Raw genomic sequence first — 72,089 nt, 5'->3', positions numbered from 1 at the left:
TGGACTTTCTAGCTGCACTATAAAATACACAGGAAAGCTCTATATTTTTAGACCCGTTTTTTTTTTCCACCCAAATTTCGCCCGTAGTCGGAATCCGATTTTGTGTCCGGATTTTACACATTTTGACCTCAGATATAAGGCAGGCCGGTCTAAACTGCATACAGACAGATGAACTTTCGCAAAAAGTACGATAAGGTGGGCATTTTGGAATAAAGAGTGGTCTCGATACGAAAATGATGGGTCCGTTATGCAAAAAAGTAGCCTGGTCAGATCTGTTATTCATATTTTGTTGTTTCCTCAATCCGGGCAATAACACCGTGGTCCATCATCTCATAGATAACGATAAGCAAAAAATCATCACATTATCACCAACATCTGTAGACGCATTTCCATGCACTTAACGACCTGTTGTGTTAGAGCTCCCGAGTACATCAATACAAATTAGACAGGGAATAGAATGTTTTTTTAAGGTACAGGGCATTAATATGTGCAAGTTGTAGTCTGAGTTTCAAAAACGTTGGACTTGGTCTCGAGACATCTTATGTTATGAGGTGAGGGTAATAAAAAAAAGGGAAGTCTTACCATAAAAAAGAAATCAGTCATTTAAAAAAGCCAATTCGCAGACAAAGAGATGGGTTTTTAAACTGAATTATTTCAATTCAATATAGTCCATAAAGCGTAAATACAATATTGTACTGCTGTTGAAATGAGATCCGGGCAACGGTTGTGTGAGTCATCATAGACGTCTATAAAATTATTCCATCACACAAATTTACATCTATGTTATTACTCAGAGACGCGTAGTCAATCTATGACTATTGAGGTTTAATAAGATGAGTGCATCAGCTAAAGCACAGTGATGTTCTGCAAGATCATTCAGTAAAGATACAATGTTTCATTGGAAAGAAATTACTTGGGAATATTTCTTAATTACTGACATACTAATTAATACATTAATCAGCGAAAGTATCCCAATGTCCAACTAATTTTTTTATAAAAGTTAATTTGCCCTTAAAGTGTTGGAAATTTTCTATGAACGTCACATGAGTCTGAAATTATTTTGTTCGGTACAACAACAAAAAATCATAATTATTATCTCTTGTAACTCATTTGCTAGTAGTTATTTGTAAAATTTAAACGGATCCACGCAGAAATAAACCAAATCGTAAGAGAACCATGAAATTGTTTTCCTCTTTTTGGTCAAGGTTTACTTGTGACCTTTATTAGTAGACTGGTGAAGGACAACTCCATCAGTCAGATGTCCCCTTTGTTAGTAGATTGGAGAGGGACAACTCCATCAGTCAGATGTCCCCTTTAAGCTTCATGACAAATGATACGAATTTCATGAGATGACATTTTCAGGTGGATATTTTTTTGGAATTTAATAGAAGGGAATGACAAAGGATACGGGCTCACTTCACGAAGATGTTCTTGATTTGTCAGAGGAAGTGGAAAGGAAAAAAAAGCAAAACGAAATAAAATGAAAAGAATTTAGCACAAATGCATGTATGTATCAGGAGGGGGACGAAATGTAAGGGCCTTTCGTGGTTGATTCAATAGGTGATAATTATCGAAATATACATTCAAACAAATAAATCTGACGTTATTTTGTAGCGGGAAATTCAACCTTGTACACAAACAATAAATTATTGGAATGGATTTTCTGCCCACTTGGCTAATATTAGCCCAAAAATAGGTCACTGTGAGCTATTTTGCCAACATTGAAAACATGCAGAGGTTTCATTAACAGGCGTTTTAATCGAGAACTAGTTTATATATCGTGGCTTATAGCCAATATTAAAAGATATCATGGGGTTCAAAATTAAGCTTGCAAATTTCAAACCTTCATCAACAAAATAAAGAAAAATTTCATTGTTTCTGTTACAGCACTGGATCTCTGTTCCTCGAACAGGAAAAACAGGTTCACATTTTGTTGTAAAACTTGAGTTTATTGTGCATGAGGTTCAGATTATCTTATTAAAAAGTAACTAAGACAAATTTTGTATTTATTCTGCATTCTGTACACTGCAGATATAATAAAATACATTTAATACAAATATACATGTCAATACCGTCATCAGCATATTACTTTGTTTTGCGTGTACATATTAATTCATCTCCCAGTACATTCAATATCCCTGACTTACTACCTTTTATATTGATTGATTATCCATACAGAGATATAGTGAACCAAATGAATCTAAACGCGTGCGTACTTTTTGCAGGTGTAAAGCAATCAGTGTGTGGAGCAAAATAGAGGGCAGACCGACAGACAGACAAGCGTATGAACATAATTATATCCCAGAAAAGAATATGCAGATTGAAAGTGTATTAAGTGTACTGAAATTCATATATCAACAGGCTACCACATTCATTTCATAAAGAAATATACAGAATACATACAAAACTGAAACATCAAATATGGCATATAAATCCAGGTACCTTACAAAGGCCAAGGTCACATATTACCCTTCAAACAAAGTCATCTTGCCCTCTTCTGGGAATGCAAAGAAACTAAAAGATTAATAATTACCACAGAGCTAAATACATTTGAAACTTACTGGCATTAATATTGAAAGAGTGGTCAAATATATATATTTTTATTTTTTTTAAACGAAATTTCTGTTCTATCAGATTTTTCTACAGCGCAAATACATGACGTGGATATTACGATCACCAAGCAATTAAATAATTTGTAAAATATAAATATTTGCATTCTATCTTTTTGCTTATGTGAAACATCTCCACAATAAAATTTGCTACCTTGTAATGATCAGTATCATGAAAACAATAACACAAGTGGTAATTTAAGATCATACAATTCATCCCGAACAGCTTATAGCTGAATTATATTTTAAAAAATCCATAATGAGAAAAATGTGCACTGTACAAAAGAACCATTAACATGGACATAATAATAAATGCAATAAGTAAAACGCATAACCTTACTGAAATCCGATCACCAGTCACTTGTACTGGACTGACTTTATCACTAATATGCTGTTTGTGTGTGTGTGTGTGTGTGTGTGTGTGTGTGTGTGTGTGTGTGTGTGTGAGATTTGGATTTTAGACGTAGCTTTAACAATTTTTCAGTCATATCGCGACGATGTCTGCAGTGTTGCAGTTTGTAACGATGTCTAGCACTGGGGCGGGGGGATCATGCCGCAGACATGTAGCATGATGTCCCACCCAGTCACATTATCTTGGCACCAGGCCGACCAGTCCTAACACTAACTTCTTAATGCTGAGCGCCTATCGAGGCAGCAAAGTCTTTGGTATGACTCGGTCGGGGTTCGAACCCGCGACCTCCCACATCCGAGGCGGACGCTCTTACCACTAGTCCACCGGAGCGAACTATGTTGTTTATGCGAACAAGTTGTCAAGTGACCACTAGGAAAGTTACTTATCACTTGTCCTATGATTAGAACAAATTAGCATGAACAGTAATCTTGGTAGCTTCATTTCTCATACTGAACAAACCTTAAATAGTTAATCCTGGTTCAAGGTTTCCTAATTAAGTTAATTTGTGCCAAGGAAGAAACAAAATCCACAATATTTGCAACTGGTGATTTCATTTCATTATTATTTATGTTACAATATTGATTATATAAAATAATGAAAGATCTAATTCTGCCTATTAAAACATGAACATATACAATTGTAAAATATATTAACTTGCTACATTTATAGAAGTGTTGAATAAATCATCATTACCTAGTCCAAAATGTCCTTTATATTACGTTCCTCTTTCGGTTCACGTTGCACTCTTTGCTGTTCACAGTGGGGAAAGTAGTTATATTTTTTTTAAAGGAAAATGAAAGTACTAATTTAAAATAAATCCATCAGATATTTTCTAGCATAGCCCTGAATATTGATTTTAATCATTTTGCCTGGTGAATATTAAAAAGGATTTCACCTAAGAACGGTTACCTAGGTGACGGAATACAGCTTAGGCGATACATATCATTAGCGAAATTATCCAAACTATCCATTATTTCCAAACGCATAAAGAATTATACCATATCAGTATATCAATTTTCGGAGGAAATAAAGGAGCCATTGCGTCATAAATATGATAATTTCTTTCCAGTGTTTCATGCTAAGTGAGGATGCAGCTTAGCTTAGTGTCTGACTATGCAAGGATCCATGCCCGGGCCGACAGCTGCTGTGTATCCTAGCCATAGGCACTTTGATCACCGTTTCCTAGCCTTGATATAGCCAATAATGTATTCAAAGTTCATGCATAATGCATTGTGCACTTGCAGCGTTTGGAATAATTTAGTTATACAGTAGTCAAGAGTCAAGCCTTTAATCTATGAATATTCATACAAATAAAAGCTTATATCAAAGCGGAGATACCCCCCTCACCCCCCACCCCACCCCACCCCCCGCAGATCAGCGATGTAGAATAGGGATGATCCGCTCTCAAAGCACGTCGTAAGAGGTCACTAATGGCGGCATAAGCCGGGCTGGCACAGTGGTTGGATTGCGGGATTTGGTATGGTTTCGACTCCTACTACTATTCATAACCCTTGAACTAATATCAAGGAAATACTGTTTACTTTCATGTGGCGAGCTATGACTGTGCGTGATTAAAAGTTTGCTTCCATGGTTATACAAAATTATTATGCCGGAACTGACGTACATGACTATAATTTCTGACTCTCCGTTCCTGATCATGGTGTACTGCTTGGATTGAGCATGGTTTCTAAACAGGGAATTATTTAGAGGTATACGGCTTTGCAGACTGCACCTTTTAGGTTACAGTATTCATCAATAATACATACATTGACGAGTTAGCCCCCACCCCACCCCACCCCCGTGGATTTTGCCACCTATTAAACAATTCCAAACATGCCCCGTTCGAATATTTCGATGCATATTGACAATGCATGTTGCAATTTTTATTATTGAACCCCACGTTGCAAGACAATTGATAAAAATTTCTTCTGGTTTTTCCAAATTCTACGCTTTTTATTTTACATATAATAAATACATATTATCTCTTTAGATGAAAATGTAAAAGTCTGCTATTTGAAATTTTTGAAAATGTAATATAAATTTATGCTGGTTTTTTCAATTCGGTCAACTCCGATTTCAAGTTATAATATATCTACTATTTTGATAGCATTAAAATAGTCTTACACGTGCGTTTGTCTGTTACTTTGTGACCTACAGGGAGACGGGTGAAAGACCAGCCATTACCTCACACTATTAAGCTTAGAATTTTTATATTTACGTCATTGTTCAAATCCTCTGAAAACACAATGTTTTAGCAATTAAAAGTCAACACTTTCATTGTTAGACGGTCCCGTTAGCTATTTATTCCGAACTAGTCGGCTTATAATGAAGAAAAGATGTTAAATCATATTTTTTGCAGCAAGGTGTGTTCATCGGAAAAGACGACAATTATAAAATATACGCATGGGCACTTTTCCAATTCTTTTAAAAACTGCACCATCATCTGTGTACTTTCAATGCTGGAAAGTTGCCAGCGCCGTCTGTAAAGTCTTACTTTTTCTCTCAGTACGAAATTATCATAGGAATTTGTACTTGGAAATCATTGACATCACAAATATTTCAAGACAATATATTTTACTTGTTCTAGATCAGGCAGCACGCATTTACGGCAAAGGTACATAAATAAAATGAAGAAAAAAAAACTGGTTTATATTAAAGTAGACGCGTGCTTGAAACTAAAATAAAACATTAACCATTGCTCAGGAGTAGTACTTAAACCCTGACAGTATACTCCTGACTGAATATTATACTCCGGACTGAATAATATACTCCTGACTGAATATTATACTCCTGACTGAGCATTATACACCTGACAGAATATAATACTCCTGACTAAATAGCATACTGCTGGCTGAATACTATACTCCTGACTGAATACTATATTCCTGACTGAATACTATACTCCTGACTGAATATTATACTCCTGGCTGAATACTATACTCCTGACGGAATACTATACTCCTGACTGAGTACTATACTCCTGATTGAATACTATACTCCTGACTGAATATTATACTCCTGACTGAAAATTATACTTTTAACTGAATATTAAACATCTAACTGAATATTATACTCCTGACTGAATACTATATTCCTGACTGAATACTATACTCCTGACTGAATATTATACTCCTGGCTGAATACTATACTCCTGACGGAATACTATACTCCTGACTGAGTACTATACTCCTGATTGAATACTATACTCCTGACTGAATATTATACTCCTGACTGAAAATTATACTTTTAACTGAATATTAAACATCTAACTGAATATTATACTCCTGACTGAATACTATATTCCTGACTGAATACTATACTCCTGACTGAATATTATACTCCTGGCTGAATACTATACTCCTGACGGAATACTATACTCCTGACTGAGTACTATACTCCTGACTGAATACTATACTCCTGACTGAATATTATACTCCTGACTGAAAATTATACTTCTAACTGAATATTAAACATCTAACTGAATATTATACTCCTGATTGAATACTATATTAATGACTGAATACTATACTCCTGACTGAATATTATACTCCTGGCTGAATACTATACTCCTGACGGAATACTATACTCCTGATTGAGTACTATACTCCTGATTGAATATTATACTCCTGGCTGAATACTATACTCCTGACTGAATACTATAATCCTGACTGAATACTATACTCCTGACTGAATACTTCACTCATGACTGAATACTATACTCCTCACTGAATATTATAATCCTGACTAAATACTATACTCCTGACTGAATATTATACTTCTGACTGAATACTATATTCCTGATTGAATATTATAATCCTGACTAAATACTATACCCCAGACTGAATAGTTTACTCCTGATTGAATATTATACTCCTGACTGAATATTATAATCTTGACGGAATACTATACTTCTGACTGAATAAAATACTCCTGGCTGAATACTATACTCCTGGCTGAATATTATACTCCTTACTGAATATTATACTCCTGGTTGAATATTATACTCCTGACTGAATACTATACTCCTGGCTGAATACTATACTCCTGACTGAATATTAAACTCCTGACTGAATACTATACTCCTGGATGAATATAATACTCCTGACTGAATACTATACTCCTAACTGAATATTGTACTCCTGACTAAATATTATACTCCTGGTTGAATATTACAATCCTGACTCAGTATTACATTCCCCACTGAATATTACACTCATGGCTGAATATTACACTGCTGACTGAATATTACACTCCTGACTGAATATTACAATCCTGACTCAGTATTGCATTCCTGACTGCGTATTATACTCCTGGCTGAATATTACACTCCTGTCTGAATGCTACGATACTGACCGAATATTACACTCCTATCTGAATATTACTTCTGGCTGAATATTACAATCCTGACTCAGTATTACATTCCTGACTGAGTAGTCCTCTCATGGCTGAATATTACACCCCTGATTGAATATTATACTCCTGACTGAATAATATACTCCTGGCTGAATATTATACTCCTGACTGAATACTATACTCCTCACTGAATATTATACTCCTGACTGAATATTGTACTCCTAACTGAATATTATACTCCTGACTGAATATTATACTCCTGGTTGAATATTACAATCCTGACTCAGTATTACATTCCCCACTGAATATTACACTCATGGCTGAATATTACAATCCTGACTGAATATTACACTCCTGACTGAATATTACAATCCTGACTCAGTATTGCATTCCTGACTGCGTATTACACTCATGGCAGAATATTACACTCATGGCTGAATATTACACTCCTGGCTGAATATTACACTCCTGTCTGAATATTACTCCTGGCCGAATATTACAATCCTGACTCAGTATTACATTCCTGACTGAATAGTCCACTCATGGCTGAATATTACACTCCTGGCTGAATATTACACTCCTGACTGAATATTGCAAACCTGACTGAATATTACACTCATGGCTGAATATTACACTCCTGACTGAAAATTACACTCATGGCTGAATATTACAATCCTGACTCAATATTACAGTCCTGACTCAATACTACACTCCTGAATGAATATTACGCTCCTGGCTCAATTCTACACGCATGACTGAATATTACACTCCTGGCTGAATATGAAATATTCGTAATACTTGAACTATGTATCGTCAGTAAACTTTGGAATGACATAATGAATATATTAAACTGTTATTTGGAATGACATAATGAATATATTAAACTGTTATTTGGAATGACATAATGAATATATTAAACTGTTACGTGTGTCTGTTGTGGATCAGTAAGCCCCATCTTGTACGAATGGTGCGTAATAAGACAGGGAAACAACTAATGTTTAAGTTGGAACAACTTGCACTGTTTCTTTTAAAGAGATGAGAATGAAAACAAATATGAAAAATGTATCACCAATAATTTCATACACTACTTACGTATGCATATTACAAATATTATAATTCAATTTATTTTACAGTCATTTATTTGCCAATTGATATTTTGCCATCCATAGATATAAATGGTGACGAAATGTACATTTTTCATAGTATGAATCACTAATAAATTGAACTCAACATTTATTTCCTCCTTAGGAAATAACTTTTGTATTGCATATGTCATATACACTACAACATGCCACTGTCAATAAAGACCTTTAGGATTTGTGTCTGAAATAATCAACAACAAAACATATTACCTTAAAATGTATTGTAACCAGACAAATATGAAATATCATCTTAACGGAGCACTTTTGCTCTCTTCGATAATCAAGATTTTAAAATGACAAATTAAATTTTCAAATTACAGTCATTTAATACCTACACGAGGCAAATCCGGAAACAATCATATCCCCACCTCCACCCCCAAAGAGTCAAAAGATCTCTAAGATACAAATATGGCGTCATGCAATATATAGGTGGCGCTCTACAGTTTCGTATTTTGCATAGATTAGGATTTTAAAGAAAAAGAATTTCCCCGGCTTTCCTCACTGGTTGTACTGGCTATTTAAAAAAGACCTTGTATTTCTTAGGTATAATGCAAAGAACCTTTAATTCCCTTTATTTGGGTGTATGATTGATGGGTGTACTATGGGTTATAGAGTATACAGCTTGGCCTTACTTCAGATGTGCACCTTTCAAAAAAGTGCTAGCTCTTCACTTCCTAAACTTAGAGGTAAATTGTATAAAAAAGAGCCGATAACTTTTTTTACATTTTATATATATGGTAATTCATTCATTGCACTTTCAGAAGCTGGTATTGTCTAGTCTGGCAAAATTCATTTTCCCTATTTTAATAGCTGCTATGTATAGTGTACTTTAGACTAATTCAGGCTGATTTTTTAACACAAGGGAGCAGTCATTTTAGTTAGCAGTGTGCTTAAATCATGTAAAATTTCCAGAAGTACAATGTCCAAAAGAAATATCATGCACATTACATTAATGTAGCATAGAGGTATGCCAACATTCTCTCCACTGTGCATGTTTTAAATGCGAACTGCTTCATCTTACATAAGTCACTCTCTCAAAAGTACATATTATCTGGTGAGCGTCCCCATATTCGGAGGTTCAGAGGTAAAGCAGTGCATGTGAACGTGCACATTGAGGAAGAGATGACTTTCATTCAAAATCTTGATATTTAGAGCAGATCAAGATCAAACAACATTACAGGTAGTGTGGTTTCTATGTTTGTATTGAACTCCTTTTATCTGTCCATTGTTTGTATGCAGAAGGTTGATTTTATAAGCATGACGAGCTCACATTAACCTAGGCTCCCCGATAGTAGTTGCACAGCTAATGTGTTGGCAAACTGCGTGTGTCAAATAGCTCCTTCGTGACATTTTATGAGGAAACCCAATAACTTGTACTCTGGACTACGTATAAAATATACTTGAACAATATAGCAATAATGCAATGTAAGATTAAAGAATATCAGATCCAGTTAAAAGTGGGCCGAGAAACATATTCGAAATCTATTGAAACTGTTGCACAGGAGAGTATGTTTGTTCCCCAGGAAAGCAATGGAGAGGAGGGAAGGAAAAATCCTATTATGGAGAAATTAGATGCACTTGCGGAAGTTATCGATGAAAATTACAATACAGGAATATTTAGATGGTAAATTGGGGAAATCGTCACATAGAAAGTACTAGAGTCGACGTTGGAGAAAGGACAGCGTGTTCTTACAGAAGAGTGAAAAAGAGAGCCAGAGCATACGAGTCGGGAAATTAATCAACTGAAAAGAGAAGTGTTCCCCTTGCATGCATATAATGACCAACAGCAATATGATGTTGAAAAAAATAAATGCTACACGAAACAACGAGAAGTATAAAGAGTACATTAGGCACTCAGATACAAACACCAAAGCACTCAGATACAAACACCTTAGCACTCAGATACAAACACCAGAGCAGTCAGAAACAAACACAGCGCTTTGAAAAAAATATTTAGGCGATATTGAACAATGCAAACCAATATAAAGGAATTGACGATACAAATAAGAAAAAAAAAGAGTTATTCAATCCGTTGTGAAAGTAACCACTTGGCAAAGATACAGGCTGCAGACGAGGATGTCGCTAAGTAATATCTCCATTGCTCATCGATTGAGAAGATTTTCAGAAGAATCAAGCATTCACATCGTTAGCAGGTTTTCATCAAGAATTAATAAACTTGAAGTTCTCAGAAAATGTAAGAGCTTCAAATATAACACTACAGTTAATTAAAACAAAATATTTGGCCAAGTCGTCTTTGAATGTCCTTGATGTTGTTGTTATTGTTGTTTTGGATTATTTTTTTAACAAAAATAAACACAAAAAAGCAAACAAAAAAACGGAACACAATATGGTAACAAAGACATTGATCTTCTATTGCATTTGTTAAGAATGGGGGAGGGTGACTTTTTACAAAGCCAGACAACGAGATTACTTGCTTGTCAAAAATATCTGGAACAAATTTTGAAAGAATTTTGTTAGAATATTGCGATATGAAAGCAATATATATTACAGTATCTTGTTGATAGTCACTTTTATGCTGTTGGATAAACATAAATTGATACCTAAGGTCAGTAATCAAATTAGCTCATAAATGTGCCACGAAAGTTTCTGACGTCAATATCCTTTCCTGGTCTCCTGACATTGATGTTTCATGCTTATTAAAGCGCATTCTTTTTCTGTACAGTTCTAAAAAAAATGTAAACAAAATAAACGTGTATATAAAATACGTCTGAGTATTCAGGATAGCTGTTTTACTGTAATCTGCAAATCGATTTAGATCTATTGACAGACTACAAATGGAGCACCTTGAAAGTGTGGTTGCAAGAAGCTGACAGTACAAATGCCAACTTGCCTACGAAATTTTATTGACATGGTATAAGGTAGATAACTCATTTAGTACTGTGCTGACTTCATGGAGTTGTCAAGTATATAAAATTATAACGCCGAGTCGAATTAACGGAATTTATTGTTTACTACGCAAAAGTACTCTTCAATTCGGAACATATTATTTTTCTTGCTTGAGACGTGAACAATGGCTGCATATAGTTAATAAAGGAAATGATCTTTTTATATTTAAGTCAAGTACTGTTCAGTGTTAAATTACTTATAGTGGGAAAGTTAAATGATGCTTCGCGAATTATATGTTTTTATGTTATGTGATTGCATTTTTTAATATCTAGTTCCTTTCAGTGTACTGCAAACCATATTTCGATATAATATATGTATAGTATGTATGCTATATCATTGATATACCACGAGATGTGTACATTTTTTATTAAAGGGAAACAAGGCTTTATGACTTTTCTTTTAATGAAAAATTTATACAAGTGGTATATCATTGATACAGCGTACATACTGTACATGTATTTTATTTATATCACATACAAATACCTATATTTGACCTTTGAACGGAGATTAAGATTGACTACAGGCATTATGTATTGACCGAGTGAATGAACTACTCACAAAAATTCAGTGTGACATCTACACATTGTTGGTCTGTGCCTTTTGTTGCTATTTCCAGTCACCTTTGCATAAGTTGACTGTTTTCTTTTTTTGAGTTTTTAATTTTATTCACATTGATTAAATCAATATGAGACAAGCTTATGATTTAAACATGAAAGATGATTTTAGTGAAGAAAGTAGAGCACTACAAACACATAATTAGCTACGCCATTCAGATGAACGCTCTGCCATTCACGTATCGGCGCATGGAACTTAGTGTGGAATAGAAACTAACCGACATAACAAGGTAAGGAAAGGTAATCAAAATATTATAACATATTTAACGTTGATATAAAACATTATTCTGCTTCATAAAAGTCTCTCTCTCTCTCTCTCTCTCTCTCTCTCTCTCTCTCTCTCCGCCATTTGACCCTGACGTGAACATTGGCCTATTCCATGTGTCTGACCAAATTGGCTCTAATTAAAATTGTATTCATACCCTAAACAGAGCATATCCCATACGTTTCAGTCAGCAATTTTATTGCGCGCCGAATCTATACCTCAGTCGTAAAGTTCACGTGTCACTCTGACAACGTTAGAATGTACTGTGAAATTATCTGCAACATTTTGCACGATTGCACCTTCATGGTTCCAAAACAACGTAAGCAGTAGTGGATTTAAAGGGGTTTCGCAGCCAAAACCTTAGTTTGTATTAGGACGACAGCATGATTACCCCCCTCCCAGACCCCCATGTTAGTCTACACAAAATATGAAAACACCCGTCGTTTTTCAACATGTCACATGTCTGACTGCTATCAATGTGCTATTAATAACTGCGATCTACACCAAAAAAATTGATAATTGTCTATTTCACAACACACGCTCTATGGATGGTGTCTTTTAAGTTTAGATCATTTGAGAGCGTCTGATTTCACAATGGAGGTTGTGTAGATATTTTTGCACAGCCAATTGTAGAGATATTTTTTACATTTTCAGCTTTTGCTATTATATATTATCTTGACAGAACAAGTACAGATTGATCTTACCAGCAATAAGAGAGCCAGGTTCTAGCAGCTTGATAAAATTTCCATGTGAGACTATTGATTTATCGACTTAACACTCTTTCAGTTCGTCATCAGATGTGATCTTTGTGTACTTATTCTGAGATAATGGGTTGTAAAGATTATCGACGGCATCAGAAAGTTAGTATGTAACCCAGGTTAGCTTACTAAAATAATCTGAATGTTCTATGCGAACCAGAGTCAATTAAATATTATTCATGTTTTTGTAATACGTGCAGTACTTTTTATCGTCAAGCATAATCATCGTATGCTTACCTCAGAAAATAATTATTTTCTTCTTTAAGGTAGTATCCTCCACTTTATATCATAATCTTCTGTATCTTCCATTATTTGTTCATATATTTCACACAAAATTTTGCTATCCTTATTTTTACACAAATCTTATCAACATGCAATTTTGATCTTACAAGGTTAGATATGTCGATCGTCAAAACATTTTCTTTATTTAGCGCTAGTAGTGTATTTATCAAATATTTTTCAACTTTAAATCGCCGTTCCTCGCAGTCACTTACAGGACAGTATTTGTTAATTATATCAAAGTCTCTGATTGCGTGTCTCAGTTGAGGGCCTCTCATTTTTTTAAAACTCTGGTAAAGTTGTAATTGTTATCAGTTAAACCGGGGGAACGTAAAGTTAATTGTTTCATTCGTGAATTATATTTATCGTTCTTGCCTCCTCAGCACTCTCTGGGTCTAGCTGATCAACATTAGCTATTTCGATCTTCTTTTTAGGGTTTAGTATAGAATTATGAAACTCTTTTGTGACTCTGATCGATGGAGGATCAACAGATATTATATATTAAAATTACATTAAATCACAGCGTGCTAGCACGCCAGACCTATACTAGGTCATCGATTGTATCTATCTGAAACACTAAAAGACCTGAGTACGTACCTGTAGCTCCTAAAATATAAATCAGGAAATACTAGTACTTGTTGACAATTGGTGCAGTATTAAGTCTAAGATGCTGAGAGCAGTATCAATATCAACATTCGATGCCTGCCGTATACAACATAGTCCATGTTTTATCATCATTCGATCCTTCTAATCTCCAGTTACAAATTCTTCCAAAATTAAAATTAATGTATGTCGTAGTTGAAATTTCCATAATGCTATGGCTTCTGGACACTGTATTTTGATCCAAAAGTCACTTGTTTCTCCGTTTGAGATCCACTCTGACTCGTAATATAGAGGGCTGTTAGACGCAAACACATAACTTGGATTATTCTCCAAATAAAATCTTGACACTGTTGCAAAATAAACCATAACGATGATTAACAGAATGAGCGAGATATGGAATATGATCAAAGCTATGAAACAGGTAGTACATACGTAGGAGTTATTTTTCTGGCAACCATATCGGTCACACCTGTAACTGTACCTCCGGATTTTTTAAAGGTAATTGGCATCTGCAGAAGTAACTGTACTCGCTGATACTGCACTTATCTCAGCGTCCATGTACAGTTTATTTGTGAGATGAAATGGGGTGACTGGATTATAAGTTGTTGTCATTTTATTTGAGCCCATCATTAGCATACCTGTCATCGCATCACCGGGTTTTGCTGCCCGTTATGTAATAGTCCCTGCTTCATACCGTCGACGTAACTTTGGTTTATTAAATCTGATGTTGCTGATGGAATTTCCGTAGCTGTTATCTTATTCGATCCCATGTCCAGATTTCCCACCATAGTATCACCGGATTTATTAAATTTAATTTGTTTAATCTGCGCCAGCCATAGTGGTTGTAGTTTTATCTTCTGTTGAGCTGTCAATTAACGTATCAAATTTTGTGAAATAGCTCATTCTTATTCTTACTGCGAGGTAAAACATAACTTTGACCGCCTGATAAAATTTAACAGTGACTGCCTGATAAAATTTTGTGAATACCTAGTATAGAATGAGCATAATTAACTTTGACACGGAGCGATTAATCAAACATCAACATAACCACGACCTACCAGATTGTAATTATCTGATAGTAGGACGAACTGGATCAGGCAAAACTAACCTTTTGATGAATCTGTTACTTAACGACCTCTTCAACTACGATCGAGTTTATATCTACACGATCAATACAAAGCAGGATAAATACGAACTTCTTAGGGGCTTCAACGAAAAACTGAAAAATGACCTACGTGTTGGCAATTATATATTTATCATAAAATAACCTAAAGATTTAATTCCAGTTGCCGAGCTAGATTCTGCCGAGCATACAATAATTGTCTTCAATAACATTCCTCTTAGCAACTCCGCGATGGATAGGATAAAATCTTATTTTTCATTGTCACGAAACAGAAAATGTAATGCATTCTATTTGGCACAGGAATTGTATAACCTGGATCGATTTATCAGGCGAAATACAGGATGTTTTAAACTATTTACTGGACTCGACAATATTGACATACAAAACATCGCCCGAGAAGAGTACGAGGATCTACTAAAAGATAAATTCGCTGAGTCTTATCATAACGTTACTGATAATGGTAGACACAACTTTTTCTTGTTTGATAAGCTAGCACGAGATCGAAATGTTATGTTCAGATGTGATATAGACAAGTGTTTGGACAGTGAAAATCAATCTAAAGGTAAACATCTGAAATTTAGTTTAACAGTCAAATTCTAAAATTAGTCTAACAAAAAAAAAACGATAAATGGATGCGAAACGAATAGAGGTTCTAAAGAAAATTGTTGCAACCAGAGTTGCATTTAAAAAGAAGATTCAGCAGGAACGTCGAGGTCTGCAGCAAAATTAAGAAAAAAACAGCTAGACTTTTTAACCAGTGACCGAGGCTGTATTTGGCAAACAGCCAGATGTGTATGTGGTATCACCAGAAAGTCTTAAAAAGTTTTCAGAGAAAGGACTGCTTGGTCTTGATGAGGAAAGACAGACGAACGTTTTTGAAAAAATAAAAGACCCTAATGCGCTACTAGAAGTCGTAAAAAATGTAATTAATTTCAGAAAAAATACAACGTCAAGAAGTATTATCAGGGAAACATTAGCTGTTACTGACATCCTGATTTCAAGGATGTCAGAGGAGGATCTAATTCAGTTTTATAGAAAAACTACAAGAGAAGAAACATCAACAGAAGATTACAAAAGTTTTTTGAGAGATTATGTTCCTAGAGAACAACATAACGATTGGCCAACAGATAAATACAATAATTTTATTGAAACTGTGAAACAAATGAAAATGAAGGATTACAAGCTGAAACAAATATCGAAAAAGTAGGAACCAACGAAGAATTTTTAAATTTGTATAATAAAATGCGTGCTAGCTTTATTGCTGGTGTCGAGTTTGGTGCTGCTGACAAACACAGAACTAGAAAATTTACATACAAATGCACATTTTATCAGCTATTTAAGGACACTGATAAAAGAGGTGATAAACGTCGTCCAGAGGAAAGATTGGGATTATCAGGTGATGGTCTGAAGATCTTTAACTCCCATGCTAAAATAGTTGACCGGTTGATGCTATTAATCTCATCAAAAGAATCCGGAAATAAAAAATAGAGAAATTGACAATGAAATGTTGAAAATTTTAAATAATCTCAGATTAAACGGCTATTTAATATCTGATTAATATTATATTTTACATAGTGATTTGATTCGCTAACCGCAAAGTACAAACTGCTAGGAGTTCAGTTTTATCTATCAGATAACATAAAAATGTTATCAGCAAAGTTCCTGCTTGATTCGTCACAGACCACGGCGGACAGTGCAAACTTCTATGTTATTTATAATCCACCGAAAGAACTGCCCTCAAGGACGCAATTGTCTCCAAATCCATACGCAATAGGACTAGTAACAGCTGCTGACTGACACTCAATAGTAATTGTGAAAGCTAATGCAAATGATGATTTTACTTTCGGAGTAAAAACAGGAGATGTTATCGATTGGAGCTCAGTTAAAATAACACAAGGCGACTACAACGTTATAGATCACAACCAAGCAATAAAATATCTTCTGACCGATGGCAGCAGCGGAATTTTATCAGATAATTTTGAGCTCATTCCAAACTATAACGCATTACAGTCATAAACAACACTTAAAAATAACTTATTCATCCATCTCAATAGCCAAGACACAATTGGATTAAATAAACAACAGAATGGAACTGGAACAGTATCATATGATACTGAATCAGTCTTCACTGTCACATATGTAAATACGATTTAGTAAACTTCTCTATTGCAATTGGATCGTATTCTGCACGCGGTAGCCAAGGACAAACTCTTTATAGTTTTAGTCCAGAATCGCTCATGCAAGTCAATCCAAGACAGATATTATGCTGTCCTGGCAGTGTCGAAAATCAAATATCGTCTAGCACGATGATGCTGACTGATAAATTAGATCGACAGCTTGATATCAACAGCGAAATTATAACATATTATCTGTACTTGAGGTCGGTCAGCAAGCTCACCACAACTAGTTAACAAATCACATTGAGTTAGCTCACCACAATTAGTTAACTAATCACAGCGAGTTAGCTCACCACAATTAGTTAACTAATCATAGTGAGTTAGCTCACCATAATTAGTTAACAAATCACAGTGAGCTAGCTCACCACAGTTAATTAATCACAATGAGCTAGCTCACCAAAGTTAATTATATCAGACTGTTTTGTATAACAAAATGAAACAACGAAACATTTATCACAGAAATATCGTAGGGGGTTTCTTTCGAAATGTAATCTCTAAAATAATGGATCTGCCAAAAATGAACGCATATTGCGTTACCGCATCAGAAGTTTTTGACATAAAATTCTCTTATTCAGCAGGTGCAGCTGTTGGACAGAAGATTGTTGATAACATTAAGGGCGGACCACCGAGCCCACCTGTCGCAAGCGATAGGGATATAAGACAAGCAATTTCTGAAATATTACCAACATCAGGAACGAATGCGGCGTCGAAATTATTTTTAACAAATTAGTAACTAAAATTCGATATTGTAGCTTTTAGTGGGTTGCTTTGCAACCTCAAACCGTAGAGCTATTCACGATTTTATCTAACAATTACTAATTAAACATTTCTAACAAAAATTACCTTGACCTGACCTAGGAAACAACTACAGATATATCAGCAACAGAAGCTGTGGTTTAAAGATACAGGGCTCGATGAGTTTATTCCACTTTGCGTTGAAGTTGATGATGCGGTGGATCTAGTTTTAGCAAGAAATTGTTTGGTTGGTATCGCCCCACAAATATGAATAGCCGCACCAGCTCCAGCTGCCAATGATGCCGCTGTAAGGGATACACTTAGACAAGTTTGTAATGCTCTTAATATTGCTGCACCAGGTTCTGTCGCAGATGCTACTGCAATATTAGCAGATGGTAGTCGAATAATACCAATATGGAGCGTTAAAAACTTCTTATTTACAAATAGCTCAAATCAAATAACTATGATGCTTCCTCTTAGCACAATATTTGGATTTTGCAGAGACTATAATAACGTATTTCGTGGTATCAAGCATACACTTATACTTAATCGAGCTTAACACAATGATTGTCTGATATGAGTTGGTGCCGCTGGTGATCCAAATTACCGGTTTGTAATTTCACGACTAGCACTATGGAAGCCACTAGCCGTTCCATCTATCGATAAAACAATCGAACTTGAGACGATATTGACAATGTTTAACAAGATATTGTATTTGATGCAAAATAAAATTCATCAGACAGCAGGACTGAATTCTACTGACAGCACATGGAGCATAACGACAGCACCGAGCGAACAGTTACCAAGGCATGTTTTTATTGTGTTTCAACGACAGAATAGACGTGGAGATCAGCTTCAAAACAATTCAGTCCTTTTATAGTCCATATGTCAGACGAATAATTAAATAGTAATTTTGCAGCTGACGCAAATAGAAATGCATCTCGTGTGTATATGTACAACATGGAAGTTACGCAAAAGTATGAGGATGCTGACATTTGACGTCAAATTTCAATCGAAGGACACATTATCCGATATTTCACTTTGACGTTAGTAAACATAGCGAACGAGCTATCGGGTCAACGTCAGTTATAAAAGTTATATGGACACTTGGACAGATTTCAATTGCGTATTATGCGTACGCACTAATTGTGTCTGATAGAGTCTTAACGATAGATTCTACAAAAGGAAGTATGACTGTCCAGGTATTTCATACGATCGGTACAATTTTATGAAGCAAAATGAAATATATTATATATGAAAGGAACCTATCGCCGGGACAAGTAAAAAATCCTAACACAAGCTATTGTTAAACGACAGTCTGTTTCGCTGAAAATATATTTCGGAACCACGAGTGCTGACGTTCTGCCAGCAAAACTTATGTTAACACAGAGGCAACTCAATAAAATGCATCTGCGCAAGCCATTTATCTTAAATTTATCAGAAGTGGAAGTTACTTCAATGTCTCGAAGCAAAGAAATAAGCGGAGGTTTTCTGTGACCTGCACTGGTAATTATTGCTAAATCTGTGCTACCCAAATTAGTGCCAGCTCTAGGAAGGTTAGGGATTGCTGCTGCTTCGGGGGTCATATCCGGCGCAGCAAAGAATAATGTTTCCGGTGACGGTATCAAACAGTACTCTAGTGATTTTGTCTAACGATTATAAATTTAAAAAAATGCCAGGCAAACGTAAAACAACAGCGAAACATTAAACAACTAAAACAAAAAAGAACCTCAAAGACACACCGGAAAACGGTCCAATATGGATTCATAGGCCCATTGCTTGATGAAATAGCTGGAAGTCTACTTCCCAATCTGCTGAGGATAGGGCGTTAGATGACTAATGCTACACGGTACCAGGAGGTAGATCGCTATGCAATCCATCCACTAAAAGACTTCTAGATCATAGATAAACTGAAAGATGTCATCGGATTTCAAGGAGTATTTTCTAATGATGAGTTATCACTTCTACCTGGAGAGCGAAGCTTTCTACCGACAAATCAAATTTGTGTAATAAATATTCAAAATTTCACAGATGGATCTAGCACGCATAGGGTAAAACTTTATAAAAACAACTATTTTGATTCGTTTGGTCTGCCTAACTTACTGCCAGTGTTGTAATCAACAAGCTGTAATCCGATCAGGCTTAGATATTCATAAGTTAATTGGAAAATTACCAAAACTTAGCCATGGATGGACCGTGCCATTTCACAAGTACACTGGACCTTGGAATCCGCTCGATAAGGAACTTGATAAAAATAATATTGCAATCCCGGGTTAAGGGCCGTCCAATCAGATGGATGAAATTGGAATGCGTCATGACATATGTTACCGTGACAACGAAAATGATAAATCTAGTTGCGACTGTATTATACTTGATGAGCTAAGTGATATGAAACCAAAAGGCGGTCTTTTTCGCAGGCTGTGAGAGCGAATTGACCGTAAGCTAGTCCAAGGTATCATTGGAGCAAAATATAAACTTGGACTTGGTACGGCGCATGCACCTCAGTTCCGACATTTAAATGTATCAAATGACAGTGGACCGCAAAGCTGTTTCACACTGGAGACGCTTGCATCGCAAATTATGTTGATGACATATGGGCAATAGATCTATCTATGTCAAATATTGCTACGTACAATGACAACAAGATGTACCCGATGAATATAGTTGATACTTTTAGTAAATACACGTTTAGTGTACCTGCTGCAGATAAAACAGGAAACCCCATAACTAATGCTATGGGAAATATTATAATCAACACAGAAAGAGAACCAAATAAGATATGGACTGATCACGGAGTGAAGTTTTTTAAATAAGCAATTCGAGCAGTTTCTAAAACAAAATAACATTATCAAATACATCACCGGAAATGAAGGTAAAAGTGTCATCCTCAACAGATTTAATCGTACGCTAAAATAAAAGATCTACAAACAATTCACAGCCAAAACACAAAGGTCTGTTAATGATCTGCCGAAGAGTTTGTCAAATTATAATAACACTGAACACAAAACACTTGGAATGTCGCCAAACGAAGCTATTAATAATCCAATACTGGTGAATGAGAATATATGCCGAGGACACAAATTTATCGTCAGTGATCGTGTTAGAATTTATTTAGTGAAGAAAACATTCGATAAAGGATTCGATCCAAATCGGTACGAGGAAGTATTCGTTGTGGATACAATTTTATCAACAATACATGTGATGTATTAGCTAATAAATTCATAAGGAGAAGAAATTATTGGAATTATCTACGAGCAAGAGTTACAGCGGACAAATCAGGATATATTATTTATCGAGCCTGTAATAGCAAGAAAACGTAAGAGAAGTTTGGTTAAATGGAGAGGTTACGGAGACAGTTTTAACAGCTAGATACCAACTAGTGAAATCAAAACTATTTGATTATCATTAGCGATTCAATCCAGTCACTATACATATTATCGTATTTCAAAAGGACAGACTTACATTTCACTGGCCTTCACAATGATAACAAATAGCGTCTTCACGTTGTTGTTAGTGCATACTATCCCATCAGGTTAAAAATTCTTGACAAACAGAAGATAAAATTTTATTTTTGGACGACCATAACTTCTAACTGTTCACGATTCATAAATGGCTTTAATATCTCCAAAAAAATCTGATGTTCAGAGACAGAAAAAATTAAACTTTTAAATCTTTTTAGCAAGGTGATATTTTACATTATACCGCAATTTTGCTGCGATATAAAGTTGTTCGTCTTGAGGTACTATACCTGGTTCGTCAGCAAATAGATCCTCAAAGACAGGAAATAGATTCGTTTCTAGAGCAAATTTAGAGCGCAAGCACGCCGAGTGTAAAAGACTTCTTATTCTTTGAATCTTGATGTGATTTTTTTGTTTGCATTTTGCAACATCAAAATTGATGTTATAGTAAAGATCTGACAATCTTTTTGCGAACAACAAATTTGTTTGGGACATCTCTTATACGTAAGACTTTTATCTAATTTATTGTAATAAAATATCAGACGAAATAAGAAGCAATGTCAGAGCTAAAATCATAAATATTAACTTGTTAGTTGATGCTGTTAAGCTGTATATAAATAATGAAAAAGCAGGACAAACGTAATTTTATCGTTAAATACTATCCTTTTTCAGAGTTTAGCGTGTTGCTGACAGATTCTGAGGCCGAGAAACTTGAGAAATACCAAAACCTACTTTTCGATGTGATAAATACACCGTCATCAAATGGGCTCACTGTTGTCTGACAAGGAAAGATCATAGAAATATTTTGAAAATTGTCAGTAATAATAACACTTACCTGATAAACTTGCATCCCAGTTGTAATGTCATCACAAATAAATAAAGTCCTTGATAAAGTTCTCGGTGTATTTAGCATCATTCTCCGATTTCAATGTTAACCTATAACCAGCTACAGTTCTAATCCCAAACGAAGACTTTTTTTATTTTATAGATTAATCACCACTCCAAGCATATTTCCTGCATAACAGTTGTACTTGCGGTGAATGTGGAATATCTTCTACTCACTAACCGTCGGTATAAGTCCACTAGGAATAATTTCGCTCATATTATATAATAGCAAATTATATAATAGCAATTTAGTTTCTTTAATTGACATTTTCGTATCGTACTATCAGATAAATATAACGCAGTAGATATATGATACTGAAACTTGCCGATATCGCAAAAATCTTGTTCTCGACAAAAATATATCAATCCAAAAAACAATGCAACCGCATTTCCCTGTTTCTATAACAGCTGGAGATTTGATAATATATTTTCGCTAGTAAATTTCTCTGCCAAAAACTTATATCATCTGCTTCGACCAAATTAAATCCGAGCTTACCAAGCACAAGGGTCTAAAGATTATTGTACAGTTCTATGTATATTTTTCTAAACTAAACATATCTCAGGGATCCCAACAGAAAGCTGAGGATATGCTTGTCAATCAGATGCCTACGTCAGGGCAGCTTGTTGATCAGCAACGCGAGGAATTTTCCGGTCCTTATAGTACATGTAGATCTCGTATAATTCTAGCAAGGACAGATTTAATATCGCTGTCAGATGAAATATTTTCAGGAAATATGGAAAAATACATGAGTACACTGCATCTGGTTCGGGCTGGAATTTCATAAAATAACAGAAATACTGTTTCACACTATGAAATATAAGCCATTGCGAGGTAGCTCCTATGTCTAGCTCCTAACTAAAATTAAAAACTCGAAATGTTGTGTAACTATCCAGAACAGTGACAAATTATGTGTTCAGTGAGCCATACTATCGGCGTTATTTCCAGCATTAGATCGTCCTTATCGAGTATCAAATTATACTGGTCATATTAACAATCTAAACTCTAGTGGGATTGATTTTCTTTTTCTGAAAATCAATTTCCAAAATTTGAGAAACAACAAAAACTCCTGTTGTCAGAATGTATTAATGTATTTGGTGTTGATGATGAACAAAATATATATCCAAGATATATCAGCGATCGAGCATGTAAGTAGAAAGTAAATTTACTATTTTATAAACATCATTACGCGTGGATAAAAAAAATGTAACGGGCTGGTCGGAGGTAAGTAAAATAATCATAAGCAAAAGCAAATATTTCTGTTTCAAGTGCTTACATGGATATAAATCGGGACTGGTTCTCGATCGACATCTTAAATACTGATCTAATGTACAGAAGATAAATATGCCTGACGTAGACGAAAAATATTTTAATTACAAATGACTGACACAAGATAAAAATGCCTTGTATAAGACACGCAGATATCGAGTCTATTCTACTTCCAGTGCAAGGAACAGAAAATAGCCCTGACAAATCTTCGACAAGACAATTACAAGCGGTTATTTCATGCGGAGCAGCGTATAAGGTCGTCTGTGCTGCTGATAAACGTTTATCAAAATCAATAAATGTTTATCGAGGAAAGAATCTTGCTGTCTGGTTATTTAGAAACCTTATCAACAAGATTGAGTTTATCCTGATGTTATTTCTAAGACAACAAAATTAAACCACTAACAGTAAAACGTAAAATAACAAGCTGAATTCAATAAAGCAGGAATATGTTATGTTTTTTTTTTTGGGGGGGGGGGCTTTTGCCTCACGATCGAGTAAATGATCACTGCCATATAACTAGAAAGTATCGCGGTGAGCACATACAAAATGTAATTTAAAATATACCATACCGGATTTCGTTCCTGTTGTCTTTCACAATTTCAGAGGATATGAATCTCATATCATAGTTGAATCATCTGGTAATAAAGATATAATCGTCTGAAATTAATAATAACGATAAAATAACATGTATTCCAAATAACACTGAAAAGTACATGTCAGTGACACTAGGCAAGTTGAGATTTATTGTTAGTCTGCAGTTTATGGCAGCATCCTTAGATGAGCTAGTCAGATGCTGAAATAAGTCTGATAATTTAACTAAACATTTTGGTGATAAATAAAGTTATTGATACAAAAATGATTTTTTTTCCCTATGAATATCTTGATGATTGGAGTAGATTTGATGAAACAAGTTTACCTGACAAAGATAAGTTTTATTCTAGGTTAAATCTTGAGAGCGTTAGTAATAATGATTTTGCTTATGCTCGATCAATATGGGACTCGTTCGGCTGTAACAACTTCGGTGATGATCATGATTTGTATCTTATCACAGACGTACTGTTGCTCGCAGATATATTTGAAACGTTCAGAGATGTCAGGGCTAATAACTACGGACTCGACCCATCTTGGTATTATTCGGCACCCGGATTAAGCTGGGACATATTACTAAAACATAGCAAAATAAAACTGGAGTTGTTAACAGACCCTGACATGTTCAAGTTTATAGAACGTGGAATCCGATTCGGAATAAGTGTCATAATAAAAAATATGCCATGGCTAATAATAAATATTTACACGACTAAGACAAGACAGCTCCATCAAGTTGTATAGTCTGTCTTAATTCAAATGACTTGTATGGCCATTCCATGTTGGAGTTTATGCCAGTTGGTCGGTTTAGATGGATCATTGAAAAACATTTTTTTTATGAAACTTATAAAACTACACCGGATGATATTAGTTATTTTATTGATGTTCTTCTTGACTATCCTGTTGAGCTGCATCATAGGCATAATGATTATCCATTTTGTCCTGAATCAATGCTGATCGACTACAGTTTATTATCTGATGAACAAAAATCTGAAACAGGCACTTGATCATGGTCTGGTATTAAGAAAAGTTCATCGAGTGCTAAAGTTTAATCAGTCATTATGGACGAAAGGTTATATCGACATTAATACTAGCCTAAGAGCAGTTGCAGAAACTGAATTCGAAAAACAATTTCAAGCTCATGAATAACATGGTAAAACTATGGAAAATATCAGAAAGCGAATCAATACTGAAATCGTCAATGACGTACAATGTCGTAACAAACTTGGTTTCATCTGATGATTTTGTTAGTAGAAAATATTTAATGAAAACTTGGTAGCCATTCAATGAAGAAAGACAAACTTGAAGTTGAATAAGCCAGTTTATGACGGTATGGCAGTACTTGAGATATCAAAGTGGCCAATGTACAAATTTCATTACGATTTTGTTACGGGTAAGTGGCCTGATCCTGAGCTGGTATTTACAGACATTGACTCGCTAATGTACAAGATAAAATCTGATGATATTCATCAAGAATTTTACGATAACAGACAACTGTTTGATCTTTCAGATTATCAAAGACAACCAGCGCATTTCACTGCGACAATAATAAAAAAGTAATAGGAAAATTTAAGGATAAGACAAATTTTGTTCCTATCGTTGAGTTTATCGGATTGTGTAGTAAAATATATTGTCACAGCTGTCAGATAACAAAGTTAAGAAACAAGCTAAAGGAATAAAAAGAAATGTAGTCGGTAAGGTGATAGGATTCGATAACTATAAGGCTGAGCTAGACGGGTTTTCTAGTTATGTAGAGATGATGTCAATGAGATCAAATTGTCATAAAATTGAGACTGATGTTATTATAACAGTTGGTCTTTGTAACTGATGATAAAAGATACTGCTTTGATGGAATCAGTACATTTCATTAGGATATAAAATGTCTGATAGTATTGATTTTTGTAAGGTGGATATTTTTAGGTTGGTTATTACAGTACATTTTATGTGAATGTTAGGTATAGTGGAGTGCAAGGTACAAACTGCTAGCAGTTCAACTTTGCTTGAAATATAAATAAAATCGTCAGCTATTTTAAGTAAAAAGACCAGTCGTTGGTATAAAGGGGCGTATCTCAGCCATCCATATTTTGAATGACAACGATGATGATTCAATGAAAGGTCCTCCAGTTAGGTAATCGATAATGAAATCGACACTGTTACCTCAACAAAGTTGTTTTCGTATTTTGTTTAGACTAACATTGGGGGATCTGACGGGGTAATCATTAAACGATATTAAAAGAAACACGAGTACTTTGAAGAAAGTTGCATTACTGTAGTTAACATGACTTCCGATATACAAGTAGTGCTGAGATGATACTGGACTTCATTCAAGCAATACAATTATTTTTCAATTTGCTGGAGCCTGAGTAGAATAAGACACACAGTGACTATGATGTGGAGTATACCTATTCTGAGTGTTAAGCTTAATAAAAAGCAAAAAATCCACATAAAAGCACAGTGATGGTAAAATATACGTTTAATTATTTTATATTTCATATCCACTTGTCTATTCTAGAGTATCCTTCCTATTAACATTGTAGATTCTTAAACGGTGGCTAAACTGAAGAAAAAAAGTATTTTGGAAGGAAATTATCACGTTAAAACAAATAATGATGTAACAAATAATGAAGTAATCACAAATATGTTTATGTAACGCTATGCCTGCAATTTACCAAAAAAAACTAGAATAGCTGGTCTCCTTTGAATTCCTGGCAGTGCACTATAAATAATTGAGTGCTGCTAAATGTGACTAGGGAAATGGACTTGAAAGTTATTATCACTGTTCATAAAAAGAATTAAAGAAAAATATTTCAATCACTTTTGGAAAAGAATCCGAAGATAAACAGCTAATGGACTAAGGTAAGCTAACAAATCTAATTTCAAACTTAAAGGTAAGGGAAAGATGTGACAGTATTACCATACTTGTTCTTCCCAAAATGAGAATTATTGTAGGACATGAAATTTCATTGATTCTTCTTCAATATTCTTGTCCCGTCATTCTATAATCTGCCTGATTGTGCTGATATCCAAAGTGGTTAGAGCATGCGCCTCATATGCAGGAGGTCGCGAGTTCGAACCCCGACCAATTCATACAAAAGACTTATAAAAATGGAACTAGCGGCTGCCTCGCTTGGTGAACAATATTAAGAGGTTAGTTTTAGGACTGGTTGGACTGGTGTCAGTATAATATGATTGGGTGGGGCATGATACCCCAATTCTATATATCACTATAAACTGACAAGCTGCAGACATCGTTGCGTTATGACTGTAAAATTGTTAAAGCTATATTAACAAGTTTCATCTTTCTCACACACACACACACACACACACTAGTTTCGCACATAACTTTGGTTACAATAAATTCATGTGTAATCTGACAGAAAAGCGATAATTACAAACTTTATTCAGAACGATCAGCGCCAACTTGTCAAAAATGTCCAATCTCAATATAAAAAAAAGTAACTTACATCACTCATCTGATGACAATTTTGCACATCTTGACACTTTTCCAAGTACATAAACAACGTCTACTGCCTGCCTCTTGCGGAATAAATGAATATCAAACGCTCTTTTCTGTTGCATTAATCGTGATCGATTTCACTAGATAAAGGTAACATTATTGTAACAAGCACGAGGTACGACTGTATCTGTTTGAATATCAAGTGATGTTCTGTTTTCAATTATGATCTTTAACCACCGAGGTCAATGAAAGGTACCAACGTAGATAAGAATAAGAAATCTGTCAATCTTTTGCAACAACCAGTTGTGTGGGGACACGACAACTAAAACAAATCAGTTCTAGCGAGTAGGATTTGTTTATACGCACCCATTCGAGAAGGGATACAGCAACAATGTAATCTGCAAAGGGATCTCAACACTCTCGAGAATTCTTCCAGAAGTTACTTTCTTCTCCTTATTTCCAAGGAGTTCTCCACAAGGACCGTTGTCTACTGGAAGTTCTAATAACGAGCCAAGACTATAAATAATTTTCCTCTAATCCATGCGTGATCACAAAATACCACAACTTCACATTTGCATAACGACTCTACAATTGCATGGCAAACTCACAACTGCATGGTGGATTCTCCCTGTTAGATTTCCATAAAGTAGCGTCAGTATTTACCAATTACCACTCTATAACCTCGGTCAGTCGAATCACGATTATCAACCTGACTTCACCATATTAATAATCATAGCAACAAAAACGGCGTCTCTAAATAATAGAACAATCCCTTCTACATTATTGCACTGTACAAAAAATCAGTCCCTGTCACAAATATTTGATGTGAATGTACAGAATCAATCAACAACTTTAGATCTACAGTGGAACTACTTAGTTCATGCCCACTTATCCGGCTCTGACCTGAACTCGGCTAAACCACGCCATCATGAAATTTCATCAACACTGCACTCAGTGACGTTTGCCCCCAAGAAACTGACTAATTACTCGGGCCGAGGAAGATTCCCCAACACCAACTTTCCATAATCACACAATTAGTCACTAAAATCTAATGAATCCATAAAATGGAAACGTAAATACAAATGACACATACCCTAAATTTTTACAATACTATTAAACCTGTTCGGCGAACAACAGTTTGAATTATTGTTTAAAAAAAATACATAAAATCATGGGGAAGAAATCTACTAAGTACTGATTTCAACAGTTTTCCAATAGGTGAGAGACAAAGAGGTGATATATTTTTCACTAGTTTAGCAGGAAAGTTGCCAGGTTTGTCAAGAAATAATGCATATGTGTTTAAAAGTTTAGACTGTCTAGATTTGTACTCAAAGCTAGTTGTGTTACAAGTCAAGGGTTGTAATATGCTTGTCTCAAAGTCATATGCTTGTCTCAAAGATTAAGCCATGCATGTCCAAGTACATACTTTCACATGGTGAAACTGCGAATGGCTCATTAAATCAGTTATGGTTCCTTAGATAGTACAATCCTACTTGGATAACTGTGGCAATTCTAGAGCTAATAGCAATTCTAGCAGTTGTATTACAAGTTTATATGGGCTTGATGTATGCTCAAAACTAGTTGTGTTGCAAATTCAGACGGGAAAAAGTGTACTCAAAACTAGCTGTGTTACAAATTTACATGGGCTTAAAGTGTGCTCAAAACTTGTTGTGTTACAAGTTTAGATGGGCTTGATGTGTGCTGAAAACGATTTGTGTTACAAGTTTAGATGGGTAGAAATTTGCCCAAAACTACTGTTACAAGTTTAGACGGGCTTGACGTGTGCTAAAAACTAGCTGTGTTACTGTTTTAAACAGGCTCGAAGTGTGCTCAAAGCTAGTTGTGTTACAAGTTGACACGTTCTTGAAGTGTGGTCAGAACTAGTTGTGTTACAAGTTTAGACGGGGAGAAGTGTATTCAAAACTAGCCGTTTTACAAGTTAAGACGGGTAGAAGTGTGCTCAAAACTATTTGTATTATAAGTTTAGACGGGTTCAATGTTTGCTCACAAATATTAGCGCTACAAAATAACATTCAGACGGATAAAAGTGTCCATTTCAAGTTTGAATTCATGACTCTTTTGCTGATCTAACCATAGCCGAATGCAATTATCAAACCTTCCTATATATATATATATCTGCCAACAGCGTTGATTCTTTTCCTTCCTTGCCAAGGTGGAATAAAACTTTATTAACCCAGTTTATTGGCATCCCCTTTTAAATGTATAGTCATATTTACCTGGCGAACAATGATCTTTTTGCCCCCAAAAAATTCAATTAATGTGCAATGGATTCCTAAAAATTTCATAACCGGAACGGTAGCCATCTTGACAATCATTTTGTTCGTAGCGAAAGCTTAGTTGTCATGCCTTCCAAATAAAGACCTTCTAAAAAGGTATCAAAAACTGATAGAAGAAATAAACAAATGTATCCATAAGATATTTCCGTTTAGTAAATGCAAATGCATGAATGCCTATCACCTGAACTGAAGTGGTGTCTTGCTTATTTTGTTCGTTTACCGGTCAGCGGTGTTTGCTGTAGTAAGTAACAACACCTTTTGGAAAAGAACAGAAACGCCGTAATAATGAGAAAAGCAGTCGATAATTCAAACCCACAAAATAATCCTGCTTTGGAAATCAAAAGCAGAAATATAAAGCTGGATAGGATAATTCAATGTTTTCTGACAAATTTTAGCTCAAAAATATTTATTTGTAGAAACAGAGGGGGAAAAAGCTCATCGAATTAAGTTTTTCAATAAGGTTATCAAGGAAATCAATTTTTGACCGTAAATGCACTGTATATAATAAAAACTCTCCCTCTGTACGTGTGTGTGTGTTTGTGTGTGTGTGTGCGTGCGTATGTGTGTATGTGTGATTTAATTATAAGATAACCTGCAAATGCACTGTCGTTAAATTATTATTATTATTATTAGTAATAGTAGTAGTAGTAGTGCTGATGCTGATGTTGCTATTGTTGCGATGGACCAAGCAAATTGCAATGGACCTAATGAAGTGGTTGACGTGAGCTGCGTTTAACTAAAATGCACGAAAGAAGCGCTGCCCTAAATACAATATGCGTGAAGACATGCATTACACTAGGAAATATTTCGCAACTTTAAGCTCAAATTACTCAGAAACTATTATCTTAGTTTTACAAAGATGTATCAACTTTATAACGAGGAACTTGTCCTTAAAATGTCACGAATTTGAATATAATATAATAAATTTATTTTGTGCCAATGTGCTAGAGATATATATGCCTATATATAATGAATTTGAATAATGGATACATATTATTAAAAAGAGACACGTACTAAAGCAAATTTATTTGAGTAGAAAATTCAGAACATTCTCTGATAAATGCCAAGTGCACTAGTCAAGGACGCAATTAAAGCTCTGTTGTGTATAACAATATCCTAAGTGTCGTGAATTTCTAAGGTCACTGTATGTTCTTGGTCTGCGATGCAGATTTTACTTCCATTAGAGAGCAGTTCGGTCCAGACATATTCACACACTCTAACTGCGGAAACTGTATATTTCCCATGATGCATCCTGATCATTCTGGCTTATCTACAATGATAGGGGCGCGGGGTAGCTTGTGCCGAATTCCAAAAATATACTTAGGAGATGCATTTCTGGAGATGTTGATGACCTGTAAAATACAACAGATGTAACAGAATTAGAGACAATATGGCCATATATGTCATGGTGATTGTTACATCCGTGAGAAGATCATTAAATAAATAGGTGGCTTAAAATTCTACGATTTGTTCTTATAAAATATGTATCCTTTATTTTAACTACAAACACGTCTTCCCTTGTTAGTGATACATATTGGAAACCCAAATTTGGCATGTGAGGAATCTAATCAACATATCTACCCTTCTAACGTGAACATAGTCCATATCTAGTGAGTATCCTAGGTCTGAAAATTGAACATTTTGTAATGGCTGGCTGGTTGGTGTTACTTTATACACAGTAATGACCTTATTATGCCTATTAGTCATTTAACACATTAATACATTAATGTCCGTATCATGCTGAGGACGCGTTTAACATTTAAATGGTCGTATCACGCCAAGGACACATTTAACACATTAATACATTAATGGCCGTATCATGCGGAGGACGCGTTTAACATTTGAATGGTCATATCACGCCAAGGACACGTTTAACACATTAATACATTAATGTCCGTATCATGCCGAGGACGCGTTTAACATTTAAATGGTCGTATCACGCCAAGGACACATTTAACACATTAATACATTAATGGCCGTATTATGCCGAGGACACGTTTAACATTTGAATATTCATATCACGCCAAGGACACATTTAACACATTAATACATTAATGTCCGTATCATGTCAGGGACGCTTTTAACATTTGAATGGTCATATCACGCCAAGGACACATTTAACACATGAATTGCTTGATCATGACGAGGAAGGTTTTAACACATTAATGGCCGAATCATTCAACGTGACTATAACAATGACATGCCAAGGTAACCGGCACAGGCTGTCCTAATTAATCCATGACTTAACTTTTGGAATACGAGTCCGATGGAAATGACATAGTATATTTATCTAGAAAGTCACATTTATTTCTGTTGCATCCAAAAATCTTCAAGACCTTGGTTATTAAATAAGATGTACGTGATTTTGCCATTGAAGCAGAGAAAAATCTACAAAGCCTGTTGAGGACTGACAAAATATTCAACTGTTTTAAGTCTTATTTCTAATTAAGCATAACTATTATTCACTTGTGATTCACTGATGCAGTCTGCTCCAAACAAGCACATACGATTGATTACACGAAACTTGCCTTCTGAAGTGCAGGCCTTAAGCGGTTTTTGTATGTGGGATTTCCCACTTCTAATGAGATTTAATTAGTTGCAGAACAAAAAAAAAGTAAGCAACAGTTGGTTAAGGATTGATCACATCAGAGTTTCTCACAGTTGTCTTTCATTGGTCCACTTCTTTTCAATAATTTGTTCAGAGTGATGTTTTCATCGGTATAGATTGATACAGCTATGTACAATGGCTACTTACCATGGCATCTATTTGTATCGCCATACTTTTCAAAGATGTATCAACATTGATGTCTTTCTTCACAAATGCACCTTTTTGCGATGGTTTTACTACAGGAGTTTACGGTTTCATCGTTTGATTAAAGTGGAGCGCTAACACAATTCCAAGGTACAAGCATAATTGTTCTTATTTATATTTATGAAACAATGATGTAAATATGTTAGATGTGCGGCGTACAACCAAGAACATATGAAATATAAACATTTTTTCTTCCCATCTAAAAGTAATAACATTTATGTAAAGTGGACTTCAAGGTACAGCTTACAGCTCCCATAGAAGATGCACGAAAATCACAATGAAACCACTAACCTACAATATACATTGTTTTTGATGCATCCAATGATACATGTAGCTGTTTTCCTCATATCACCTGTTGTATCTAAGCTTGTATTAATGAAAACTACTTTCAGAAATTTAAAAAGATCTTCCACACTAACTTGAATAATATAATTCCGTTAATTTCTCTGTCTATGCGAACAGCATGAATTCGATTTATTCTTGAATGCTGAAGCCCCTTACGACGTTAAAATTTCCACCATTTACGAAAAGCGTTTTCTCAGCACGGTTGCGCGTGTTCTAACTTCACCATGGTTACTCTTCAGTTAGTTCTCTTACATCTTTTTTCAGGTTTAAACATCTTTATCAATGTCTAATACCATATTTATATAAAACAAAGTTATTAACAATTTCACACATTCCCCTGATATTGTTTACAATTTTGTATTTTCAACAAGAATGATCTTATCTTAACATAACATTTATTAGAAAAATATGACTTTATAGTTGACAAGAATTTCCTAGATTTAACGCACCCACCACATCTTTCTAAAAATTAAGTTCTCAGAGATTTATTCTTTAATTTGTTCACCAAATGTCTTTGCTTTCTATAATTTTATTATGCTTTGCGCAATCAGTGGCGAGTGTATTTGGTAAATATTTTACGCTTAACATATATAGCTTTTCTTAATTACCTGTTCATATAAGGTAATGTTTTCCTTCTTGGTTTGTACGTTTTATTGACTATTGTTTGTCTGTAACATTTACCAGATTTTTTTTCTCCAAGCTGCTTAGTATTTTGTAAATCATTCACAAAGTCATTTGCATCAAAATCTTTGGAATTTCTGTAAGATTGTTTTATTCTGGTTGCAAAATGCACAGGGTCTCTTTGCTCAGTAAAAATCATATGAAAATCCAGTCGACAGATTCAAGGTAGTCTTACACTAATATTTGTTTCTTTGTAAGAATGTAATCAACACAAGATACATTACAACCATTCTTAAAACCTGAAGGTTCTCTGATTAAGCATGCAAAATTCAATGCATCATAAATGCCACTTAGAAGTATGTTGAGTTTTTAGATTGCATCTGTTGAATTACACAGCGGTGATTGGGTATTTTGTTGTTGTTGTTGTTGAGTTTAATTATAATTATAGTTTCGTGCGCACGATTGTGCATTTGCCACTTTTTTCTGACTGCACCGCAGCCTGCTAGTTGTTCCTGGGGAAGGGAATGGTGCCACCTCCCCCAGGCTTTTATGGATTCAAGGAACCCTGATAGTTTGGCCTCAATCTGTGGGTCCATAAAGGTCCCTTACAGTTGAATGGTTGGCTGTCATTAGTGGGAAGGAGAGGTCGGGAACGGTCCTGCTCGCTTTACATCGCTGGTTTCTTGTTACATTTGCCTGGTGTTTCTTGCGATTATTTTTCCGATTTTTTTCTTCTTCTTCTTCAAAATGTTCTAAAAAGGGGGGCGTTCTATGCTATTTATAGAGGTTCTTAGTAGAAATGATGTATGAAGAGAGATTTTCAAGGTTATTATGGTATTACTAGTCGAGGTGTTTAGGGTAGTGCTTCCTACGTTATGTTATTTATAAGTTTTTAGATATTGCCTCTTTAAGTTATTTATTTATTAATGTTTTTAGAGACTGAATGTTATTTATACTTTATTTAGCAAGAGACCAGAGTCCTAGCCGATTACACGGTTCCTTAAGGACATCTAGGATCGGAGTCCTAGCTGATTGCTCGGTTCGATAAGGACATCTAGGACATCCAATTTTGCGGTTTCCTTAGTTTTTTATATGTGCTTCGTAAGTGAATTATTTATTAATACTTTTATAAAATTGAATGATATGTTATGGGTTTTAATGTGGTGTCTTCTAAATTCATTTAGCTAGTTACTGGGTCTTTTGGTTTTATGGGGATAGTAATTATATTTTGTTCTTAAGTCCTGCTGAGTCTATTAATTTATTTATATTTTTATATGCTGATTGTTTATTTTTTTTAGAGTCCATAAGTAACTCTGTGTATGTGCGTGGTGATCCAATCTCTTTTTGGTTTTTGATAAATATTTTCCGAGCGGGTTGATATTTTGGACATGTATTGAATACGTGGTGTAGATCTTCGGTGGTGTGGCAGTTAAAGCAGTTAATGGTTGCTGGTTTAAACCTTCCAAAACTGCTTGCTAGTTTAGTTTTTCCAGTTATTATCCTGTTTATGGTTTTCTGTTCTAAATAGGTACCCTTAGGTAGCTGTATGTTCCTATCTACGATTTTTCGGGTTCCATGGTGCTTTTTACCTTTTGTGGAGGAGTTCCAAAAATATTGCCAATTTTGGTCTATATATGTTTGTGCGAAGCTTAGTGCTCCTGTAGAGTTATAGTTAAGCTAGATAGAGTTTTGATCTCCTAGTTTCGTTTGTGCAACTTTGTCTGCTGTTTCGTTGCCAGAGATTCCAATGTGCGACGGTATCCACATGAGCTCGAATAATTGATGTGCTGTGGTGATATAGTCGATTAATTGGCATGCTCTGTCGAGGAATTGTTCCCTAGAGTGTGTATTGCGATTTTGGATCGATTTGATAACGCTTAGGGAATCGCTTATAATGACTGCTTTAGGTATTTGGTTGTCTTTGATCCATTGTAGTGATTCAAGTATAGCCCAGAATTCAGTGGTGTAAATGGAGTAATAGTCAGATAATCTGGATCCCGTTTGTATATTGAATTCAGGGATGACTATTGCTGCTGCCGTTCTTGGTGGGTTGTTTGTTTTTGATCCATCGGTATATATTTAAAAATAGTCCGGGTATTTTTGGTTGATTTCGTTTACAGTACAGGTTTTAGTAAGTTTTCTTGTCCTTCTTTATTGTCTAATTTGGTAGCTTCAATGTTAATCCTTGGTGGTTTTTGAAACCATGGTGATTTGTTCTGGTCTGTATTGCTTGTTATCTGTTTTTTTAGTAGAGGTATCTTTTCTCTTAGTTCAAGGATTACTTTGCCACTTGGTGTGGTGGGTATGATTTTGGGGTTTGAAGACAACTTTACACTTATGTATAGCTATTTTGGTTGGATGATTGTCTGGGTGGGTATGTAATCGTATGGAGCATCGGAGGAGCAGTTCTTGCCTACGTAGTTTTAAGGGTAGTTCTCCTGTTAGTGTTTGCAGTTCTTCTAATGATGTTGAGGGGAGTGTTCCTGTGCATAATAGTAAGGCTTTTCTCTGGATAGTGTCAAGTTTTTGTAGTACAAGTTGCTTAGCCGAGTAATATGCTTGGCAACCGTAATCCAGTTTTGATCTAATTAGGGTTTTATAAATCGTGAAGAGGGTTTCTTGGTTGGATCCCCAGTCAGTCCCTGTGATGTTCCTGAGTAAATTGAGATCTTTGTTACAATTCTGGGCGAGTTGTTCAATGTGCTGTTTCCATGTGAGGTGGTTGTCAAAGAACATTCCCAGGAATTTTACTACTGTTATGTATTTGATTAATTGATTTTGTATATAGAAGTTTGGATAGACTAGGTTGTTATTTCGTTTGGGGGTGAATATGATTGCCACAGTTTTTTCATGAGATATTTTGAAACCCCATTTGTCCGCCCATCTCCTTATGTTGTCTAGGCTCTGCTGGATTTCTTTAACTACTGTGTTATTGGCAGGATTTCCATTCCTCCATATGCCACTATCATCTGCAAAGTGTGACAAGTTTATTTTTGCGGAGGCTGCAATGAGGTCAAGGTCGTTTACAATTAGGTTAAATAGATAGGGACTTATTACACTGCCTTGCGGTGTTCCATTTTCAAGTGAAAATTCTTCCGAATGAGTGTTGCCTATTCTTGTGGTAAATTTCCGGCCTGTGAGGAAATCGCCAATTCAGTTGAACAAGCGTCCAGTTATTCCAAATTGGTTTAATTTGGCCATTAGTCCATTGGCACATACTAGGTCGAACGCTTTTTCTAGGTCTAGAAAAACCGCTATGCGGTTGCGATCGGTTTACCTATGTGCGTGAAAAGCGAGTTTGATGTCTGTTTCCAATCTGAGAAGTTGGTCAGTGGTAGAACGTTTATTCCGAAAGCCTCATTGATTTATGGAGAGTAGGTTATTGGTTTCTAAGTGGTGTTTTAACCTATTTGCGATTATTGTCTCCATTATTTTGCAAATATTGTTTGTAAGGGAGATTGGTCGGTACGAATTTATGTTGTTGGGATCTTTACCTAGCTTGGGGATTGGCATTACTATGGCCTGTTTCCATTTGTACTTGTCAGCATTGTTATTTTTATATGGTGAAATGATATGTTGGTGTTAAAAGTAACATTATACAATGTCCACTTTAACAATTCAAAATAATATCGAGTATTAAGATACATAATTCGTGTATTTAATTATGAGGCGCCCATTTGTGTATTTAATTATGAGGCGCCATTACATTTCATGTATTTACAATTTGATAGTTACCATTCACAGGTCGAGAATTACTACGAATTTCTTCGCTAGATGTCGCTCTCGTCAACAGACCGCGTTATTTTTAAACACGGAGGATGCTTCTTGTTGCTATGAAATTCAACAAATGAAATCTAAATATTCGCCATATGAAATGGAACTTTCATCACAAACAGTTGCATACAACGTGTGAATCAGGGATTCTCGACGTACGATATTGAAGTTTCAACCACCGCTTTGTAATTCAAAATATACACTGTAAAACGTTAACATAGGAAATAGAACTTTAAGCCACCACTGTATAATTCAACATATAAAATCTAACATTTCGATATAGAAAATGGAACTTTAAGGACATGCAATTTGATCCAACACGTGATACTAGATTTCACGACATACGACATCGAAATTTCAACTTTCTCATTGGACAAGCTTTTGTCCGTTACTGCGCCTCATGCTAGACCTATATGCCTTTTATCAGCCTGGGTTTACATTCTGGTCTGGTCACTTTTAGGAAAAAGACCACGTGTTATCTGAAGCAGATAACTTATAAAACTGATTATATGTATTGGGGAAATGTATTTGAAATAGCACAAAGCACACTAGCTTCCACTGTCATTGAAATGTCTTACTGAATATTCCCAATGTATGCATTTCTATGGTCTGAAAATACCCTTATGAAATTTTAAATTAAAAAAATTAATTACAAAGTTATCTGCTAGGTCAATCAGACTCCCGTCATTCTGAAAGGTCAATAGGACTCCCGTCATTATGAGAACTTAGACCTACGCCATTCTGACAGGTCAATAGGACTCCCGTCATTATAAGAGTTTAGTCAGACCTACGTCATTCTGACAGGTCAATCAGACTCACACCATTCTGACAGGCCAGTAAGACCCCCATCATTCTGACAGGTTAGTCAGACCTCCATCATTATGACAGGTCAGTCAGACTCCCATCATTCTGACAAGTCAGTCAGACCCCCATCATTCTGACAGGTTAGTCAGACCTCCATCATTATGACAGGTCAGTCAGACTCTCGTCATTCTGACAGGTCAGTCAGACCCCTAAGATCTGATGGGCTGAAATATAAGGCTGACTTTAAACTTGCTATACAAATATCTTGCGTCCGACTTAATTTTGAGACCTTTGTTGGTGAAATTAACGTCACAGATTGATAGTAGTATTTCTACCATAATACAACCAGGGAGCAAGCTGAATTCATTTGTCAAAAGGTATAGAGTGTATTTATTAGCAGACTAAAGTATTGTTCCTAAATATTTGTCAAATGTTTGTAAATATGGGTGTAGGGTGGGTGTGTTTATCTTCAAATACATGTATAGGTTTAGCATCGTATGAATACTGCACTAAACTCATGGGGTTAGAAAGCAATTGCTGACAGTCACGTGATGCATACCATACGATACACACTAATTATTAGCATGATGTATGACAGATAAACACTTGATTATGTACCATAAACACATTTGCCATTTAGCCTGATGAGCTTAAAGTAGCATTTTAAATTAATTAAATAATTAAAATTTGTTTAAATCGTATGTGGAGGGCCATGGTAGCTCTGCTGGTAGAGCATCATACTAATTATGTAAGGGTTGCGAGTTCGATATCTGCCAGGCCAGCGTTGATCGGCTGAGTTGGTGTTTCCTGGGGGAAAAGCACTTAGTTGCTGTGGCCTCGACATGATATGGCTAACAACATGTGAAAAGTTCCAATAAAACTAACAAAAATGAAGAAAGCTAATGTCTGAATTTTTAATATTTTTAAATTAAAAAGAAGTAAATACCTCAATTCCAACATTGGTTATGATTTACTTTTGCCTGTTTACTTTGAATGCCATTTATATGGCACAGACTTCTGTCAGGATCATTAAAGTCAATGGTCACAGTAATTATAGAATCCATATATAAAAAATTAGTAGTCAAAATAAAACCTGTCTGAAGTACGATACTCAAAGAGATCCATGTTTAAGTTTGTGTATGTGATGATTATGGTTTGAAAACCTGGCATATAATCGTACATTTTCTGGGGAGTGAGTGCCAGGACCAGGCGTCCAGTTGTAACCCCGCATGTAATTCCTGCTTGTCATATTGTAGTGTGGTGCCTTTTCCTTGAATACATCGGGCTCTGTGGTGTTGTAGGTTCCAGGACCTGGTGTCTGTACAGAAAAGAAACACACAGCCAATGAAATACAGAATTGGAAAAGACGTCAAAATGCCTTCAAATAAAAATTGGCGAGAACTTGATTTTACTTCTTAATGACAAGGATCGTATGCACTCTACATAAGTACACACATTTCTAAATTTGACTGACATATCACATGCTGATACTCCGTAAATGGTCAGATTACATCCACTGGCCTCAAGGACTGTAAATGGTCAGATTACATCCACTGGCCTCAAGGACTGTAAATGGCCAGATTACATCCACTGGCCTCAGGGAGTGTAAATGGTCAGATTACATCCACTGGCCTCAAGGACTGTAAATGGTCAGATTACATCCACTGGCCTCAAGGACTGTAAATGGTCAGATTACATCCACTGGCCACAAGGACTGTAAATGGTCAGATTACATCCACTGGCCTCAAGGACTGTAAATGGTCAGATTACATGCACTGGCCTCAAGGACTGTAAATGGTCAGATTACATCCACTGGCCTCAAGGAGTGGGTAATACATTTTTCAAATTTCCTTCCGAGTTGCAACATTCATCAGAGAGATTTATTTTTATCCTCAGCAGACCTATAAAAAAAATCTACACTAATAATATTACTGGAAAACATTTTAGGAACTGATTCCAACAAAACTTATCTACGATCCTATAGTACAATTTATTAAACTGTTTGATTTAGTCTGACATTTATTTTGATTCGATATATATATATATATATATATATATATATATATATATATATATATATATATATATATATATATATATATTCTTCAGAAGATACACGTTTTGCACTTTTGCAAAAATGGTACAAATATACCTTGCACAAATATAAAATGGGAAAAAGGTGACCTAAAATTGGAAAAAAATATTTATTACATATGTAACAACAAAAAAGACAACACAATATCAAAGAAGAAAATCCAAACCTTTTGTCTTGGTCTTGTGAAAATAAATTATATTTATATTGTCTGTCAACTGATGTGCTGTTGAAACAACAAGAGAAAAACCTGACTAATTATGAGAAATATACACAATATATTCAGGTAAATACTTATATTCACATTTCTATAAATAAAATGTTTAGGTAACATACAAAGCAAATATAAAGGATGATAGGTTGACACAGTGGCTTTGGACAATTTCTTAGGAAATACAGTTTCTAAAAATGCCGGTCCGAGCACAAATCATTATAATTCATCATACTAGGTTTATTTTGACAGTATGGTAACCGCCCGTCATAACACCCCTTGTGCTCGGACCGGCGAATCCCTCAAAATCGCTGACTACCGCTTTAGTCCCTTAAATTTGTTTACATCAATCCGAGATCATTAAGCGAATGATTTTTATCATCTTCTCTAATATCTGTATGGCCATATGCCAAAGTGGTAATGCCATCCTGTCGTTTGTCATCTTAACATGACAATCCCACTTTAATGAGCGAGTATATAAATAAGTTAGGACAATTCAATCTGATCGTATTCATTTGAGAAAACATTTTTGTTCCTCTTTACACCCCCAAGTACTGATCGTGCGTCAGAGATTTCTTGACGATATTTTTATTGTTCCTTTGGCTCGTTTTTGACATCGCCTTCTGCTAATTTGACTGAATACGTTTTACTCCGTAATCGGACAAATTCATCTATTGGCACTGAGTTATTCTCATCCTTAAATTTTCCAATAACCTTTGTGTTGGAATCGTTTTATGATAATCCGAAAAATCGAATAAATGTTTGTCCAAAAACATATAGTACACATCCTCGGTTTAAATCTTGTAACATAAACTGTCCGTGTCCGTAAACAACAATTTAGCATTGTTGTCGTATCGCGATTTGATGTGCCCGTAATGAAAACCATACATGAGCATTTTGGATAAATCTAAAACCGTAAAACCGCAGCAAAAGGGTTTGCTCTTCACCAGCTCGATTTTCTTCCTTTGGATCGTCACTAAATTTTTGTTAAAGATTTTCGTGCTGACATGGGATCAGCTACTAATTTATTTCTCTATACGACATCATTAACCAGTTCACTCGTTTTGTGAACAATTACCATGGTTTTTCATCAGTTTAAAAAAAATCTTTCTCAAAATCGTTCGTGGCAAACGTCCGTTTTGAAGTGTTAAAACTGATATAAGTTTCTAACCATTTTCGCTGATCAAATTTGAGAACACGATGAATCCTCACCAATTCGACCCCAAATCTGATGCCATGCCTGAGATTTTAGTAATGAATCTAGTACTGATTCTTTTCTCATTAGATTAAGTACTAACTAAGGCACTTTTCAGCCCCATTCTAATGCGGTTTTAGTTGGAGCTTATGACGGCTCATCATATCCTTAGCCACCACTAAACTTTCCGTCACTAGTGGGTAATCATTATGCTGCTTGTGGAGTTTCTGAGGATAAAATAAATCGACTTTAAGGAAATATCCTGTGTCATTATCGCTGTTGAGCATAAGTACATTTTTCTGGACTCGTCCACAAGAAATTTCTAACTGGCATCGGCTATGACATTGACCAGTCATAAAGGTTATGAGAAAAAAAGTAAATGATATATTTGGATTCCTCGTTAGGATCGTAATCGGGTAAAAATTTGTTGCTGGCTACCGAATATCTGTGGTAATAACGCTGATCCCTCCTCGAATTCCATTTTCGACAAAATTGAACATTTCAACTTCTGTAAACAAATCTAACGTGGTCCCGCTGACTTTTGGAGCGTCATCCCACGATAACCCTGATGAGGAATAATAGCAGCAAGGATCTATACCATAATAATTTAGACACATATCCCTGAAATTTTTGAAAACATCAGCGAGCACTAGCACGTCCATCAAATACAAATCATGATATCCTCCAATATTGGTCATCTCAAACACATCCCACATTTTTAACGCATGTGCGTAATCCGCCTCGGTAATGCTTTAATTTGTAAGAGCACTATTAAATGCGTCTTTAGGCGGTAACGAATTTTCCACGAATTTGCTCCAATATCTCGTAAATTCCTACCATTAAACCCCCTTATGCGTAACATACTCGATATGATCCCCATATGTTTCTTTGGTATGCCTAAACTGTTTTGTGTTTTAATGACATCGTCCAACGCCGCCACCATGAACTGAAAACTATCCATAAATCTTAATATGCTTAACGAGAATGACATGTACTTTTCCATGTTGTTGGGGATGCATTTAATTTTTTTTAAATTTGCCAAAAGATTTCACGATCAGGAGCGAATCGTATCCGCGCAAATTGTGCATCATCACAGGAACACATGACATGTTTTTTTTTATTAAAAGAAAATGTAAATTACACGCATTACTAAGCTCCCCGGTATCTGCATATGTAATGACAATGATCCTGAACTCGATCCAGGTCTAATAATGTCCGCAGATCGAACAATCCACGGTGTTATCAAAATCGATCTTGTCCTGCTTGGTAAACATCATTTGATAAGATAGTTTCGGTAAGATAGTGTCTATTTTATCTACTTCCGCCAATAAATCCCGCACCAACTTCTCAACGCAATCAGGCCCCGATATAGTTTCACCTTGGAATTATAATTTTTGTTGAAGCTCATGATTTTGTATGCAAAACTACAAGGCACGTGTACTTGATATGCGATCGTGTACGAATGTTCAGAGATACTGTCCTGATGAGAATCTGACATGATCAGTGCTTCGAAATCCGCATAAACTACAAAAGGAATCCTCATTTGGCAGTGCAATTTTTAAAACATTTTTTTTATATTTTTCTCCTTGGGGAGTTTCATCACCATATCATGAACAAAATCTCGGCCATGATTTTGAAGGTCCTTTTTTCTAAACCAGGTCAAACACTTTTTGCAATCATAACTTTTACGCTCGCTTTTACTGGTTTGTTTGTGCAGTAATCTGTGATTTGTTTTTAAATCCAGCAACAATGACCGTCCTTGTCATCACTGAACGTATTAGAGGTCGATACAACTATCGTAATCCCCGCCAACCAACCAGAGAGGGTAAATGCTGCCATTATGCCCTAATAAATTAATTCCGAAGCGAATTTTTGTTTCAGATTTTAAAATGTCATTGATTTGTACGGAAAACTTGATTCCTGTAAAATCGAGCTTCTTTTGATATGTTTCATAATGATTAAACCGATACGGATTACTCGCTGTGGGATAAAGTGCGGATAATGCCGACCACCTGAAACATTGATGTCATTATTTTAGACGTTAATAAAACTTTGGCTCGCCGTTACGATAGGTTATGGCAACCATGAGCGACTTTGAGCAGATTATACTTGGCCGTATTAGCGAGGAATCCTGTGACACCCCCATAATACACCCGGATCCGTTCCGCTGGATTTTCCCGATATCCTCAGCTAATTTTCATCGAGAGATTTCATATCAACATCTGCCGATTTAAAATGAGCTCGTTACCGTGTAACAAAATTAGACTTCGTCATCTTCAATTTCCTAAAGAGCACCTGCACGATCACGTTAAATTTAATGCTGCGATGTTCCTCCAACTCAGCAGCTAAAATTCTTCATATACTTATTTCCGACATTACAGCGATATCATTCAATCGGAATATGATCTTAAAACAAAACGTATAAACTCGTATCGAAGCCAGAAAAACCTTGAATCGCTGTCTGAACTACATTGCTTATACAGTACTGGTTTGACTTAATTAGTTGTGCATCAATTAAATAAATTAACTACTATATAAATAATGAAAGCGGCAAATTTTTATCCTCATAGCTTTCCGGTTGTGAAATTGGTGCCAGAGTCTGTCGACGAAGATATGCTAAAATATTTTGATGAGATCATGGTGTTATCAAATAAGGGTTTAAATTACACCCCCGAGATGAGTTTTTATGATGAGCCTGAGCCCGCTGCCTGTTGGGAACATAGAAGTCATGTCCCGGTTTACACTGCTCATCATATCCGAAATAAACTCAAACGTTTCACTTTGAATGCGCCACAACGAGAGCAGTTTTGTCTCCCGCTCAACCAAATTACATGCATACAACTTCCGAGGGTATGACATTTATTAAATTCGATTACGTGTTTAAACCTATTTTGACATGATTGGGGTACCCGACTCAACTGCCAAATTCCGCCGTATCGGGGAAAAACGTTTCAGTACTTGCGATAAAATCATTTCCAAGACGCTTGCATCTCATGAATTTAGTGTGTAGAAGGTGCAAACCCCTCCGGCGTTATTGCCTAAGATGCAAGCGTGAAAGGTGCTAACACCGACATCGTGATCCAGGAGATAAATTTGTCGGGATAACCAAACTATTTGACAAGATTTTGTTGTTCCTTTAGTCGACACATTTTCCATTCGGAAATTTCCTGGTCAGTTTTTTGCAATTCTTGCTCGTAAAAAAAGAAAAACCTTCGACAGGCTCTCCTACCGTATCTTTGAGCGTATATGTTATGGGTAATGTTTTCTGAAGTTTATCTACCCCAAATACTTCTTCGGTGCAGTTGGGGGTGTATAATTTTTCAAAAATACTTTATTGTCCGTTGACTCTGTGATCTACCCACATTTTTACTGGTTTCGGTTATTTCTGTCACTCATGATGCAGTCTAATGCTTTTACGATAGAGACACTTTTTATTTTGTAAAAGATTTATCCAAACGTACTTGATTAACACATTGATAATAGTAAGAAAGTACTTTATCTTATCGTCATAAACACTGTAATCTGTCATGTCGTCTAAATCCGCCGACCAAATATTATCTACCTCAGCAGTGATAACTTTTAGCCTGGGAAAATGTTTCGCACGGGCTTGTGCAGCTCCCCAGCAAACTGTGCACTAGGATTTACAGTGGGCGCTCGGTGCTCCTTTGGATCACTGGCGCCTACACTGAGTTATGTTTAGCGGCTATTCTCCCCCGTACAAACGTGCGGTCGACTCGCTCTCTAAAACTTTTGGGTTTTAAATCCAGTAATTCGTTTAACATACTTTTATCGCATCCGGCCTTATTGTCTGGATGATCCCGGTAACAATAGTGTGTCGCACAGCAATAGCGTCCAAGCCGTGATAAGGCTCTTGTCTTGATCATTTGCATCTAGTTGTTCATCGAGAGGATTCCACGGCTCGGTGTAATTATACCCGGGTAACGTCCAGCTTCCTTTAGGTCTAGGACGTTTGCCGATGATTTTGTGAATCTCAATAGCACCCCCACCTACCCCGATTTTAAGTCCTCTGCATTTTACAGAACCTCCTACACACACGTTTCGTTCTATCCTGATATCGTTGTTGCTGGTATCCAGCCCGTTTAGATTACAATGAGCATGCATGATTTATATTAATTACATAAATATAGACACAACCCAAGATTTCTTCGCACCACAAACAACACACTGAGACCTAAATATTTTACGTTTTTTTTGTTACCTCCACCTCCTCCATATTTCACGTTCTCGCCGTGCACCTTAAACACCAAGAACTGTTGTTTGACAACATTTTGTATGTACCGTGATGTTGATATTAAATTTAATATCGCTTCGGAAGCGGCAAAACTCTTTCCACTATAGGTTTTTCGCTGTACTTCTCTTGAATATAACCAATGCAATAAAAACAGCACGTGCTGTCAACGTCCTAAATCTGAAGCCAACTGTACACAGCTCATTTTGATGCAACTGTTGCCAAATATCGGATCATATCGTCCACAGGGGATAAACCAAACGAATCAAAGTATTCTTCGTCTTTTGGTGCAGGATCGTTTGCTACAGCAACCCAATAAGTCTAATTTCCATCATAATATTGATGAATGTTGATGACGCAACTTTCGACGACATAGATTTTATCTAGGAGTTAATCTTAAGAAAAAACACCTCGGAATTTTTTTATTGTAGAAGCTAACTTTTTTCAATATCAGCATTAGAGAGGATTTTACCGCGACCACGGTAACGTCAAACCCACCCCCACCCCTTTCTTCTGGTTTTTGTCTGATGATTCAGGGAAATACAACTATCACGGCCTTTTACCGTTCCAGGAAGTTGGAGTCATCTTCCACCGAGAACAAACCTAAAAGTCCAGACAGTAACGACTCAGCAATGCTGGCCAATAACTGTCCGATTAAACTCCATTGTTTAGATAACTGTGCTGAAGATAATCGGAGAATGATTCCTTTTTTAGCCACAGCTGTTTTGGTTAACGAGGTCATCTGGCGTATAGTGGGCATGAGTTTATCAGGACCGTTAGGGGCAGAGGCTACCAGAGCCGCATCTAGTTTAGTCAATAACCGCTTTTTCACACTGTGCTGCTGACGCAATATCATTCTTTTGCGACACTGACAAAGTTAAGACTACAGGAACGTACGGCATTACTGGAAATACCATCGCTATTTCCATCTAATACTAATATTTTTAGGGTTTATTTGTATGTTTGTTATGATAACCTGTAGGCGAGGTGATGATCATTCTTATTCTGCGAGAAACTCCGTTGCCGTAATGGTCATGCCATTACCACGAGAGTCTGCTCTCGACGCTACGGCTACACTGATGGGCAAAAGTACGGATAAAAGTTTATGTCCTAAAGTCCTAATGAAAGGACTTATCGCTGAAGCAATACCAGTGCCCTCACGGGCAACACCGCTATTGGATCGGCCAGAAAGGCTTGCATTTCCGCAGGCAACACCATCTGTGGTAACGGTGTTATCCTCTCTTGCATTAACACATTAACGCTTGCGCCGTTGCGAAGATTTTTTTCGCCTTGGCATCGTTTTATACAGTACGACTGAGATGTTTTTGGACAGCATTTCCACACTACCACATTCATTTTTCCGCCAAGCACGTCTTATATCATGAAGCGGTCAGAGATTAATAAGGTGTAACACGTCTAATCCGCTGAAAGAGCTGCTTTTCATCGGATTTCGATATGGGCTGGATGATAGCTGGGATGCTGGGGGTGATTACAGATATCGGAATAAAAAATGGGATATAACGATGCAAAATCATCCAAGGTTTCACAGAAATCAGCGGCAATCACCAGTGATTTCTGCTAAATCACCATATTCTTTTTAAACCGTATCCGGACATGAGACTGTCGACTGAAAGTGTCGGTGTCACTGATGCACCCTCACACTCTACTCAAAATCTGATAAAATCTGTTCGGATTCTGCCGAAGGTTTCCCCTCAGTTTTTTGGTCGGGCGTATTCGGCTTCTTGCTTTAGTGTACTATGTACACTCGCAAGTTGTGAACCGGGTTTCCCCATAATCTTACTCACGTTGCCTTGGCCTACAACTGTCCCTGCCACACTAGCTGAATATGTCGCCCCAGCCTCTGAAATTTTGAGAGAGATCGGTGCGACTTTAGCCGCAAATGCTGTCAACACCAACTGGACCTTGGAAAATAATGTAGATAAAATTATGCAGATGATATTACGGTGTGTAATGAGTCTTCGCTTCATTTTATACCCATACATGTTAACATATTTAAAAGACATTAATGTTTCCTTCTCAGACAAATAGTGGGTGATACTATCTTTGTTGTTATCCATAGCATTTCCCGATTGGTCTGTAAACTATGCCGTAAGTTCAGAAACCGCATACGTGTTAATGAAAGGATAATATATAAAAGGACTGAGAAAGATTAGCATCAACGACCCAGGAGGCATATTAACAGCCGTCGAATAAATCACGTTCGAAGCAGCACCATCTGAAGATAAAGATCCTTTAGCAATCGAACAGGTAATGAGCAAACTGTTGACATCGGTAATGTTATTCGGAAGTTTCTCTTCGTGCAGACGGGTCAGAAGTATTCCATTTGTACGAAAACCAAGCATAGACCCGATCAAGCGTGGTAAATCAAAATCTCACAAGGTATCTACTCAGGGTAAGCCTGGTACGCAGCGTCGAGTAATTTGGCTCGAGTTTGATATCTACCACGTTATGGCCTCTGGCGGTCATCAACGGGAAAATTTACGCGGCGATATCCGTAATGTTATACACACCAGTTCATGTCCTTGACGTTTGGTTTGTTACCGAACACGTGTGACAAGTGGCACCAAACTTGGATCCGGTATCCATCATGGATACCAAATCTGTGAAGGATCTTTGATCCGCGGAGATTTCCGCTACTAACAAACTTCGGCTGAATCATGTCACGGTTAAACGTGCTGATCGCTTTTAACAAGTCGGTACTGTAGGCGTAGAAATCGATGACGAAATCATGGAAATTTTGAATCATTTACTAAACCCAAATGTTTTTCTTTAGGCATGAGCAATACCAAGTGCTGTATCAGGATCTAATCGGTTGAAAAACAATCAATCGGTAAATAAGGACCAAACAATTTCATAAAACAATAGAAAATATAATGTCCCTCGACGATACGACAGTGTTATTTGATCTTCCAACACATGCTGGCGCAAGGCTGCACGTTGATCTACAAATTTTCTTCATCACGCTGACGTTTGGATTTAATTTTTTCAAATAACATGATTTTTTAATGACAGCGATAGATTTTTTGTTTAAAAAATCCTTTGGGGAGAATGGCATGTTTTAGGTTTGGTGCGTTTTACACACTGCATTTTTGAATGCTAGAAATGTTAATTTCATCAAAACCTTTCCGGTATTTTCAGGGATAGTTTCAGCATTACTACAAAACGTCCTCAAATAATGTTTAGAACCCTAGGTGGCCGCGTTATAACGATCTTTAAAATCTTTCTAGGTAATTACACATCAGTCTGAGTTGATATCACAATTATTATCTAATTCGAAAAAAAAGTACAAAACAGCCTTTGTTTCTACAGATGTATTTTGGCACGTCATGATATGATTGCGTCAAAATAAATGCTGTTGCAATGTTTGTTACGTGACAGCTAAAGTTAATCGCAAATTTTAGTTACATTAGCGCAGTCAGTCTTAGTGCTGTCAAACACGAAAATTTTTGCTGGGAGGTTTGGTCAAGTTCTTCGATCAGAACCACATCAGTCCAAAACAATTCGCTCACAAGCTCCGCGTCAAAAACAACAGTCACAGCCCCATACTGGCCGGTAACACAGGCAATTGCTTCGGATTTTCAGCTGCATAATCCGAATACTTAGCTTCTAATAGGGCTTATTTCGTCTTTGCGCATCATTTGGTCGGATCGACTAGCGGAAATAAATGAGTTACAGCCAATATCTCTAATTTTTGTATAGAGATCCAAGTCCCCTTGTCCGTCTCCATCTGGAAATTTCAGGTGTGAGGTCGTAGCAACTCACGGTGAATTCTCACGTGGAGATTAAACGGAATTATTTTGGACAGTAGCTCCGACATGCGTTATAAACGTTCCTGTGCCGATTTCAGAGATTAAATACATCGCTTTTATACTCGCTGTGCTGACAGCCGAACTTTCAAGCCCATTGAGTTATTGGTAGATTTTGACCTAGTATAATATATATGGCTGAAATCATCAAGATCACTATCGAATTTTACCAGTTGTTATTTGACGACATGTATCGTCAGGAACGATAAACACATGTTAAAAACAACCAGTGGAGTATATGGTACTATTAACCACGTGCGAAATTTGTTAAAATATCGTTGAACAGAGCTCATTCCGAATTTCACGAGGATGCCCAATCCATATCGTTAGTTTCTGTGAGAAAAATGCGGCATCAACAATTACGAGAGACCATCGATAAATATTTTGCCCTATTTAATGTTTTTAACGAGCGAGAATCGGCTTGCTAAAAATATCGAACTAATTATTCAAATTATCATGCAGGAGATCCATCCGGATGTTGTGGACGCCATCGTCAAGACCGCATACATCCGAGGACGCAAATTCGCCCGAAGAGAGGTCAAAGATGCATAAAAATGATCATAATTGCATGGATAAGGTCGTCAAATGAAAATATTTCCACAGTAATAAAAAATTACGTGATTGATCATTTTTTCATCAGGTCGGATTAGAATAAGAGATGCGGACACGATTATGGAGATGATGACGCTAGTGATAAAACATATGGTTCTGGTGGGGGTGACGAAGCAGCAGCGCAAAAAATCGCTGAAGCTTATTACATTCTAGTGTTACAAACGTTAGCCAAACCAGTGCATCCAGAAAAAGTGCAGCGGCTGTGGGTTATTTAGAATAGTTGGACGTACAAGTGCGGACGGTCGGATATACGCACCTACTCTCGGAGGTGTATAAAATCCGGGAAAACTATACCAGACCCAGACCGAAGGAGAATCATCGAGGACAGAAATTTAAATCTCAGCAACTACATTACCGAACTAAATCAAATTCCGATGCTGTCCTATATCATTTTCGAAAATATACAATGGTAATGTAAAATATGAAGACCGTGTTAGATTTTAATCACATCGACGAAAATCTTTCACAGGAAGGCAGGAATGAATTGGAGTCTTAGTACCGCCCTTACCACCGCGCTTAATGATATTACCGCCAGGATTACAGGTGCTATCAGTAGTTCCGCTTGCCATCATGACAGCCGGTGCTGTATCCACTGGGGGTACAGCCAATCCTTTCTTGCTAAGTTGATTAGGATGTGGATTGGTCATGCAAATGATGTTAAAAAGGCTAGAGCCTAAATTAGAAGCAAAAAATAGCCAATATCCGTGGCATGCATTGAGAAATCCTACAAGAAATTTTCTGTGGATTAAGCCCAACGGAAAGAAAGTCTCACGTTTAGATATTTTGACAGTGCAGACCTGATAACGCTTTTGGGTTAATGTTATGAACATTAGACCTTGTTTTTATGAATGAAAATTCAATTTCATCATTAGATTCGGTGTTAGTGATGATCACATGGCGAGCAGGACAAAAATTTCTTCCGGGCCCCGTCCACGACGAACATTTTCACGTTGCCTCACTAAATTTTTAATGCGGTTATCCAGTTTGTTTCCATTAAGATGATCTACCACATAAAAAGGCCGCAATGGTTCCTTGATGAGCCTCGAATACAAAATGGTCCTTATAACAGTCGCACGTTGGATTCCCTCACCGGACACGCAAATAAGGGAATAACCAGTATTGGTAATCCCTAATGCTAATACATTTTTTCGTTCGCACATGACAAACGTCTTTTTGTTCGGTCGCTTCATATTGGTCAAAGACGGTGCGTATAAGCCAGTTTACCATTGCTATTTATAAGCATTTTCATTCTAGTTGTTTAATTGCCCCCATTTTTTTTCGTGAGCCCTCGAAACGGCGAAATCAATTATACGACGATAATTTTCGTTACGGTCCAAGTAATATTTTTGCAGCGCCATCAGCTTAAAGCATATGTAAGCTGTGGTGTTTTTCTCGGGGCATATCATTTGTAAATCGTCATATTTTGGAGTTTCAAATTCTTTGGTATATAAAATCACATCGGATTCTAATTTTTGGTTTAGCGAAAACAATAACTTTCTTTCGTCTGCTTTACCGTAATCCACTCGATCATCATACTTTCCAAAAAATAAAATCCTTGTAACAACCAAAAACACGGTTGTGGAAGGGCTGATCGTAATGCGGTGAAAAATCAAGCTGGCTAAAAGAGCATTTGCGGAAAACTGCATTGAGTAATAATACTTGGGAGTACCTGGGAGGCGATCCAGGAGACCGGACAGCAATTGCAGATAATAGTGTTGGGGCATGGTTCCTGCGCGTCAGACAAAAGGATTTAAATTCTAATAAAAACAATCATCTTTCACGACGATGTAACCATCGGGCGAGTACCTAAAGCCAGGAATATCATAGATGCAAGTTTCGTATCCTATGATTTTTACTGTAAAACATAATTTCCGTGTATTTTCGGAGTGCTTGTTCAAATACAAACCCCCACAAGCAAGGCAATGTCGCAGATATTGTTTTAGAGGATAATATTTGTCCACGATCGAATCGATATTTTTTTATATATTTGCAGAGTGCTGGTTCAAATAAAGACCAGCACAAGAAGGGCAATGACGCAGAAATAGTTTTAGAGGATAATATTTTTACACAGGACCGAATCGATATAAGATATAAAAAAGGACACCATTCTATTACTGTTGCTAAATCAGACGCTGCGATCGTTGTCGTCATCAGATCATACCATTCGGGAGTTTTTTGATTTGTTTTGGGTGATACTTCGACATGAATTCGTTCAGCTGTTAATGCAAATCCATTATTATTATTTTAATAGTAATGATAAAAATAAAAAATGCCGGAGGACACTTATATCACCTACGTCATAATGCAAAATACTGCGACGCTCGACGAAGCGATATTCATCGTGTTCAGAAATAACGTGGATATTTCTTTAGAATTCACTTTAACAAAAAGCGATCAGGATAGCGCGTAAGCAAATTTTGTTGACACCAAGACAAAGCAAAATAATTTATCCAAGCACGGCATTGTTAAAATCAGATACGATTTAGATCTCATTCGAAGGCACCGTGTATCATGCATGACCAGTGCTTACTTTAAAAAGTTATAAAAATTATCACAATCATAACGATATAATATGTCCGAGACTATGTATATCACCCATGTCATCATCGAAAACCGAAAGGATCTCCAGGATGCCATCATTAACACTTACCTCTTAAACATCGATAGTTATGTTGATTTAACTCATACCAAGGTTATAGTGCAGGGCCTGATGGGGCTTGACTCACGGCACAGCAACAGAAAGAATTATTAGATCAAAAACACTGCACATGACCTACGATAAGGATCTCATTATAAAACACAGCACGTGCTGCATCACCCGAGATCAACTTTTGGAATTAATACACACCTCGAGCGTATAAACAAAATTAGGGCATCCAAAGCGGTAATCAACGATTTTGTGGGGTCGGGTGGCCGTTCCGAGCACACGGGGATGTTTTGAAAGCACGGTTACACTGCTGTCAAAATGAACTTATTATGATGAAACATCGTGCTTCGTGCTCGGACCGGCATTTTCACATACTACTATAATTTATAATTTCCAACGATCTGAAAACACTAATGTTTATAAAGAGAACTATATATATATATATATATATATATATATATATATATATATATATATATATATATATATATATAGCACAGTCGATACTTCATTAAGTGCAAATATAAGTATGCAGTCCTACCTTTGTTTACATCATATCTCCCCTATATTATTTCTATCTCCAGAATAGACCCTGCTTTATAATCATTTATTCCAATAAATTTCAAGCCGAACAAGAAGCTTTTGCTATATGCATACATATGTATACATGAGTAAAAATACAGAGGCATAAAAAGCAATTAATTTTTCAGTTATAGTTACCCGGGTATAGTCCGCAATGACAGTACCAAAGTATGGCCTTCCTGCCAGATTAACCCAGTATCGCCAGTGTCGCCAGGAACTCCCTGTCAGAGAATAGCATGGTGCTTGTCTCTTATTACTTTGAATTGTTTTGCCGACCATATTTGGGAGTGAATAGCTATTAGGGGCTATGAAGAAAGAAAAACATAAAGAAGAGATTTAGAAGTCTATTACTTTTATGCTTCAGGGGCAAATTGTAGGCCGAGTATCAACTGAGATTAACCCTGTTTGCGTTTGTAAATTTGCAAAGAAATCTATTTGCTAATCTCAAAAATAAGAGAAGGCAATCAATTTCAACAAGGCAAATTGTAAGTCTCCAAGAAGCTAACTTAACCACTAATCTTTAAAAAATGATTTTCTTTTAACAACTGTTGTCACCTGAATACCTGCAGCATTTTGTCATGTACATGGAGTGAGATGAACATAGCAGGGGTATATGTATTTAAATGAGGTCAAATGTACAACACATGTACAATTTTAGTGTCACTGTATCGAATACCAATAGCTCTGAGTATAGTGTTTCCCCATCTCTGTCATTGTACTGAATACCAATAGGTCTCAGTATAAAGTTTACCAAGATATGGCATTGAACTGAATGTTATAACGTCCCTAGCTTTCCTTAAGCACCAAACAAGCTTTGACTTGATATCAACTTAGGATTTTAATCACAAAACAGAAGAGCTATTTAAGTTTCACAATTTAATAAACGCTAATACTGATAAAAAAATTTAACTGTGCAACGTGAATGAATAAATAAAGAATAAAATTGTAACAATCCAGTCCAAACTCTATTATTATGAAATAGATCCCAATGAATTGATGTTGTATACATTCTTTCCCTTTATAAAAGCACCTAAAATTCTTCTTTGTTTACATAAATGTCGGTGACGTGTGTGGCTGAATGTGAAATTAAGAACGTACATAACAAAATAATCATAAAAATACGATCAATGTATTTCTCAGGAAAGAGTATATTATGAAACAAACTGAATTATAAAACACATGAAAAATGACACCACTCGGATGTTTTTCAAGTTAGTATAGTAATTATATCCTAGAACGTGTTGATACCTTAAAAAAATAAATTTATAATTCTTTTTCTCCTTAATAGTTAACTAAAGGTCACTTCAATGTAATATGCAGATAATGAATACTCCCTGTATGAACTCTACAATAAGTGCTTCTTTCTATACCTGTTGAGTTATTTACCATATTAACAGTACTGACATTTTAATATATTTTTGATTGGAATTTCCGTATGCAGCAATATATAACAGTTTATTATATGCTCATTTTTGTTCTCCGTTAACGTTACATTGTCAGAATCGTGCAATATTTTACAATATTGCACTCACGTGCATTTCATATTGCAATCACGTGCACGACACGTGCACCCAATAGTATATTAGAAACTACTTTGTGAACAAACCATGTAAACTCGCGCAGTAGACGCTTTACGTTGTGGTTGATTAAATTTGTTTCTGAATAAACTAAAGCAGATATTTCGTGGACTGACACATACCAACGGCTTTGCCACATACTATGTTAATTTTTGAGACAATGTTTCGGATTTATGCAAGCGACAGACACCAGACAGGTCATAAAATTGCTGGGTCTCTACAAATAACATGCAAATGACAAGAGATAAACTGTCTCCTTTAGCTGGTAATAAGAATAGAAAAAAATATACTTACAGTTTTGCATCCTGAATTCCTCAAGATGTACTTGGTTCTGCAAATCCAAATCACATGAGCCATGTCTCAAGCTTGATTACACATTTCGAAATAATACTGTAATTTCGACTATATTTCAAGTGCAATTACATCCTCCTTACTGCACTCAAAATGAAATAAGCATTATATTCCGTACCGTCTTTTTGATAATTGCAACTGAAAGACTTCATATTTTTCCCCACATTATGGTTTCAAACATTCAATGACAGAACAGAAACACACTTGCTGATGTCAACACGCTGCTCCCTCGCTGCTGAAACCAGACGTAGAACTGACACAGATAAATCCAGTCATTAACAAGAAATTTAGCAGAATCGCCAAAAATACTAAAATCTATTCGTTCCAGACTAAATGGAAAAGTTGTTGCAATGCGCATTCATTCACAATATGAACCAAAATGCCATTTTCTATCGAAAGAGCGTGACTAAGTTCAAATGTATATGGATGGAGTTATGTGCGCATTAATAATGTTGTTGTGCACTTATGAATCTGCGCCTGCGTGTCTAGTTTGGAATATGCATGAATTTAATTACTTTGTTTCTTGTAGTGTATTTTTGTTTATATAATTAAGCATTAGGTAGAATAAGAAAATGAGCATATAATAAAAAGGTTACTGCATTCGTATGGGAAAATATGAACTCGTTTTGTTGGATTGATATACTGCACTCCCAAGGTCATGCAGTATATCCATCCGAAAAACTAGTTCACATTTTCCCATACAAATGCACTAACCTATATATACAAGATTATTTTTTGTCACTCGAGTCAATATAGATGTATGCAAACAGCTAAATAGCTCTCCTGCAGCATATAGCAAGGTTACTTCTACCGGATCGTCAATCTTCAACAATGAAGAATATATTGTACATTTATTTTGTATAATTACGAATATTATACAGTGTGGATTGTTTTATTCGTTTGCACTGCATTGTGATCTGTATAGTAAGCATACCGCATTCGTATTGGCTCTTCTATGCCTACTTGTCGTGTATACTCGCTGCCGGTCAGTGTTTCATGAAAACAAATTAGGCAGCTTTTTAGTCAATAGCAAATATGATTCCATACTGGTAGAGGCTTTTTCTTTACAATTCCACTATTTGACACTTCAGAATAATACAACTCAGGATAATGCATTTCATTTAATGAGTTGTTTATAGTCATAGATGACATTTTATAGTAATACCATAGATACAAAACCTCAGTATAACGTAATCTCACCTGTAAGGTGATCCACCTGTATGGCTCCCATTATCAACTTTATACTGAGGGAGTAATGTGTAGTATTATAGAGTAGAGCTGTAGAAATGAGTGAAAACGTGAAGAAAGAGTTGCATTTGAAGATAATAGTGGTTGAAGTATAAAGTTACACAAGTCACAGTTCTGACGTGAATTGAAGTCAAAAGGGATGAAAGGAAAAGTTGGACACGAGAACAACTCTGATAAAGTAGTTTGTTGATGTATGCTGCAGTAAGCAGGAGGCACAGTAAGCAGTAAGCAGGTGACACAGTAAGCAGGTGATACAGTAAGCAGTAAACAGGTGACAAAAATATCAGCAACTCATTCTAGAAAAGTTTACTTTTGGAACCCTACATCCAGTTTGTGTGCAAATTTACAAATTGGTGCAAAACAAATTTGCAAACTGACATTCTGAATGATGATGGAATAAATCAAATGTTTCATTTGCTTATATAATATCAATTATGTATGCAAATGATCACACTTAATGATGGATATTGTACATGAAAAGATTAATGTCTATAATGTCACGAAAGAGAAGATAGGGATATTTTTACTTTTCCATCTTATTTTTGCCATTTTTTCTGCAGTGACCCAACATAAACTTAATTTGGAAATGTTTCCTCTCTCATTATTTCTGACTAGACTACTAAACAATTCATTTTGGTAATACAAGTTTTAAAAACTGGAGTCAATACCCAAACACAGTTTGTACGAAATACAGATACGACTTTTGAACTATTCTGAAATTAATATGATCAATGTCTATCTTATTCAAAGTAGTCTTTCATGGCTCAATAATCTTTTTAAATTAATAACATTCACTGATTTTAATGCACGTATTTATGTTTTAATATTTTTATGAAATTATTAGAGACAATGCTGACATGTGCTATGAATTCAAAATGTTGCTATACAAATGCATATCACATTTTCTTTTGTTTACACAATGTCAGATTCCAGTGTACTGAAATGTTATAAATAATGTGAAACTTAATCAACAAAAATGCACAATGTGACGAGTCATTTAAAAAACATAAGGGAATTAACTCTTTTTTCTCAATAGCAGTAGAAATTTGATGCAAAGAAATGGTTAACAAATGTTATTTGAAACGTGAGCACAACTTTGCAGCGTATGTTTGGACAACATTGATTATCCCTCATTTTACTTGCATAAAACTAATCATAATAAATAATGTAATCCTTTCTTTACATACATGTCACCTTTTGTTATCTGAGTACTGCTGGATCACTATTATTCGGTAGTTAGACTACACAATAACTCTATTAGGAGACAAATTTTGAGTAAAAGTATTTGTGAAGTGTCGAATTGAATTGCAGTGAACTTTGAAGTTGAATGCATTGAGCATTTAAATTTTTTCGCATTTAAGCCAGAACAGTCTTTTCGAAGAGTCACTTCGACCTTTCTTCGTTCATCCCCCCCCCCCCCATGTCAGTGTAAACTTCAAAAGGTCAGCATTCCAACTCGGTGAAATTGACCGGGATCTCTTAACACAGGCCTTACAAAGCATGTGTCTGTGTGTGTGAGACTTGGACTTTTAACGTAGCTTTAACAATTTTTCAGTCGTATAGCTACGAGGTCCGCATTGTGGCAGTTTATAATGATGTCTTGCACTGGGGCATCATGCCGCAGACATGTAGCATGATGTCCCACCCAGTCACATTATCCTGACACCAGGCCGACCAGTCTTTGGCATGACTTGGCCTGGGATAGAACCCACAACCTTCCGCATCCAAGGCAGACGCTCTAACCATTAGGCCACCAGAGCGGTTCGTTAGAAAGTAAACATTTGAGCTACCAACGCTAACCGCTTGGTAGGAACCTATGTCAACTTATTTTTTTCAAAGGGAAATTGTTACGCACCGTCATCCGCAGATTCCGAGCTGTCGATATCTGATGAAATGAATTTTTTCTTTGGGAACAGTTAGCATATGACTGGGTGGAATAAATTACGGCGTACACTTTAGAAACAAGCAGAATTTAAAGTGACGACCTAAGTCGAAATTCTTCAGTCTGGAATTTCCTGAAAGAGAAAAGTAGTCTTGACTCCGTGGAAGCCTAAAGAGAATAGTGCTTTCCTCGTTAAACAAGAAAGGGACCAGGTGGGCGTCATGTAAAAAGAAAGACAGGTTTTAGTGCTAGGAAGCACATGTTCTGAAAGAGAACAACAATAAGGTACGCAATTTCAGTTTTACGTAATATTATATTATTTGATCGTTTTATGCAAATGTGTTTGCTATGCCTGGGTTTCCATATTATGCATCGTTTATTCAATGTCATGGAAATTTGTTGATGCTAGAGTTGTTATGCAATTTATTGTATTTAATTTCATGAAAAGTGTTGATTCTAGAGTTGTTCAGCAATTTATTATTATTCAATTTCATAGAAGGTGTTGATGCTAGAACTGTTATGCAATTTACTTTTTACTTTTAGAACTATTAGCTCATTGGTAGAATTGATTGCATGCGATCCAAATGCTCATATGTGTAAGATTTCATAGGGTTATAAGAAATAAGTTCCTTTGGTAGGACGATACAGCTTATCGTGAGTTAACGATACATACCTGATTATATCTGATTTTGTAATGTTTGAATAATCTTGTAGGTTAAGGATTGCTTTGAGTTACAATCTGAATTTCAAGCAATAGTAATCGAACATGTAGTAGCATAAGTAAAAGAATACGTTAATATTCGATAGACGCTCGCATGGTAATTTAAGACCTGCCGCTGGAAGCATGGTCAATGTCCTATCGTACTAAGTCAGAATTTACGCAGTGTGTGGATAGCCAACATGATCTGAGTAATTTCGTCCTTTAGGGAACAGCTTTCTGGGAGAGAGACTGGTCAGTCTCAAGACAGAAGTCCGAGGAAAAAGAAGGACGAGTCAGAATAAAAGGACCAGGAAGTCCATGAAGGAGCAAAGCATGGAGCTTAGGAAGTTGAAGAACGAGGAGGACGATGATATACGTTCAATAAAGGAAGGTGATGCAAATCAATCGTGGACTTTGCCCTCTTTTCAACTCTCGTTATGATGATGATGAAATAAATCAAAATTGGACACACCCATTAAATTTTATTGATATCATCTAACTTGAATTGGAATTGCCGTTATTAATTTGTTCTGATTAAACTTGTTATTGTCTTGTCAAAAGGGGGCTCGGATTGCTTTATTTCTTGCCAGTATTCCTGCTCAGGTCTCTGTTGAAATTCTTTTCTTCTTTCACTCCCGCCGGGCTATAATATCGAGAGAGGTCAAATCCAATTAACCACCCCTCTTACTAAGAGGGCGAAGTTACAGTATTAAGATTGAAATTTTCTCTAAACTATATTAAAAGTAATTTTTCATTAGATTATATTGAAAGTAATTTTCCACTAATATATATTGAGATTAATTTTATCCATTTCTGCAAGACATATTATACTATTTTATTAAAGACGGCGCATTTACGAGCAAGTGCAAAACCCCATAAAATAAATTTCTCTTGTATCCAAAGGTCAGCAAATTTTAGACTTGGTGGAAAGCTGCTGAACAAGCAACTTCTTAAATTCCTAGTGGATGAGTAAGCTTCGCGCGTTTTTTTTTAAACGAATAAGCCGATGCAGCAGAATTCTCCGTGGGAAAGGACGAGAGCATCGTTCTGATTCGAAATGAATGAACACAAGTATCTAGAAGAATGTCCATATTTGGTTGTGTTACCACGTTCAAAACTGCGTATAAATTAAGAGAAAGCTTACGCAAAATCAGTTCATTCATCGAGAATCAGAAGACCCTGTCTTTCCTTACAAGTAAACATCGTTTGTGTTCGTAGACTTCTATGTATTTTTACTGCTGAGACAAGTGCGTGCACACGTGAAAACAGTTGAAAGAGCTACATGTACCATGTTTACGACTCTACGATGCATCCCTTGTTGAATCACAGAACAGTGGTAGATGCAAAAGTAAGTTTTTACTTACTATTATCTCGATTCAACTTTAGGAATCCTGTTCCATGCAAGAATTAGACATTGTCTTCTTTACTGCACAGACATCGTATACATGCGACTCTATTTTCAAAATAGGCACACGTCAACGCCGAAATATGATTGGCTCAAAAGATTATACTTATTATCACATGAGCTCGGCCTTATCTCAGAATAAAACTTCGCGAAAATCGCACGTTTCGGAGCCCGTAACTTCAGTTTGGTACAACGCAGAAATGTCAATAATGGCTTGATGAATAGAAAAATATCTCAAGAGTAAAACAAGCCATCTAGTTTGTCGTGTGCCTTTAAAAACAGAAATAGCAGAAGGAAATCGAGGGTCATGGGTGGAACGAAGTATTTGGCAGTTCCGTACCTTCTCTCATATATTATGATAGAGAGGGTCCTGTGTCAGAACAGGTCGTGTGGGTAATCTAAGGTATTTTTGTCACTCTGTACGATTTTTTCCTTTAGACTATTGTTTTTTTTCTCTCAACATCAAGCTCGCGTCGAGCACCTGTGCAAAATAATACATATGACTAGCGCATGGTTATAAGCATTACGCATGCAAGGTTATACGATTTATTTTCTCAATTTTAAACATTAATAAAGGATTTTATGTCCAAGGATGTAATATATTTTATGCTACTTTTATGATTTGCTTACATTCCAAAGCAGAATGTTTAAACCTACATCGCGTGATACCTATAAGCGTCGTTCTAAGCCTTACCTGGTGTATCTTCAACCTTTCTGATTTGTTGTTTTGCTACACTTGTATATCCCCCGTTTTTCTCAAGATCACCGTCAGATGAGCCAAGAAGTGTGTACATAGGTACAATTGGACTGCGTTGTTTCTTGTAGTTATACACCATGACTGTTTTTTCCCCGCCACTTTGTATCATGCAAATATAAAATGTATTAGATGGGGTTTTTTTTCGATTCTCACTCAGTAGTAAGGCAGTTCAATAATTAATAATTACTGTTGCAATATACGCTTTACCCATATTCAGTATTCAGTAACAGTAAAGGCATCAACAAATGCGATATGTATACCCTACCCTAACACAGACAGACTAAAATATATCCTTATATGCAATGTGCAAGCATACGAAAAGGTTAACAACGGATATGAACACATTGTAACAGAGAAAAATTAATTTAGAATCGCTTGTAAGGCAAATGACATACTCAATGCTTTCGGGAACATCTTTAGAGAGAAAGAATAGGAAGATACAGTATGATGGGGAAAATAATTTTGCAAAACAAGTTAAGGATCTATTGGAAAAGGAAAACACTGAATACCTCTCAGCTTATTCAGGCCGAGGAACATCTGTACTTGGAAGTGCTTAACAGAACCTATATTAGAATGTTGCAGTATTTTTCTTACAATTAACAAACTAAATTATGTGACGTGTTACCAAAGCTAATTGAGGGGTTAAAAAACATCTACAATACATTAACAGACATGACTTCCAGTCATGATGAAAGCAAGGGAAAAAACAGGTCAAATGTTTTAGACAACCTTCCTTGCTCCCTAGCAAAAGACACAATGGAAACACCTAACTTTACATTTGATGAAACGGTCTGAATTTCGAAATACACACGTTTTTGAGAAGGGATACAATGAGCTTTAAGACAGACTTGTAAAGAGACTGGACATATATGAAAAATAATCCAGTTTTATTACCCTATCTCTAAGGCGACTGAGTTCTTTTTAAAGTGATTTAAACTTAAAGATGAAACCTTCACATGATGTATTGGATGCCATCAAACAGAAACGCTTTCTTTGGTTCTTCCCTGTAATTTTGTGATCTGAAACAGAATCAGTATTCTCTAAACCTGTGGCAATGCCTTCAAGGATAATATCTGTGACAATGCCTTTAATGGTAAGACCTGTGACAATTCCTTTCAAGAAAAAGACACGTGGCAATGCCTTTAAGAAAGAGACATGTGGCAATGCCTTTAGGAATAGAACCAGTGACAATGCCTTTAAGGATCGCTACTGTGGCAATACATTTTAAGATGTGGCAATGCCTCTAAAGAATAAGACATGTGGCAATGCCTCTAAAGAATAAGACATGTGACAATGCCTCTAAAGAATAAGACATGTGGTAATGCCTCTAAAGAATAAGACATGTGGTAATGCCTCTAAAGAATAAGACATGTGGCAATGCCTCTAAAGAATAAGACATGTGACAATGCCTCTAAAGAATAAGACATGTGACAATGCCTCTAAAGAATAAGACATGTGACAATGCCTCTAAAGAATAAGACATGTGACAATGCCTCTAAAGAATAAGACATGTGACAATGCCTCTAAAGAATAAGACATGTGGCAATGCCTCTAAAGAATAAGACATGTGACAATGCCTCTAAAGAATAAGACATGTGGCAATGCCTCTAAAGAATAAGACATGTGACAATGCCTCTAAAGAATAAGACATGTGACAATGCCTCTAAAGAATAAGACATGTGACAATGCCTCTAAAGAATAAGACATGTGACAATGCCTCTAAAGAATAAGACATGTGGTAATGCCTCTAAAGAATAAGACATGTGGCAATGCCTCTAAAGAATAAGACATGTGACAATGCCTCTAAAGAATAAGACATGTGGTAATGCCTCTAAAGAATAAGACATGTGACAATGCCTCTAAAGAATAAGACATGTGGTAATGCCTCTAAAGAATAAGACATGTGACAATGCCTCTAAAGAATAAGACATGTGACAATGCCTCTAAAGAATAAGACATGTGACAATGCCTCTAAAGAATAAGACATGTGACAATGCCTCTAAAGAATAAGACATGTGACAATGCCTCTAAAGAATAAGACATGTGGTAATGCCTCTAAAGAATAAGACATGTGACAATGCCTCTAAAGAATAAGACATGTGACAATGCCTCTAAAGAATAAGACATGTGGTAATGCCTCTAAAGAATAAGACATGTGACAATGCCTCTAAAGAATAAGACATGTGGTAATGCCTCTAAAGAATAAGACATGTGACAATGCCTCTAAAGAATAAGACATGTGGTAATGCCTCTAAAGAATAAGACATGTGACAATGCCTCTAAAGAATAAGACATGTGGCAATGCCTCTAAAGAATAAGACATGTGACAATGCCTCTAAAGAATAAGACATGTGACAATGCCTCTAAAGAATAAGACATGTGACAATGCCTCTAAAGAATAAGACATGTGGTAATGCCTCTAAAGAATAAGACATGTGACAATGCCTCTAAAGAATAAGACATGTGGTAATGCCTCTAAAGAATAAGACATGTGACAATGCCTCTAAAGAATAAGACATGTGGTAATGCCTCTAAAGAATAAGACATGTGACAATGCCTCTAAAGAATAAGACATGTGGCAATGCCTCTAAAGAATAAGACATGTGACAATGCCTCTAAAGAATAAGACATGTGACAATGCCTCTAAAGAATAAGACATGTGGCAATGCCTCTAAAGAATAAGACCTTTGAGAATGCCTTATCGTAATACATCTACTCACCCAGAAAACAAAATGTAATATTAAAATAAACCAAAACAACCAAAGCTTAATGAGGTTTTACCAACTTCAGATAATCAAGTAAAATACGAACACACATTCATGGCAGTTAACATATATGTTAATGTCCGTATTATTTACATTTTTAGATGCCGTTTTAGTAAACTTCAATTATTGCCCTGTATGCACGCCACGAGTACTGTCTATTTTACAGTATATAAATAGCATATCAAATATCGCAACGATAAATGAGCAACTCTGTCGCTAGCTTGGATAGGCTTCAACATACATACATACATACATACATACATACATACGTTACAGCACTTGCCTTCTACTCGCAGAATAGACAATACAAGTCCAGTATTTGTTATAAGAAATTGGGTTGGTACACGAGGTTGGTAAATGGAGATAAATACATTTCTCCTGCTTTGTTACACCCTTATCATATGGGACAAATGTCAAGTCACATTTTGCTTGAAACAAAAGAATCAGGCACTTTTCTTACTCCAATCCCATGACCAGCACCCTTCAGAAGCTCCAGTGGAATGACCACCACTAATATGATGTTCATGCTATGTTGTTTATACAGACAAGTAGCAAACTAAACAATCTGAAAGTTACTTAATACTTATCATACAATAGAACAATCCAGCATGAACAGTAATCAGGATAGTTTCATTGCTCAGAGTGAACAAAACTCGAACAGGCTCAAGGTTGCCTGAATAGTTAAATATGTGTAAAATGAGAATAACACAATAATTGCAACTGAAAACGTACAAATGGTAAAGGTTACATACTTCAATCCTTTCTTAAAAATAGGCATCTAATATCAACATGTGATATTTTCCCTTCTGGAATACCAGGATATACATATTGGTCATCAGACGGCAAACACTCGTCCTTGATTGACTACATTTTGATTCCCTCCTCCAAAATAGATTTAGTCCGTAGTGCCAATATTGAAGATGACCATCATCTCAATCTATCTGATCATTTACCTTCACGAACAGAGTTGTTAGTTCCAGACGAACTCCTGGAATCAACATTTTCCAGATATCCAGTTACAATCAACTGTCTAAAAGCTTCTTCAGAACAGCAGGAGCGGTAGAGAAGTGAAACCAGTGAGCACTTACATTCAATGGAGCTATTTTTACACAACATTTCTGATGTAGAAAACGCTCTAGTTACTGTTGCGACTGTTTTACGCAATACAGCTGACAAAATTCTTCCAAAGAAAACCGTCCTGCCACACTTAAAACCTTATTGGAAATTCACTAATGTGGCTGAACTATATAAAGAGATGAGAAGAAAACGAGCGTTATGGACAAAAGAAGAACGGCCACGTGGTACACAATTTAAAACTTATGCAGAATATAAAAATGCGAAAAGAAAATTCAGAAACCAGTTAAACAAGGCAAAAGACCAGTACGAACAGGAACAATTCAATGAGCTGTAAAAAGCTGCAGAACTGGATGTAGGGAAATTCAACAGAATAGTAAGACTTCATAAGAAGGGACAGAGACAAGATATTTCTGAACTAAAAGTGGAACGAGAAATAATACGGGACCTGATTTGATTTATGACGCGTGGCGCCAGCATTTTAAAATTTTAGGTACTGAAATACCAGATAGTCATTTTAACGAATCGTTTGCAGCTGAAATTAGAAACAAAATGAAGAATATTGTGGATTCAAATATTGATGACGGAGCAGATACGGATATGTGTGAAACCATATTACAGAAAGACATTGAAGAGGTTGTACGAGAGCTGAAGAAAAATAAATCATGTGGACATGATAAAATATATGCAGAGCATTTAATTTTTGCCTGTCACTCGATTAGTTCTATTTTGTGTAAAGTGTACAATAGCATAATTTCCTTGGAAACGTATCCTGACTACTTCAAAACTGTAAATGTTATACATATCTTTAAAGATGGGAAAAAAGACAGACTAGATATGAATAAATATAGAGATATCTCAATCGTTCCTGTTTTTCAAAAAGTATTTTAAAAAATTATTGTTGAACAGGCTAATTCTTTTTAGTGAAAAGATCAATTTCCCTCACCCATTAAAATGGGGATTTCGAAGCGAATGCAGTGGCATCACTCCAGCCTTTAATAAAAGAGGGAATAGCACATTAATTAGAAGGTCAATCAAAAGTTTATGCTACATTCCTGGACAATGCGAAGGCCTTTAATACGGTATGGCATGATGGCATCTTTTATAAGCTATTCTATCTCGGAGTTAAAGGATAAATGTGGAGATTGATTAAAAATTCTTTTCGAGAAGTTAGGGCCCTTGTTTTGCTCAACGGGCATCATTCGAAACCATACTCAGTCAATCAAGGGGTAGGACAAGGAAGAACGCTATCAGCATGGTTATTCTTAGTCATGATAAATGACCTAATATCCTTGCTGGAGTCAACAAAATCTGGAATACAAGTTGGTACCTTAAGTATCCCCTGTGTTTTACTAGCGAATGACACGACCTTGCTATCTTCAGCATTTAATGGTATGTGTGTTTTAATTCGCAACCTCCATGACTATGCATCGAAGTGGAGACTCCGGTATAATGCTGATAAAAGCAATATTGTCATATTTTCAAAGAAAAAAATCATACAAAAATATATGTTCATGCTCGGAGATAAAGGGATTCCTATAGTCTCTTCTAGAACCTATGATGGGGGTTACTCTCTCCACAGATCTTTCTAATACTGATGCAGTGAAAAATGCTTGTGATAAAGGAAGATCAATATTGTATTCCCTTGTTGGGACTGGTGTTGGAAAGGATGGAATGAATCCAATTAATAGTACTAAAATATGGCCAAACATAGCACTACCTGCAATGGCATATGGATGCTAATTATGGTCCAACTTGAGCCAGTCAGAGGTATATGATCTAGAAGTATGTCAAAGAAAAGCTGCAAGAAGAATTATAGGACTTGATCAGCGCTCTTCTACAGAAACAACAATTAGCAGTCTTGGACTGTGGTCAGTTGAGGGATATGTAGATAAAATCAAGTTAGGTTTCTTCAATAAAATCTGCAGAGCTAATGGTTCACTAGCATGGAAAATTATATTCAACAGAAGAATTCTTGACTTCCTCATGCACGAGAGCGAGAGCGTAGGTTTTGTTAAAGATATATATTGTGTTCTTTTGAAATACCAGCTTGGCGGTTTTTTCCACCTATACATGAACACCCTATATTCTGTCTCGAAACCAGTCTGGAGGAGGAATATTGAAACGTCAGTTCACTGCTGCGAAGAATCATTGTGGAGATCCATACTAGTCTTCAACCACGTGCCGTCTGGAAGCTTGGTAAATGTTTTCCTAATAAAACTTTGACTTTCGCTAACATTGCCTTTTTAACTATGTGTTCAATTTCAACAGAGAATGATTATAACTGTAAACTCTTCAAGAAATTGGCTACAGATAGAGCAAATCATATGTTACTATACTGCCAAGCCCTAAACAACGAACGTAATACTATGTTTGAAAAAATAATAGATGCAATAGGTATTCTAGACTCGTACTGGCTTTTATGTCAGGATAATGACTCATTACTTCATATCCTTTTGGGCAAGAGAGTGGACATCTTTGATTCTAAGGATGATAAATCATGGCAGGCATTCATGTGTGTGGTGGCTGATGGAATAGACACAATGTACAGAAGAATAAATGAACTTGAAAACGATATATGATACTATGCTTGTTCAGTAAATTAGGAAAATAGAACCATTTCATTTCGATCTTATAAATTATATACATGTGTTCTAAGTGAGAGACAACATGATAATCCATTTAAATCGTTATCGCCGAATGTAAATAATTCCAATTCCCTTATTTTCCTCTCTTAATCTATGTTGCGTATATATCTCGTTTGCAATGAGTTCTCTCACTCATGTCTTTAGATACTGCATTTTCTTTACGTTTCTTGATATTTATATATGTATTATATGTGTATGTGTGTATATATATGTATGTATATGTGTATATGTATGTATATGTATGTGTATATGTATGCATATGTGTATATATGTGTATATATGCATGTGTGTATGTGTGTATGTATATCCGTGTGTATGTATATCCGTGTGTATGTATATATGTGTGTATGTATGTATATGTGTATGAACATATGTATGTGTGTATATATATATCTGTATGTGTGTATATATGTATATATGTGTGTATATGTGTGCATGTATACATGTGTGTGTATATATATATATATATATATATATATATATATATATATATATATATATATATATATATATATATATATATATATAGCGTACTGTTAGTCCATTAATGTCAAGCTATGTTCCTATTTTTTTTTGTATTAACGAAAAATTAACTGAATGAAATCTCTTCTGAAGAGGAAATAAAGAAAGTCAGTCAGTCAGTCAGACAGACATACATACATACATACATACATACAACCGATATTTATTGTATCTGCAGATATTCTCTAAGATATTACAGTGTTTCTTGCCACTCAATACTCGTATATCCTATTCCGCATTCGGATTTCTTAATCCAGTGCTATTTCTGTATAGCTTACAATAAGAATGAAATGACAGTCCGTAGCACTGTGGTAGTTTGTCTTTAAAAATGATAGACAAGTTACCTGTTATTCAACTGGATCTTAATGCAAGCGCTTCTCCGGTAAAATTCAATTGTAGACCTATCAGCCAAAATAGTGTCCCAGTCGAATATTAAAAAATACACAAATACAACTAATGGAAACTAATAGCCGTTTTGGGAATAGTCTACACACCTTCCGGACGAGAAAACAATTTTCTTACATTAAAACATAGTCTGTAATAATGAAATGGTGATTTTGTTGTGTGTCCTCGGTGCGTAGCAACCACAGTCGCACGCATTCTGAGTGAGAGTTACGTCCCTTTGTAAACGGTAAGCGGTTACTTCGAGAGAGAAAAAAGAATCCACGCTAAGTAAACAGAATTTTCTGCTTACCGTAAAACAGGACAACATTACTGCATATTTTGTATAAAGCATGCTCTGTTGCTAATTTTTCTGACGGAAGTGAATTAACTAAGTCTCAGGTGGAGTTTACTATACTGATGGATATCGACGTTTCTCGAGTCAATAAACCACAACCCTTTGAAATTCTATGATTGTAGTAAGAAAAGAGTAGGAACTAGTCAGGAACGTATTGGCGTGCCCCCCACCCCCCTGCATTTACGCGCGGGGCAACCCTGTGAGTACGGCATTTTTTTTTGGGGGGGGGGCTTTGAAGCAAGTTTTATATGATAGTGAATCTAGAATTTTCTTCCATTGCTTTAAAATTACTTTCTCTATTCATATATTATTAAAACTTACTATCGCGCGCGGACCGGCTAAATCGGTCAAATCCACCTAAGGAGGGTAAAAAGTGGTTTTCTGGACGAGTATTCCGCCAAGAAAATCTGTATTAATATTGAATGGGAATGTGAGATATCCCTTATCCCTATTAAAGAATATATGTTAAATTTCTCCCTCTCCCCATCCCCATGGTGTTAACACAACCCTATCCTAATTTAATAATACGCTATATCGTTTTCTTCAATGCGTCCTTGTTCTGTATGCAGTCATGTTGCCACCTTGACGTTTAAGTTGCAAGCCGGCAATAAATAACTAGTTTGCTCAACTAAATGCATAGATCCGAAATGAATAATATAATCTATTTTGGGGTTTGCGAGACAAGGAAATCCCAGTCAAATGGTTACATTATTTGTCTCCCCTCGAGGCTTGTCAAGGGGGGTGGGGGACATATAATGTAACCCTGAGACTGGGATTTTCTTGTATCCGTGCAAACGCCAACGTAAATTCTTTTTCCCACCCAATAATTTCCTTTAATGTAAACAAGAACTTCTCACTTGTGCAATATAGTTCGCGCGCAAATGTTTGCATGCGGTGCATTGATACAAATATGTTAATGAGGACTGTGGCGTGAGCGTGTCATTCGAAGTGCATTTTTTATGCGTGAGCCAAAAAAACAACAAACAACAAAAACACGTTGCATTGTATTGAGGTATTATCACATTTAATATGTGGATGTTATATGAAATTAACAATAAATAGTTAATATTTATTACAAGAAAAGTTACATGTAGCATGAATGTCCATGCTTGGGTTATTGACGGGTAATTGGTGATCTTTGTCACTACCGTTTATAACTCTCCTTTTCTTTGGAGGAGGTGAAACTGTTACATATCTGTGTTGTCCTTAATATTGATTGTAAAATTAGCCCCGTCTATACCAGTCCCTCTTAATACGGACCCTAGCGGATAACTATGTGCTAAAATTTCAAGTTCACGGATTCTTTGAAAATTTATTTTTCTGTCTCAGAGATATGGCAGGTGCTACAGTGAAGTTTGTTTATGCATTAATGTGTAGACGGAAAAATGATTCCTTCTAAATGGTAAATGCACTATTTGTCATTAAATATTGTAGGTATATGTTTGATTGAAATGGGGCACATTTTCAGATGCTTAACAAAATTAGAATAAAGCGTGTTTGACATAACAAATTTCTGGCTTTTTCTAAGTTTTCTGTAGTTGTTAAGAGAGTTGGGAGGCTATGAAGTGTATAGGTGTATAGTCTATGTGCATGGATCAGTGTTTTCTGTCATAGTTCATTTCACACAACATTGAGAATTTTATTCTATCTGTACAGGTTTATACGGTCTTTGAAGGTCTTTGACATTTTGGGAAAAATGAGGTGTCATTTTCAAGGCCTTGAAAGATCGGGAACATCTAGCAGATTATCCTGATGTCGTTAAAAGCCTTTGAAATTTTAAATGAACCCAAACATTTCAATTTCCAAAATCACAAATAAAATTGTCCAGGGTTGTTAGATTCGGATGTAGTCGAGTTTTCTTGGTTTCTTTCTTTTGATGATCAGTTCAGTTTCATTTCATCATTAAACAATATTGTAGTATTTTGCATTCATTGTTTTCTCATTTAACATAACTTGTATACAAAATGTTAGTGAAAATAGGTCTTGGAAATCTATGTTTGTGGTCTTATGAAAGTTTGGGAAAAGTCTTTGAATTTATCATTCAGAATTCTGTATGAACCCTGCTGTAGCACAGTCAATTTTCAGGTCAGCGTCGTTAAATGTAGCTAACTATATAATTTGTTTCACACGAAGTATTTAAAATTAATTAGGTAGATATAGCTACCTTTAATGACGCTGACCTGAAAATGTACTGAGGTAGACCTGAATATAAGATAAATTGACCATGATGTGTGTGTGTGGAACAAACTAGCACAATACCAAACGGTTCGACATCATATGTGTGTATGTCTTTGTCTCCCTCTCGAAATGTTTTGTATGGTGTGTTCTCAAAGATGGATTGACATTAAGTTACTATGTTTTTCTTATATATTTGGTGTTGTTGTTTGATTTTAGAACAACTACATCAGTCACAGCAGAAGACAACAAGGGTTTCTTTTTTTATAAAGTAGTTCTGAGCGCGTGGACACCTTGACTGAGACGACTGGTCTGAGATGACTAGACTGAGATAAGAAAAGTAAGGTTAGTAAAACAGCTAGATTTCTCTGTCGCATGGGTGAGAATAGATAAGCCCCGCCCCCTTAGACAATGTTACTGCGAACCCCAAGCTTCCCCATTAAAATGGATGAATCATCACAGAATACAAGCGCCATGTCAGATTTGGTCTCGTGTATTCCCGATAACATTTCACTTAAATACCTTCCTGATCAAGAGAAACTTTCCAGT

General features: G+C 36.0%; 1 protein-coding gene across 1 annotated transcript; it reads right to left on the bottom strand.

Moving 5' to 3' along the window:
- Nucleotides 1–30,937: 30,937 nt before the first annotated feature.
- LOC149792294 (ciliary microtubule associated protein 1A-like) lies at nucleotides 30,938–69,174 on the bottom strand. Its single transcript, XM_089970857.1, has 5 exons — nucleotides 68,971–69,174; nucleotides 61,555–61,715; nucleotides 53,836–54,002; nucleotides 39,463–39,600; nucleotides 30,938–31,278 (listed from the first exon to the last, which is right to left on the bottom strand). Exons 2-5 carry the CDS (start codon nucleotides 61,694–61,696, stop codon nucleotides 31,183–31,185), a joined length of 543 nt encoding a protein of 180 aa, XP_089826983.1. The 5' UTR covers nucleotides 61,697–61,715; nucleotides 68,971–69,174; the 3' UTR covers nucleotides 30,938–31,182.
- Between the last annotated feature and the right edge of the window lie 2,915 nt (nucleotides 69,175–72,089).

Source organism: Sinohyriopsis cumingii, chromosome 9 (genome assembly GCF_028554795.1).
Source record: "Sinohyriopsis cumingii isolate HCF-2022 chromosome 9, ASM2855479v2, whole genome shotgun sequence".
In the NCBI taxonomy this organism is placed as follows: domain Eukaryota; kingdom Metazoa; phylum Mollusca; class Bivalvia; order Unionida; family Unionidae; genus Sinohyriopsis; species Sinohyriopsis cumingii.
The sequence above is the reverse complement of the archived record's forward strand: the minus strand, read 5'-3'. Positions and strand labels throughout refer to the sequence as shown.

What these genes read in the sequence shown, in the direction of transcription:
- LOC149792294 (XM_089970857.1), bottom strand. Translation starts at nt 61,696, where the DNA reads ATGGTGTATAACTACAAGAAACAACGCAGTCCAATTGTACCTATGTAC. An exon ending in AAAGGTTGAAGATACACCAG is followed by an intron (nt 54,003 to 61,554) that starts GTAAGGCTTAGA and finishes CTTTCTTCATAG; the next exon opens with CCCCTAATAGCTATTCACTC. An exon ending in GCACTCACTCCCCAGAAAAT is followed by an intron (nt 31,279 to 39,462) that starts GTACGATTATAT and finishes TGTATTTTACAG; the next exon opens with GTCATCAACATCTCCAGAAA.